General features: G+C 40.7%; 1 protein-coding gene and 1 long non-coding RNA gene across 2 annotated transcripts; one reads left to right on the forward strand and one right to left on the reverse strand.

Annotated features, from left to right (window-relative positions):
- The first annotated feature begins 41,992 nt into the window (after positions 1 to 41,992).
- Positions 41,993 to 42,888, forward strand: LOC133818050 (uncharacterized). The gene is made up of 2 exons (XR_009885766.1): positions 41,993 to 42,135; positions 42,280 to 42,888. It is a non-coding gene; the product is annotated as an uncharacterized LOC133818050 (long non-coding RNA).
- Positions 42,889 to 43,855: 967 nt separating this feature from the next.
- LOC133818049 (AAA-ATPase ASD, mitochondrial-like) lies at positions 43,856 to 45,545 on the reverse strand. Its single transcript, XM_062250737.1, has one exon. The coding sequence runs from the start codon at positions 45,505 to 45,507 to the stop codon at positions 44,032 to 44,034; it is 1,476 nt and encodes a 491-aa protein (XP_062106721.1). The 5' UTR covers positions 45,508 to 45,545; the 3' UTR covers positions 43,856 to 44,031.
- Between the last annotated feature and the right edge of the window lie 26,544 nt (positions 45,546 to 72,089).

Below are 72,089 nucleotides of genomic sequence, written 5' to 3' on the forward strand. Positions count from 1 at the left end.
CTTGAGGAACCTATCGACCTATACGATCAACAAAATAGACTAGTCCAAGGACCAGTCGCCATTATTTGATCATGTTCAATCCTGGTTCTTGAGGAACCTATCGACCCATATGATCAACAAAAGAGACTGGTCTGAGGACCAATTGCCATTATTTGATCACGCTCGATCCTAGTTCTTGAGGAACCTATCAACCCATACGATCAAAAAATAGACTAGTCTGAAGACTAGTCGCCATCATCGGATCATAATCGAATCTGGTAATCGAGGGACCGATTGATAATTTGATCTAAGACTCGTTATAGGCTCAATTAGCCCATCTTGACCTAGTTGGTCCAACTTAGACACTTATGTCTACAACCATTATAACGAGTACATGAGAGATTACGTAGATCGTGATCGACACTTGCTACACAATCTGTATCTGTGTAAAGGTATCATTACTACTGAGTATGAAACCATCACACGACTACCAATGAGGGACAAGCATTTGTTGCATGCATCATTGGATGAAAAGGATAGTACTATGTGTCTAAATGCTCGAAGCAAGCCATGGTCAAGTAGCAAGTGACCAAGAATTTTTAAACCCATGATCACTCGGGGGTCATGTAGTACATACTGATTAGGGTATACACAAGCAATGAGGGTGTGACCTTATGTACTATGAAAGCTCAAGTTTTTCTATGACATTTGTCCAACATATCTTCATGTTGATCTGTGAAATTGGACAACGGTCATATGTATAGTATACGACACTTTTTGAATGAAATAAATTTAATAAATGACAGAGTACAATTATCTTAAGTAAACACAAAGGAATTTTATAGTGGTTCAACCCTGTTATAATGAACAGTAATAAACAAATCCACTTAGTCTTCAGTATTGAATTACTTGGTCGACAATTACAAGTACGAACTGATGAGTTCTCTCGTGAAAAATATTTTTCTCCCAAAATTTTAGAAAAAGAGATCCCTTGAAATGAAGCCCTGAGTCCTTTATTTATAGTACCCAGGGGCTGTTATATGACCAATTTTACTGGGATCGTGGTTTGGTACACGATTATCAGGTATTGGAGATACATGTCCACCTCCCCATGATTATGAGATCACGGGTCTCCTTATTGTTTCTCTAGATCGTGGTGGATTATGCACGATAGAAACCTCTGAGGAAGATGTTAAGTCTCTGTTTGTATGTGAGGCTTAGGTGCTAGGCCCAACGGCTCGAGCTTGGGTGCTAGGTCTATGACCTTTTGGGTGCTGGACCTATTGATCCTCTAGGTGCTAGGCCTGTGACCTTCTGGGTGCTAGGCCTGTTGATCTCAGTTTGAATGAGAGTGAGTATTTCTCAGTGAAGTGTACTTGGGGGTTTGAGCCGACCACCCTATGAAGAATAGGGTGGGCCGACCACGCAGGTGGTTCTTGAGCGGGTCAGGTCATCCACCCTAGGGGTTGGGGTCAGGCCGACCAACCCTAGGGATCCTTGGACATACTGGGGTCGACCACCCCTGGGGTAAAGTTCAGGTCGATTAGCCCTAGGGATCTTGGGCCTGCTTAGGCCGACCATCCCTAGGGGTAGGGGTCAGGCCAACCATCCCTAGGGGGTTTAGGCTTGGTAGACTTCCCCATAGGTCCTAGACCTATCTTTTTTGCTCGTCGGTCTTTGCTTAATACTTTGTCATTTTTTCCCTGATTTGTGATGTCACGTGTCACATTGTCATTCACCATGTCATCCTCGTATTTTTTAGGGATAACATTTTCCCCCCAAGTTTATTGTAATGTTTTCAACATTATGGTAAACTTGATCCCGACCCAAGAAGCATACCGTAGCAGTACTTAAATAGTCAAGTCCCTCAGGACATTACATAGTACTTTTTTAAGTATCGATAATTTGCTCGGTACGAATTTTTTAAGGACAATTAGAAATTCCTAAAAATAATGAGGATTGTCAAGGAAATTTAAATTCCTAAAAATATAACATATTTTTCACGGAATTTTAAGGTCCTAAAAATATACTTTATTTTATAAGGATATTAATTCCTAAAAATAAAAATATTTTTCAAGGAATTTTAATTCCTAAAAATATAGATATTTTTCAAGGAATTTAAATTGTAACCACAAACTATATCAAATATTTTTCAAGGAAATTTGAATTCCTAAGAATATCTTGTCTGCCAAGAGGTTATAAGTAGGTCTTCTCTTCTCATTCCTGCTTTATGGGCCACTTTCAAACAAGATCCATGTCTGATCTTTTCAGTTCCTCATCAAACTCAGGTCTTTGGTAAGTACTTTCTTCTACTCCTAGCATCATTTAATTTAAATGTGCTTAGATTTATAAGAAACACTTTGCATTTTTGAGGAATTTTTGTCTCAATCTTCTTGTTTTGTTGTATCTTGATTCAAAATAATTTATTTACTTGAATCAAGATTTCTCTGTAAAATTCCTTAGTCTAGGTGATTTCCAGGGTAATAAACCCCAGACTGGACGATTTCCAGGAATGTAAGACCGTAGGCTCACCACTCACTAGTTCTGGCGATTTCTGGGACTCCAAACTCTAGTGCCTGCGATTTCCAGGGATAGGATCAAGTTTGGGCTGACGACCTCCATGGCACCCAATCTTGGGTTGAGTGCCTCTTGGCTTCTCCTTGTGCGATTTCAAGGCCTAGGAACAGGTTTGGGCTGAGCACCTTCAGAGTTTCCAACCTTTTCCTTATGCGATTTCAAGGCCTAGGAACAGGTTTGGGCCGAGCACCTCCAGGTCTCCCCTTCCCCAGCCTTAGGCCATTTCTAGGCTTAGACTTAGGGTTAGGACAACCACCCCTAGAGCTTCATGGGCTGAGTACTCCCTTTCCCTTCCCTTAGGCAATTTCCAGGCCTAGAATTAGGGCTAGGCTGACCATCCCTAGAGATTCACGGGCTAGGTACCTCCTTTCTCTTGCCTTAGGTGATTTTGAGGGATTCAGGGTGGTCGGCCGAAGCATAAGCCGACCACCTGGGACCCTAAAAATACTTTTTTCACCTCAATTGATCTCCTTGGGGGCCTTCCTTGTACTGTAAAAATTACTTTTTCTGGAGACTTGAACGGTCCTCTGGCACTTTTCTAAGGCTTGCATCCCTGGGGTGGTAAGCCAACCACCTATGCCCCATTTTTCTTGCTTTTTAATATGATTGATTCATGGTGTTCGACCCAGGCTTAGGCTCACTAGGCCGACCCCCTATACAGAATTTTACTTCTGATTTCTTCATTTTTACTCCTTGGTTCATGGATATGTCCCCAGCTATTGGCTTCATTATGCTCTTTTACTAACTTTAATCTTCATTTTTCTTCCGTTGCAGATGTCCAACTCCTCTTCATCAGACAAGTCAGTAAGTGAGCGTACTCCCCAGGAGTTCTTGGAAAGGGTGAAAAGGATTCTCCCTCACTCCGCTTTATATTTGCTCAGCGAGGATGATTTCTTGAAAAGGTACTGTCCAATGGCGAGAGTAAAATAGACGATGATCCTTATATTGCCAAGCACATCACTCAGGGCTCCTAGTCTGGCTCTTCTCAAATTTCTTCTCAGCACAGTACGCCCCGCAGCTCCCAAGGCACATCTTAGCTGAGTCAGTCTTCTCAGCGGTATTGGTTAGGTTAGCGAGACTCATCGCAACATCCTTTGCACAGAGATACTAGTCGGGCTCCCCATCAATCTTCTTCTCAGCAAGAACATACCTAGGGTTCTCATCGCAATGCTACTCATTCTCAGGAGAGTTCTATTCTCAGGTTTTGGCTTAAGGTGGTTCACCCTCTTTCCAACAGCAAGACGACCTCGCCAGCTACACACTAGAAGAAGAGACGATAAAAGTAGTTCAATTCATCATATTCTGGGGCCACCCTCGCCAATGAAATCATATGGAAACTAGTTGAGAAGCCTCACCCTGTTGATTATGAGGTTGTTTGGTTCAAGGGGGCATCCTCTGACATGACTGAAGAAAAGGTAAAGAACTTAAGGAAGACCTTTGACCTCTCCAGCGTGTCTATTACTATCACTGGTCCAGATGATAGAGCTGAGGACCCCCATCTGGGTATGTGCACTTGGACACGTTCTACCATTAAGTCTGGGGCCCTACTTCCTCTTCATCCATTCTTCTATAGTGTTGCAGAAAATTTTGGTATTAGTCCTTCTCAACTGGCTCCTAATGCGATCTTGGGCTTATCTGCATTGTACATTCTCTATCACCGCAGAAAATGGGCTGCTCCAATGCCTCACAATATCCACTGTTTGTTTGACTTGAAGACAAACCCTTCTTAGCGCACCTCGGGATATTTTCACTTCCACCGTTATATGAGCGAGGGTACCAACACCTTCTTGGAAGAGATCTCTGGAAATAGCAAGGCATTTAGATATGCCGACAACTATTTCTTTACTAAGGATGCAGAGGCCAACTACTCAAAGTTTAAGCACATTGGGCCTTTTTATAGACCGCTTCCAACCCAGGCTATGACAGTTAGGGCCAAGGCACTAATTTTCATGACCCCTGAGGAGAAGAATGTCAAGACCCTCATTACTCCAGAGAACCTTAGGAAGGTGGGGCTGTTTCTTCCTACCAAAGCCGATGTTCTGGAAGATGATGATCCCGAGCCCATGACTGCCATAGACTCTCCGGGACCCATTCATGTCGAGGAGGTACCCTCTTCGATGGTGCCAGCCAGACATGAGGACGATAAGGTGGGTGCATCTGTAACGTACTCATCGCTTGCTTCGGATGACTTTGATGAGACCACGTTCGAACCCGAATCTCACTCAGAAGGTTCAATACTTTATCACCTTTATTTTAGGATTCATTTGTGCTTAATATCCTTCTAACATTTGATCTTATTTTGCATGCTCAGACATGTTTGGTTTTGTTCATACCCAGTAGAGCGTTCATACCCAGCAGAGGTCGACTCCCACCGAGGCCAGTCCTTCTATTCGAGTGGCAAAAAGGGCCAGGGTTGAGGCTGAGTCGGTCATGGAGGTTCCTCCTCATGAGGTGTCTCCTCCAACTCCTTTGGCGTCTAGTCCAATTCTTTTGGCATCTAGTCCTGTCGTAGAGGTAGAGCAGGCTTTGTCTACACTAGTTCCTCCCATTTTCAGTGATGTGGGTGTTTCCTATTCTGCGTCTGCTCCCTTATTTGAGCCACATCAGTCTGCTATACGAAACTTAAGGGCTCTCGTGGACCGAGCGTCTCATCTGGAGAAGACGACAACAACTTTTAATGGGATTAAGAAGGAGGACTTGAACACCATTCTAACGTAGTCACTCCTAGACATTTAGAGTGTGAGTCCTTTATAGTTCTCTTCCTGCCTTGTTAGCTTGTGCTCTGACGTTTATCTAACACTTGTATGTTTTTTTCAGGCACAGATGCTAGTCTCTCATAACCGTGATAGGTCTGGGGAGTATACCTCTACACTCTCCAACCTTTGTTTCGAGCTTGAAGTTATCCGCCAAGAGGTGCTAGACCTAAGGTGTGTTCTTAGCTCAATGGATGCTGACATTGCCTTAAAGGATGAAGAGATCAACACCCTCCGTAGCACCATGGAGCTCAAACAGAAGGAAGAGACCGAGTTGGCTCTCAGGATAACCCAGATGGAGGGGAAACTTGTCGATCAGCTCCAACAGTCTGAAGTCGAGAAAGAGAAGTTGATTGCCGACATGGACCAATTGTGGAAGGATGCTCTTGTCAAGAAGGAGCAAGAGGTCAAAGCTGCCTTGGACAAGGCTCGAGAGGAGTATTTAGAGATAGCTTTCTCTTGCTTTCACTTGATTAGGAAGTCCGACAAAAATCTAAACTTGGATTTCCTTCCCGAGAAGATGCGAGCGAAGGAGCTTAGGAAGTGTCTGGCTCGTGAGGCTACTGAGGCTCAGGATGGTCTTTCAGATGGTAATCCTTGCCCTTAGTCTTCTTTTGGTTTTTTACTTTGTTTTTCCTTTTATCCCATTGGTGGGGAACCTTGTAAATGGCAATTTTTCATATGACATTTTATGCTTTTTTGTTATGATTACTCAGTGTATTGATTGAAAATTTTAATTTCCAATGCTTACTAAGTATATCAACTCACAACCCTTATTGGTTCAAGTTGTAGTATACTCTGAAAACATGTATTTTGCGTGCCATACTAACCTTATTCTTTTATGTTTTTCATGCTAACAACCATGGTAATGTGAGTAGTACAATACTTCACCAAGTACCATGAACAAAACAGTCAGGCCGACCACCCCATGGGTGATAGGCCGACCACCCCATAAGGGAAATGGCTAGGAATCTCCCTACCAATGCCTTTTTTTGTTTTTGTTTTTTGCACTTTCGGAACATATGTTGAAAAAATGTCTTAGAAAAGCTTGAGCTTGCTTAGTACTTAAGGTCACTCCCTCATTGCTTGTGTATACCCCGATCGATATGTACTATATGCCCCCCAAGTGATCATGGGTTTTAAAGCCTTGGTCACTTGCTACTTGACCATGCCTTGCTTCGAGCATTTAGACACATAATACTATCCTTTTCACCCAATGATGCAAACAGCAAATGCTTGTCCCTCATTGGTAGTCGGGTGATGGTTTCATACTCAGTGGTAATGATACCTATACATAGATGCATATTGTGTAGCAAGTGTCGATCACGATCTACGTAATCTCTCGTGTACTCGTTACAATGATTGTGGACAGAAGTGTCTAAGTTGGACAAATCGAGTCTAGATGAGCTAATCAAGCCTGTAACGAGTCTTAGATGAAATTATCGATTGGTCCCTCAAGGACCAGATTCGATTATGATCTGATGATGGTGACTGGTCTTCGGATCAGTCTCTTTTTTTTTGATCGTATAGGTCGATAGGTTCATCAAGTACCAGGATTGAACGTGATCAAATAATGGTGACTGATCCTCGGACTAGTCTCTTTCGTTGATCATATGGGTCGATAGGTTCTTCAAGAACCAGGATCGAATGCGATCAATGAATTTAGCGACAAGGTCCTTGGACCTGTCTCTTGTTTGGATTGTATGGGTCGATAGGCTCCTCAAGAACCAAGATTGAACATGATCCATAATTTGGTGAAAAGGTCCTAGGACCTTTCTCTCATTTGTATCGTATGGGTCGATAGGCTCCTCAAGAACGAAGATCGAACATGATCCATATTTTAGCGACAAGGTCCTAGGACTTGTCTCTCGTTTGGATCGCATGGGTTGATAGACTCCTCAAGAACCAAGATCGAACATGATCCATAATTTGGCGACGTCCTAAGACCTGTTGCTCGTTTGGATCGTATGGGTCGATAGGCTCCTCATGAACCAAGATCGAACATGATTCATAATTTGGCGACAAGCTCCTAGGACCTATCTGTCGTTTGGATCGTATGGGTCGATAGGCTCCTTAAGAACCAAGATCGAACATGATCCATATTTTGGCGACAAGGTCCTAAGACCTGTCTTTCGTTTGGATCTTATGGATCGATAGGTCCCTCAAGGACCAGAATCAAACATGATCCGATGGGCTTGACAGGTCTACAGGACAAGTCCTTCGTTGAAAGAAATTTAAAGAACTAAGCGAAACTTAGGAAATTAAATCATTCATTGAAACACAATGGTTGTTACATAGATAATTTAAAAATTACTACATTTGCAAATTAAAACTTGTGTCGTTGCTAAAAAGTTTCACTGATAGTGCCGACGAGGTGTTCGCCATTCCATTAATTTATTATTCATTCTCCATTCAGTCAAGCTATCTAGAACGTCCCTGGTGGGATTACCTCCTCCACAAAGTATGGTCCTTCCCAGTTATGTCCCGTTACCCCTACTGTAGTGTCCTTAGTGTTTAGGATCACCTTCTTGAGTACTAAGTCCCCAACATGGCATTTTTTATCTTTCACTCTGGAGTTGAAGTATCTGGCCATTTTTTGTTGATGTGCTGCTACTCAGAGACTTTCCTTTTCTTGTCTTTCTTCGATCAAATCGAGAGACTCTTCTATTAGTCGATGGTTCCTCCCCTAATCATATGTCTCTCGTCTATGCGATGGGGGAGTGAGTTCAACTGGCAACATGGCTTCATATCCAAACACCAAAGAGAATGGCGTATGCCCTATTGCCATTGGTGCTGTCATTCGATGTGACCATAGGACCTCAGGAAGTAATTTTGGCCAGGCTCCTTTGGCTTGTTCAAGGCGTTTCTTCAGAGTGTCTTGTTCACTACTTCTACTTGGACATTAACTTGGGGGTGTGCTACTGAGGAAAAGCTCTTTGTGATTCCATGCCTCATACAAAAGTCGATGAACACATCACTGTCTTATTGAGTCCCATTGTCTGAGACTATCTTCTTTGGTTGGCCAAATCGACATATGATATTCTTCACCACAAAGTCTAAGACTTTCTTTGAGGTTATGGTGGTGAGCAGTTCTACATCAGTCCATTTGGTGAAGTAGTCCACAGTTACAACAACAAATTGGACTCTTCCTCTTCTCGTAGGTAGCTTTTTGATTAGGTCGATCCCCCATACAGCAAAGGGCCAAGGGCTTTGCATCTGCGTCAATTCGTTAGGTGCCGCCCGTGGTCTCTTGGAGAACATCTGGCATTTGTGGCATCTTCTGACATAATCCATCAAGGCTTCATTCATCGTCAGCCAGAAGTATCCTTATTTTAGGATTTTCTTTGATAGGTTCTGCCCCCCAGCGTGATCTCCACAAATTAACAACTTTGACTGGTCTGGTGTAACGCACCTTAGCAGTGGTAGGGAGTACCCTCGTCGGTACAGTACCTCTTCGACTATCATATAACATGCAGCTTGTCTCACCAACTTCCTTGCTTTGTTTCGATCATTGGGCACTACTCCTTTCTGAGATAGTTAACAATAGGGGTCATCCATGTATCTCCTAACTCAACAGGTAGTGCCTCCTGCTCGGTTATGGTTCTTTCCGCCAAGTATTCGAAGGGAACGACATTTAGGGTGTCTGCATCTTCGGCACTGGCAACCTTGGCTAAGGCATTGACATTGGCATTCTGCTATCTCGTGACTTGTATAATTGAGTATTTCTTGAACTGTGCCAACAATTCCTTCACCTTGTTCAGGTACTGCACCATCCTAAGTCTCTTGGCTTGATACTCCCTCATCACTTGGTACACCACTAGCTGGGAATCGCTGAATATCTCCAGGGACTGTGCATATACATCCCGAGACAAGTGTAATCTTGCTAATAATGCCTCGTATTCAGCCTCGTTCTTTGAAGCATTGAATCCAAATCAAAGAGCACAATGGATTTGATTATTCTCTGGAGTGATCAGTACAATTCCTGCGCCTAAGTTGTGCTCATTGGATGCTCCATCAACATATAGCTTGTTTTGGGTTTTATGCCCTAATTAAAACTCAAATTCTTTGTAATATCATTTTATTATAAATAAAAGAATATAAATAATTTTTTGACTTGGTCAATCACTTTGCTCACATGTTTTATTTTCATGATTATTTTTTTACTATAAACTTCTATTAAATCCCGATAATATAGCTAATCGTATTTATAGTGACGTAATCACAGTGGAATATAAATATGATTATATGTTCAAAATAAGTTAGTCCTAAGATTAGTCAGTGCACAGGATTTACACTGACTTGTCAATCTACAATATGATCTACTTACACATTACAGTGTTATGTTCTTTCCAGAACATTGGCAAAGTAGATAAGATTGGATGTATTTGTTACATCGGACTGGACCGATATTGACAATTGATAAGATAAGTAAACATGTCGTTATTATCTATTCTAGTCATATCATATAGTTGACCATAGGTCAATTTAATCTTAATTCTGTGAATTTACTATGTATTCGAGAAATTTACCAGAATCAACTCCAAATGAACACTTGAGAGGGTTTAACTTCATGCTATACTTTCTAAGTATTTCAAACCATTCCTCCAAGTCTTAAACATGCCCTCCAGCTTCTTTAGACTTGACCAGTATTTCATCGACGTATACCTCCATATTTTTGCCGATCAAGTCTCAGAACATGCCATTCACTAAACACTGGTAGGTGGCTCCTACGTTCATCAAGCCAAATGGCATTACCTTATAACAGTACAATCCCTTGTCTGTCCAGAAGTTGGTATACTCCTCGTCGGGAGGGTGCATACTTATTTGATTATACTCAGAATATACATCCATGAATAAGAGTATTTCATGTCCTGCCGTTGCATCGACCAGTTGGTCTTTTCTGGGTAGTGAGAAGCAATCTTTGGGGTAGGCCTTGTTCAGATCTGTGAAGTCCTCGCATGTTCTCCACTTCCCATTTGGTTTTGGGACCAACACGGGGTTCGATACCAAATCAGGGTAGTAGGCCTCCCTAATAAAACTGTTTTCCTTGAGCTGCTCAACCTCCTCCTTCAGAGCTTGATATCGATCTTTGTCAAGCAGTCTCCTTTTTTGTTGCACTAGTGGATAGTTCTTGTCTATATTGATGACATGAATTTTCACGAATGGAGAATTCCAACCACGTCCTTGTGTGACCAGGCAAAGACGTCCTAGTTTTTCTTATTAATTTCCACCTTTAACTCCTTCCCGACTTTGATTACTCTAGTCAGGTCCTCCTCATCTAGTAGGACTTCGTCAAGATCTTCGAGTGGTCCCACCCCCATGACGTCATCCCCAAAGTGAGGATCGATATTGTTACCCTCGCTTTGGGAAACTTGCCATAACAACAAATCTTCGTTAAAAGGAGCCCCCGGCTCCAGTAGAGTGTTTTTTTCAACGTCAACTTCCATGTTGACAACCTCATCGGTTCCTTCATTCTCTTCGCAGCAGGTACCTATCATGTTATTTATGCATGGTCCTTTCTTTTCCTTGACCACTAACGTATTATAGCATTCTCGTGCCACCCTTTGGTTACCTTGTATGCATCCTTGCCCTGCGCTGGTAGGGAACTTCAAAGATAGATGCTAGATAGATACTGCTGCATGTAATGCCATCAGAAGGGGTCTCCCGAGCACTACATTATAAGCCAGTGAGGAATCTACCACCAGGAATTCTGTCATTACTATCTCGTGCCTAGGGGCATCCCCCACCGTGACTGGTAGCCTGATAGTTCCTACTAGTGCTAGGCCTTCTCTCGTGAACCCATATATCACTTGGGAACATGGTGTCAGGTCCTTGATCGTGAGCATCATCTTCTCGAGGGATGATTTGTAAATGATATCTACTGAGCATCCCGTATCCATCAAGCATCTCTTCACTCGGGCATTGGCGAGATGAATGGTAAGGACTAGAGGGTCATTGTGGGGGTACCGCCTTTCATCATCCTCTATAAAAGTGAGGGTTTCACTTTCATACTTTGGATTTTTTGGAGACCGCTCCTTGACTGCCATACACTGGGAAGACTCCCCTACCTCATGTCTGAGGGTCCTTGCATTTCACTCACAAGCATTGTTACTGTTGCTTGCTATATGGGGCCCCCAACATATGGTATCCAGTGGAAGTCTACAGCCACCAGCTCCAGTGGTGGACTACTTTGTCTTTAGAATTTTGGATTCCTGCTTCGGGTTTCAGCCTTGACTCGGTACCTTGAGAGTTTTCCTGATCGGAGAAGAAACTCTGTCTCATCCTTCAATCGTTTGTACTCACTTGTGTCGTGCCCATAATCATTATGGAAATGACAAAACTTATTCTTGTCCTTCTTTCCTTCTGAATGCAAGGGTGGTTGCTTTCCGTATGGTACCTTGTGGTATGTTTCCAAGTAAATCTCATCCCTTGATGTAGTCAGGACAGTATAATTGGTGAACCTAGGCTGGTAGGGTTGATGCTTAGGCTGTTTGTCAGCTAGTGCTGACTTAGCTATCTTCTCTCCACCCTGCTCAGCACCTAAGGTATTCCTCTTCTTACCGTTGCTCCCACTGCCGCCCTGAGGGTTTGTGTCATTCTCATCTGCCTTGACAGTAGTCGGATGGTTTATGCATTTTTCTTTCATCATGATAGCATAATCTAGCTTGATGTATTTTTTGGTTCAGTTCAGGAACTCTTGCAAGGTGTTGATAGAATTCCTGTGTATACTATCCCACAAAGGACTACGATAAATTATTCCTGCCAAGATGGCAACGAACTTCCCTCTTCTCCTACAGTGGACACTCAGTTTTCCTCTCTCATGAATCTTTTAATGTAGTATTTCAGGGATTCATCTTTCCCTTGCTTGATGTCAGCTAACTGATTGGCATAAACTGGTTGAATCTTCCCGACACTAAAGACCTTTCATAATTCCTTCCTGAACTGCTCCCAGGAAGTGATGGATCCAGATTTGAATTTCCAATACCATTCCTGAGTTGAGTCAGAGAGAGTAGTAGGGAATACCCTGCATCTATAATCATGCTCCACGTCGAGTAACTCTATCTGATCATCGATCTTCCTAATGTGTTGTACTGGGTCATCCTTCCCAATGTAAGTTGGGAGTTTCGAGGTCTTGTATTTTGGTGGTGGTTGAGAAGCTTGGATATTAGCACTGAAGGGAATCCCACTTCTATGTGCCAACTCAATATTGGAAGGTTTCGTTGTCAGACCCTGGACAACCATGACGAGTGCATCTATTTGAGCCTGCACTGCTGATGGGATCGCTGCTCCAGGTAGGGTAGACGTCCCGGGTACCCCTCCTGAGCGTTGGTCCTCCTGTTGATGACTTCCCCCAGATCCTGAGGTTGCACATCTTTCCCCAGCCTATCGAACACAGTATTGGTGTTATTCATCGGTTCCTTTCCCTTGCGATACTGAGGGTGTAGGGGTGGTAGGTCCGCCTTGTCCCTGTCGGTGCGACCCTGCCCCTGAGCCTCTCCTTCTACATGACTTTGAGATTTTGAGCGGTCGTTTCCATTCCTATCATGCCTCTCAGATGTCTGACCCTCATCTCCTGTGTTGTTTTGTCGGTCCCCCTAGGAGGGGGCCTTCGGGTTGGTAATACTCCTACTCCGAGATGAAGTGTTATTCTTCTTAGTCATGGAGGAGGCAGTCTTGGACTGTGCCTCTTCATCCTGTCTCTAGGAAAGTGGTTCTGAGAGTTTCCTTAGGTCCTACTCTTCCCCTGGGACTCTCTGTTACTGTTGTCTCGCATTCCTGCTGCTTTGGCCTAAGCCTCCCTCACCGCCTGTGCAGTAGCTTCAGCGTTAGCTTGGGCTAACTGAGTATTACCAAGGCCACAGCAGCCTCCTGGTGTCTCCGATCAGCTTCCTGCTCCCTTCTGATCATTCTCTGGACCTGCTGATCTATCTCCCGTCGTTGTCATTCCATAGTCACCCACTGAAGGTAAATTTCGGCAACAAAGGCCTTCTGCCTTGCCAAAAATTGTGCCATCTCCTCCTGGAGAGTGTCCTATGGATCCTTCGCATCAGGTTGATCTCCAACCTCCACCTAAGGTTCATTAATGGGATCTATGGGATCCTGGGTGGTGGAATCCCTGGGAGCAGTCTTCTTTGTCTGACTGGGTTTTGGAGGCACCGTATGAAAGTGTGTTTCTTGATTTCATACTCTCAATGAGATCACCAAATTGTTGACCTGTGAAATTGTCCTACGGTCGTATACGACACCTTTTGAATAATATAAATTGAATAAACAACAAAGTACGATTATCTTAAGTAAACACACAGGAATTTTATAGTGGTTCAGCCCTATTCTAATGAACAGTAATAACATAATCCACTTAGTCTTCAGTATTGAATTACTCGATCGACAATTACAAGTACGAACTGCTGAGTTCTCTCATTAAAAAAAAATTCTCCCAAAATTCTAGAAAAAAAGATCCCTTGAAATGAAGCCCTGGGTCCTTTATTTATAGTACCCAGGGGCTGTTACATGACTACTAATACTAGGATCATGGTTTGGTACATGATTATCAGGTAGTGGACATATGTGTCCACCTCCCCATGATTATGAGAGTGTGGGTCTTCTCGTTTTTTCTCTAGATCGTGGTGGATAATTCATGATAGAAACCTCTGAGGAAGATGTTAAGTCTCTATTGGTATGTGAGAGTTAGGTCCTAGGCCCAACAACCCGAGCTTGGGCAGCCTGTGACCTTCTGAGTGCTGGACCTGTTGATCCTCTGGGTGCTAGGCCTGTTGATCTCAGTTTGAATGAGAGTGAGTATTTCTCAGTGAAGTGTACTTGGGGGTTTGAGCCAACCACCCTATGAAGAATAGGGTGGGCTGACCAACCAGGTGGTTCTTGAGCAGGTCAGGTCGACCACCCTAGGGGTTGGGGTCAGGCCGACCACCCCTAGGGATCCTTGGACATGCTGGGGCCGACCACCCCTGGGGTAGAGGTTAGGCCGACCACCCCTAGAGCTCTTAGGCCTGCTTAGGCCGACCACCCCTAGGGGTAGGTGTCAGGCCGACCACACCCTCAGGGGTTTAGGCTTGGTCGACTTCCCCATAGGTCTTGGACCTATTTTTTCTGCCCGTCGGTCTTTTCTCAATACTTTGTCATTTTTTCTCTGATTTTAATGTCACGTGTCGCATTCTCATTTTCCACGTCATCCTCGTATTTTTTAGGGATAATAGTTCCGAAAGTGCAAAAAACAAAAATAAAATAGGCATTGGTGGTCAACCTATCACCCATGGGGTGGTTGACCTGACCTGTTTTGTTCATGGTACCTGGTGAAGTGTCACAATACTCACATTACCATGGTTGTTAGCATGAAAATCATAGAAGAGTAAGGTTAGTATGGCGCATGAAATACATGTGTTCAGAGTATACTGATACCTGAACCAATGTGGGTTGTGAGTTGATATACTCAGTAAGCATTGGAAATTAAAATTTTCAATCAATACAATGAGTACTCATAACAAAAAATGCATAAAGGCATAAAATGTCATATGAAAAATTGTCATATACAAGGTGCCCCACCAATGGCATTGAAGGAAAAACAAAGTAAAAAATCAAAAGAATACTAACTAGAGCGAGGAGTACCATTTGAAAGACCACCCTGAGCCTTGGCAGCCTCACGAACCAGACACTTCCTAAGCTCCTTTGCTCGCGTCTTCTCAGGAAGGAAATCCAAGTTCAAATTTTGTTGGACTTCCAGATCAAGTAAAAGCAAGAGAAAGCTATCTCTGAATACTCCTCTCGAGCCTTGTACTGGGCAGCTTTGACCTCTTGTTCCTTCTTGACAAGAGCATCCTTCCGCAATTGGTCCATGTCAGTAATCAGCTTCTCTTTCTCAGCTTCAGACTGTTGGAGCTGATCGGCAAGTTTCCCCTCCATCTGAGTTATCCTAAGAGTCAACTCGGTCACTTCCTACTGTTTAAGCTCCACGGTACTATGGAGGGTGTTAATCTTTTCATCTTTTGAAGCAATGTCAGCATCCCTAGAGCTGAGAACGTGCCTAAGGTCTAGCACCTCTTGGCAGACAACTTCAAGCTCAAAACAGAGATTGGAGAGCGTAGAGGTATACTCCATAGACCTATCACTGACATGAAAGACCAGCATTAGTGCCTGCAAAAAACATATAAGTGTTAGATAAACGTCAGCACACAAGCTAACGAGACAAGAAGAGAACTGTAAAGGACTCACACTCTGAATGTCTAGGACTGACTTTGTTAGAATGGTGCTTAAGTCATCGTTCTTAATCGCATTAAAAGTAATTGCCGTCTGCTCCAGATGAGATGCTCGGTCTATAAGGGCACCTAAGTTCCGTATAACAGACTGGTGTGGCTCAGATAAGGGAGGAGGCGTAGAGCAAGAAGCACCCACATCAGTGGAAATGGGAGGAACTGGTGTAGACAGAGATGGCTCTACCTCTGAGACAGGACTAGATGACAAAAGAATCCGACTATAGGCCAAAGGAGTCAGAGGAGACACCTCAAGAGGAACCTTAATTACCGACTCAGCCTCAATCCTGGCCCTTTTTGGCACTTGAATAGAAGGACTGGCCTCGGTGGGAGTCGACCTCTACTAGGTATGAACAAAACCAAACATGTATGAGCCTGCAAAAGAAGATCAAATGTTAGAAGGATATTAAGCACAAATGAATCATAAAATAAATGTGATAAAGTTTCAAACCTTCTGAATGACATTCGGGCTCGAACGTAGTCTCATCAAAGTCATCCGAAGAAAGCTATGAGTAAGCAACATATGCACCCACCTCATCACCCTTCTGTCCAGCTAGCACAGGCAAAGAGGGTATCTCCTTGACATGAATGGGTTCGGAGAGTCTATGGCGTTCACGGACTCGGGATCATCGTCATCCGAAACATCGGCTATAGTGGGAGGAAACAGACTGACCTTCCTTAGGTTCTTTGAAGTAACGAGGGTTTTGACATTCTTCTCCTTAGGGTTCATGGCAATCAATGCCTTGTCCCTAACTGTCATAGCCTGGGTCGGGAGCGGTCTATAAAATGGCCCAACGTGCTTAAACTTGGACTAGTTGGCCTCTGCGTCCTTAGTAAAGAAATATTTATCAGCATATCTAAATGCCTTGCTATTTCTAGAGATCTCTTCCAAGAAGGTGTTGGTACCCTCGCTCATATAATGGTGAAAGTGGAAATACCCCGAGTTGCGCTGAGAAGGGTTCGTCTTCAGGTCAAACAAGTAGTTGATCTCGTGAGGCACTTGAGCAACGCATTTTCTGCGGTGATAGATATTGTACAACACAGATAAGACCAAGATCGCATTAGGAGCCAGTTGAGAAGGAATAATACCAAAATAGTCTGCAACGCTACGGAAGTATCGATGAAGAGGAAGTAGGGCGCCAAACTTGATGGCAGAATGTGTCCAAGCACACATACCCAAAGGATGGTCCTCGGCTCTGTCTTCCAGACCAAGGATAGTAATAGACATGCCAGAGAGGTCAAAGGTCTTCCTTAAGTTCTTTACCTTCTCTTCAGTCATGTCAGAGGCAGCCTCCTTGAACCACACAACCTCATATTTAGGAGGGCGAGGCTTCTCAACCAGTTTCCATATGATCTCACTGGCCAATGTGGCCCCCGAATTTGATGAATGGAACTCCTTTTGTCATCTTTTCTTCTACTGCGCAGTTGGATAGACTGTCTAACTCTTGGAAGGAGGGCAAACCACCTTAGGCTGGGACCTGTGAATAGAACGTTCCTGAGCATGAGTAGCATGGTGATGAGAGCCCTCGGTGTGTTCTCACTGAGAAGAAGAGTGATGGGGAACCTGACTGGTATCCCGATGAAAAGGGTGTTGCAATGAGTCTCGCTGACTAGACATATTTTGCTGAGAAGAATGACTTCGTTGAGATGTGCCTTGAGAATCGCAGGGCGTACTATGCTGAGAAGAGATCTGAGAAGAACAGGGTGAAGAGCCTTAAGTGATGTGCCTGGCAATATGAGGATCATCTTCACAAGGTTGCCGAGTTGTTTGTTTTACTCTCTCCATTGGGCTATACCTTTTCAAGAAGTCTTCCTCACAGAACAAATATAAAGCGAAGCGAGGGAAAATCCTTTTCACCCTTTCCAAGAACTCCTAGGGAGTATGCTCGCTTACTGACTTGCCTGATGAAGAGGACCTGGACATCTGCAACAAAGGAAAAATAAAGTGTAAAGTTAGTAAGTGAACATAATGAAGCTTCCTACCACGGCTTATGCTTGGGCCGATCACCCTGGATCCCTGGAAGTCCCCCAAGGGTGTGGTGGTTGGCCCATGAGGTAAACACTGCTCGACCCATCTGGGAATGGACATCCCTGGAAATTGCATAAGGCAAGGAAAATGTAAGGGAAGCCCTAGAGGTACTTGGCCCACGATGGAATCCTTAGGGGTGGTCTACCCATGAGGGAATGGACATCCCTAGAAATCTCCTATGCTAGGGTTTGGAGTCCTAGAAATCGCAGGCTAATAATCTCAAAGGGGTGGTCGGCTTAGGGTTTTTCATCCCTGGAAATCGCCTATCATAGGGTTTCACAAACCTAAAATTGTATGTGCAAGGGTTTGTAACCCTGGAAATCATCCAAGCTAAAGAATCTCACAGAGAAATCGTAACTTGATTCAAACAAGTCAGTTATTTTGGATCAAAATAAAACAAAACAAGAAGATTCAGATAGATTCCTCAAAGATTCAAAGTATCTCTTCTAAATCTAAGCACATTTAAATTAAATGATGTAAGGATTAGGAGAAAGTACTTACCCAAATAAAGATCCAAATTTGAGGAAGAATTGAAGAAATGAGGCTTGGAGACTCTTAGGGGTGAGGTGCACAGAACAAGGGAATGAGAAGTGAGGCCCTACTTATAACCTCTCAGGCTAACCAGATATTTTTAGGAATTCAAATTTCCTTGAAAAATATCTATTTACCCAAAAAAAAGATTCATCTGATGACGTGGCAAGACCAGTACGCACGTGGGATGCGCGTGACCATTTAAGCAGTTACGTTTCTGGTCGACCACTGACCAGAGGAGAATTCACTCAGTAGAAGGCCTATTTCGTAGTCGACCACGCTGGTCGTAGTATATCAGATATTTTCTAAAGATATCTGATCTTACATTTATGTAATAATTGTAATTTCCATTATTATTTGAGATATGCTTGTATTAAATGTAATCAAGGCCCATCGGCCCATAAGGAGATCCTTGAGTCTATAAATAAGACTCAAAGGGTTCATGAGAAGGATCTTTGGATAAGGATCTTTTGGAGACTGAGAGAGAATTATTGTTTTTACGCAATTCTTTGTAACTATCATTGAGCTTGTGAAACTCAATATACCCTAGTTTACTGATCGCATGTTTTTATTACATTAATAAGAACACTAAGTTGACGTAGGTCATTACCATCACCTGGGGCCGAACCACAATACATCTTTGTGTCATTTATCTTTTTGTCTTGAATTCATCTCATTTCTGTCGTTTTACTTGAATTCGTGTCGTTGACCAAATCAAGGGTCAACATTTTGGTGCTTTCATTGAGAGTTGAACTCAAGACCTCCAGGAAGAAAAATGGCGAAAATAACTAGGAAAATCGGGCAAACTTCTGGTACTGCGCCAACCCAACCTCTTCCGCAAGGGGTGGCTGAGGATGAGCCACAAGTGGATTTGGAAGAGGATGAGATGGGTGCTGAAACTTTGAAAACGACTCTGATTGTGCTGCAAGAAGAATTAGCCAATTTGAGGGCTAATCAAGATAATGTGGCAGAAACAATGGTGTTACAGCAAAGGGAAATTGATAGGCAGTGCCAAGAGCTGAATGAGCGGCAGGCTGACGTGGACTGCTGGTAGAGGGATGCCACCGCTGCCTTAAGGGAACCATTCAGTTGGCCTGGGGAGAGCCAGCGCCTGCCTCCCAACTGGATCAACCACCTAGTACTCACCCGCAACAAAATCCATAATCAGATCATCCCTAGCATTACCACAATCCGCCATAACCGACAAACCCTCAGAGGCCAGAACAACCCCCTGCTGCTCAACAGAAGATTCTATTCCAGGATCCGTAGCAGCAGCCACCCTCTCGTGCTGGTCAAGATAATCCCTAGCAAGAAAGGCAGAATAGGGTCGGGCAACGTCCTAGAAGTCCTAGATGCCAGACGGCTGAGGAACAAAACCCCCAAGCAGAGGACAACGTCCTTCTGCGAGTAGAAGGCAGGTGGAATCAGGCTCTACGGTCAGTGGTCCCCCACGACATAATAATTCCGGGGACCTATCGACCAACGCAGGCCTCCTCCTACCTATTGGGACATACCAGCAGGGAGAGAGGGAAATAGTGTGAACAACAGGTCGCACCATCATCGGTCACTATTTAGAGATGTCCATGAGTATAATGAGGCAGATTCTGGCAGGAGGAATGCTGGTCAGCGGCGAGAAGAGTGGGGTGAAGAGCAGAACCCTCCACCAAGGGAAAACTGACCAGTAAGCCAAAATGCTGGGGGGTAACCTAAACAACCCAACGTTTTTTATTAACTGGGCGCGAACGAGCAAAGGCGTAGAGAAGAAGATCTGAGGGATGTTCTCAATGATAGAAGGAAAAGACACGACGAGTATTTCCCCCCAACATCGGTCGCTCCAATAGTACCAGATACTTTGCAGGCTCAGCTCGATGCTTTAAATTAGGCATCTAGCAACTGGTTGGGAACCCCACATCCCATATATAGTTTGATCGGAGAAAGGGCACTCCATTTGTGTAAAGAATCGCTGTGGTAGAAACTCCAAGCAAATTTAAAATATCGGTCTTGCCCAACTTCACTGGATTAGAAGATCCTGTATCTCACATTAACAAATTGGAGATACTGATGGACATTCAAAAGTTGTCAGATGACGCTCGGTGCAGAATTTTTTCGGCAACCCTATCAGAAACTGCTCAGGAGTGGTTTTTGAAATTCCCCCCGGCCAGTATCATCTCTTGGGAAATTTTCGTAAAGGAGTTTTATGGATAGTTCTATGCTGTTCGGGTGCATCCAACCGAGGCCAATCAGCTGGTCGAAATACGCCAAAAGGAAGGAGAAACCCTGAAGGGGTATGTTCAATGATTCATGCGAGCATCTGCTGGGGACAAAATGATTGGGGGTGAAGGGAAGATGATGGCTCTTTCTGTTGGGTACGATGCCATCATCTCTTTGGAACAGTTGGCAGAAGAATGGAGTCAAGAGTACTTAGGAATTTCTGGATCGAGTAGACAGGTACATCAAGCCCGAGGAGGTCATTGCTAACGAAGGAAAGTCTCCCACAAATGACCAGGGCCCGAAATAAGATCCCGCCAAAGCCACCAATGGGTCTGGGAAACCCAATGGCAATGACAAAAATAATGAGAAGAATGGGGGGAAAAGGGCGAACCACGAGTCGACGACATATGATAACAAGCGCCCGAAGCAAAATAGATATGATCTGAGGTTCACCAATTATACGACCCTAGTTGATAGCCAAGCGGAGGTGTACCAGGCCACTCACACTACTGTTCCCTTCAGGCGACCAGCCCCAATTAGGAAAGATATCTCCAAGCGAGATAGTACCAAGTTTTTCGTTTTCATAACGACTATGGCCATGACACTAACGAGTGCAACCAGCTCAAGGATGAGATTGAGTTCCTTATTAGACAAGGACACCTGAGGAGGTATGTGCGAGCAGCTGGAGGTTCTCAGCGAGAGGCTCAAGGAGGCAACGAGTAGGCACCTGTATGCCAACGCTCACCCCCTTTACAGCCAGCTCTAGTTGGTAGTACATAGTTGACCATTTGGGGAGGACTACACATAGCAGGTGATAGTGGGAAGGTGAGGGAAAGATATGCTCGAACCTTACTTCACGACCAGGATATTGAAATGCTGAACGTAGAGGAGCGAACTTCCAAAAAAGCTCAAATAGAAGAAGAATTAATAACCTGCTCCGAGCTCGACACTCAACATGTTTGATTTCCCCATTCAGATCCTTTGGTCGTGGATGTCTAGATCACAAATATGATGGTCAAGCGGGTGTTAGTAGATACAAGAAGCTCAGTCAACATTCTGTATAAATCTTCACTGGAGAGAATGAATTTGTTAGTGCAAGATTTGGAACCATTCAACTAAACCATTTATGGTTTTTTTGGTGAAGGGCTCGCCCCAACTGGGTCGATCAGACTTCTAGTCACATCAAAAGTTGCGCCTGCAAACAGGACATTGCTTGTTACTTTCATAGTAGTTGATTGTCCTTCTGCATATAATGTTGTGATTGGAAGGCCTATTCTAGTCGATCTGCAAGTTGTGACCTCAGTCTGGCACTTGGCCATGAAGTTTCCAACCAACGCAGGAGTGGGATGCGTGTTGGGAAACCAATTAGAAGTGTAGGAATGTTACAATTCCTCGATCGCCAAGGCAAAGAGAGGTGGATCGGAGTAAAAAGTCGAGAAAATTTTGATGTTGATGAATGAAGTACAAGCCCCATCAGGTGAACAGGTCACCAAATAGGGTGTTTCCCAAAGTGGGGATAGAGACTTAGATCCTCGCTTTGGGGATTTTGAAGAAAATGTTGGACCCGTGGAGGACCTTGAGGAGGTCCAATTAGAAAAAGCAGATCCGACCAGGGTTGTGAAAGTCGATAAAAACTTAGAGACAACAACAAAAAACAAATTGGTGGAATTTTTGAAGGAGAACCAAGAGGTGTTTGCGTAGTTTCATAAAGATATGGTTGGGATAGACCCAGCGGTGATCAGCCATATCTTAAATATAGACAAAAGCTTTCCACCTGTACAACAAAAAAGAAGGCTTATCGACAAAGACAGATTGAAGTCCCTAAAAGATGAAGTCGAGAAACTGAAGGAAAACAGATTCATAAGGGTAGCGTTTTATCCATCTTGGGTCTCTAATCTCGTACTGGTTCCCAAGCCGAATGACAAGTGGAGGACATGCGTGGATTTCACAGACCTTAATAAAGCATGCATGAAGGATTGTTTCCCACTTCCAAGGATCGACCAACTGGTCGATGCTACATCAGGGCATGAAATTTTATCATTCATGGACGCATACTCTGGGTACAATCAAATCAGTATGCTCCACCTGATGAGGATCACACTATCTTTCAAACAGATACAGGACTTTACTGTTACAAAGTAATGCCCTTCGGTTTGAAAAACGCTGGTGCAACTTACCAGCGACTGGTCAACCATATGTTCAAAGAGTTGATCAGCGTTAGCATGGAAGTATATGTCGATGACATCAAGGACCTTTGAAAATGCTTCAACATCTTGAACAAATATCAGATGAAGCTGAACCCCCTCAAGTGTTCCTTTGGCGTTGGATCAGGAAAAAATTTGGGATTCATAGTAAACTCGTGAGGAATCGAAGCTAATCCCGAAAAGATTCAGGCCCTGATCGAGATGCAGTCTCCAGCCAAGATTAAAGATGTTCAAAGCCTAACTAGGAGGATCGTCGCCCTGGGTAGATTCATATCCAAGTCAATGGACAAGTGTGTCCCATTATTCAATCTACTCAGAAGAAACAAGAAGTTTGAATGGACAGAAGAGTGCGAATAGGCTTTTCAAGAGTTAAAGTCCCACATGTTACAACCACCAATCTTGTCCAAACCAGCTGAAAAAGAAACTTTGTTCATCTATTTGGCAGTCATAGAATATGCTGCTAGTGCTGTTTTGATCAGAGAAGAAGACCACACACAGAAAGCAGTATATTATGTGAGCAAGATGTTAGTGGGAGCAGAATTGCGGTATCCACCCATTGAAAGGTTAGCCTATTGCTTGATTCTGGCCTCAAGGAAGCTGGGACCTTACTTTCAAGCTCACCCCATCGTGGTGCTCATCGGCCAGCCATTACGGCAAGTCTTACAGAAACAAGAAGCCACTAGCCAGTTATTAAAATGGGCAGTCGAACTAGGGCAGTTCGACATTTCTTATTCTCCACGAGCAGTTGTGAAAGGGCAAGCTCTAGCAGACTTTTTCGCAGCAAACCAATGGAAGAAATGGAAAGTCAAAATCAAACTCCTTCCTGGAAGTTGTTCATAGATGGCTCTTCCAATGAGCACAATGCAGGAGTAGGTTTGACCTTAATCACACCCGAAGGACATCGGTTCCATTGTGCAATCAGATTCGACTTTACAGCATCAAACAATGAAGTCGAGTACGAAGCCCTGCTCACAAGATTAAGACTACCTAGAGACATGGATATAAAGTCGGTAGAAATTTATAGTGATTCTTAGCTAGTGGTTAATCAAATTAAGGGAGATTATCAGGCTAGGGGTCTCAAGATGGTTGCTTATCTGAACAAAGCAAAGGACTTTTTGGCACAGTTTGAAAAGTATACTCTCCAACAAGTCCCTCGTGATCAGAATTCAAATGTTGATGCCTTGGCCAAGTTAGCACGCGTGAAAGATGCTGACACCTTGAACATAGTGCCAGTTGAATGCTTGTTGGCACCAGCATTCAAGCAGAAGAGTCTTCACTGTTGATCCAAGCAACAGATACATGGATGACGCCCATCGTTGAATATCTCGAACAAGGATTTCCGCTAGCAGAAAGAAACAAAGTGAGGACAATTGGCTCGATTTAGTTTGATCGATGGAATTTTATGTAGAAGAGGATACTCGATGCCTTTTTTGAGGTGTGTGTCTAAGGAGAAACCGAAGGAAATGATGCAAGAGGTCCACGAAGGCTTATGTGGAGATCACACTAGGGGGCAGAGTTTGTCGAAGAAAATATTAAAGCAAGGATATTTCTGGCCTACCATGAATGAGGACTCAATGGATTTCGTTCAAAAGTGTGACAAGTGTCAAAGATTCTCCAAGATACCGCGAGCAGCCCCAAATGAGCTCAAACAGATGCAAAGCCCATGGCCATTTGCAGTTTGGGGGATTGATTTGATCGGGTCTTTACCTACAGGAAAAGGGAACGTCAGGTATGCAATAGTTTTTGTTGACTACTTTACAAAGTGGGCCGAAGCTGAGCCATTAGCAACGATAACAACCAAGAAAGTATTGGACTTTGTCATCAAAAACATCGTGTGTCTGTATGGGTTTCCAAGGAAAATTGTCTCGAATAATTGCACACAATTTGACAGTGACCTTTTCACTGATTTCTGCGAGAGGCATGGGATTATAGATTTTTTTTCATCAGTAGCTCATCCGCAAACAAATGGACAAGTTGAGGCTGTCAATAAGACTTTGAAGGACACACTGAAGAAAAGGCTCGAAGAAGCAAAAGGCGCATGGCCAGATCAATTACCAGAAGTACTTTGGTCGTATAGAACACCCCATCGAACAACAACAGTCCATACTCCATTTTCCTTGGCTTATGGGTATGAAGCCATGTTGCCTGTTGAGCTCAACCCACCATCACATAGAAGGCTTACATATGATCAAAGCACTAATGATCAATTATTGATGGAGTCCTTGGACTTGGTTGATGAAAGGCGCTAGCAAGCTCAGCTTCGAGTAGTAGCTTACCAGCAAAAGGTCGCTCGATATTTTAACTCTAACGTACGTGAAAGAAAGTTTAACGTGGGAGATTTAGTACTTAGAAGAGTTTTCTCAACAGTCGCGACCAAGCTTCTAGAGTTCTCGGACCAAACTAGGAAGGTCCATATCAGATTGAAGAAATTATTCAACCAGAGATCTCATTTCTCGCTATTGGAATGGAGAACACCTGCGCAAGTATTATCAATAAACAGTTCTTTTTAAAGAACTGGCTTGTATTAATTTCACATTTTACAAGTTTATGAACAGTGCCCTCTCTCCAAATCTGATCCTCGGCCCCCTCAGTTGTAAGGGCCTTGTCCACTACCTGTGCATAAATAGTAATCCCCGGATCCAAAGTTATCTTGACGTCACGGGCGATCATGACATTCAATCCCCGCACAAACTGATCTCTTTGTGCCATGTCAGTCGGCACCAAATCTGACGCGAACTTCGATAACCGATCAAACTTCGAAGCATGCTCAATAACCTTCATCCGGTTTTGAGTCAGGTTTGTAAACTCATTTACCTTCGCAACTCGGACTGCGACACTGTAATACTTCTCATTGAATATATTTCTGAACTCTTCCCAAGTCATGACTACAATATTCCTTCTCTGAGACACAACATCCCACCAGATGCGGGCATCTTCCCTCAACATGTAGCTGGCGTAAGCTACTCTCTCATTCCTTTCCACCCTCATGAAGTCCAGGATGGAAGAAATCATGTTCATCCACTGCTCTACCCACAGTGGGTTTGGACCACCCTCGAAGGTGGGAGGATGCTACTTCCTAAACCTTTCATACCAAGGTTCCCACCTACTTTCCACAACAGGTTGTGCTAGCACTGGTGTCATAGCTTGTGAAACCTATAACCTAATGCCCTGAGGAGGGGCCTGCTGCCTCAACTGGCGAAGCTCTTCTTCTGTTCAGTGAATTCTAGCTTCCATATTGGCAAATAATTGTTGCTAAATCGCTGGGGCAGATGGAGGAACCTGACCCTGGTTGTCATCCTCGGCCCTATTGCTGCGAAGTTTGATTAATTGCCGAGGCATTACTGCAATATGCCTACAATCAATGACATCGCACATCAGGCATGATAACAACATCCAAAACCACCTCCCAATCTCATCAATCAACCATAACTAGCAAGTCAACATATCACAAATAGCATACAACAATCAAGGGGGTCATGCCCTATCATCGTGCATATATCAACACATTCATCATGCTCTATTTATATATTTAGGCAAACAAGGCACTTAATCAAGTAGTTAAACATATAATTCATTAAATGCCATCCAACCCTAAGTCGATCTTGTCACAGGCAACGAGCGTACATGTTCAGTCGATCTCTAGGAACCATAAACCTTGGCACGCTCTGATATCAAGTTGTAACACCCTACTTCCTAAATGTCATTACTAGGTAAGTTAAAAATGTGCCATTAACTCACTAATCAAGAGTGTAGGTTAAAAATGTGTCCAAACTGAAGTAAAACTCATTGAAGGACATAAAGTATAAAAATTTGGTCATTCATTGAAATCTTGGAAAAGTTATACAGACGGGATCCCAAAATGTTGTTTAGAAAATACTTCACAACTCAAAAATACAATTAAGGTCGACCTAGGTGACAAAACAACCATTACAATACATTTTCCCAAAATATCCCTGGCCGTGGCAGCCATGTAGGCCGAACATGTACCCGTCACTCCATGCTCTTCGTACTCATGGTTGGTCGACCTTTCCTTTGCCCTTACCTACACCATAGAGCACCCGTGAGCCGAAGCCCAGCAAGAAAACTCAACACAAAATATATAACATATACATAACAATCAACAATATACAACAACACAACCAACAGGCTAAACACATAGCAGCCAACGTCGTCCCAAGCGTTTTACTAGGCTCTGGGTTCACGGTCTTCATCAAGAGGGTGGCTCCAGCACCCTAGGAGGGTCTCGCCCTAACGGCCTGCACTCAGCATGCTCAACGCCTATCCCAACCCCTTGCCGTTCTCGACCTTCACCGTTCTCGACATTCGCCGCTGTTCACTCACAAACATGCATCACATAGCATAATATTCACTGATATATAAATGCATATTAAGCATAAACATTAGGGCTATGCCCTGCAATACAAACAATAGGGCCACGCCCTGCTATATGGGTACAACAGTTTTCTTACCTTTTATACAAGCACTAGATTACAAGAGACGACCCCCCAAGTATGATCCTGTTCCAAAGCCCAAGTGGTCACCTAGTCATAAACCTAGTCACCACCAAACGATGCGGTGAAATCGATCCCCGAGCTCCTAGACCAAATTCTCAAAAACTGGAAAATTTGCCTTCCTGAATTATGACTAGCGTTGTACCGCCCAAGGAGCAACGCTGTAGCACTACTTACAGAACCCAGAAGGACCCTTATTGCTATAGCGCCCAAAAAGCAGCGTTGTAGCGCTCCTTACAGAACACAGAAATGAACACTGGTTTTTCCACCATTTCTCTGAACCCAAGCTTACCCAAATCATTCCCCAAGTGTACCCAAGTCTCAATTGGACCCAAAACTCCAAGTAAACAATATAAACAACACATATGCATCAAAAGCAAACCCAAACTCACATCCAAACTCCAAATCACTCAATGACCGAAAATTGCTCAAAGCTTAAACTAAACCAGAAACTTTTCAAAAGCTTAAAGGAATCCTTACCTTTAGAGAGGAATTCAACCCTAGGCTGCCTCCAATAACACTCCAAGCTTCAATCCTCAAATTCCCAAGCTTAAGTTCCTCAAAACTTCATCCAAAAACCCAAATTCAAGTATCATAAATCCAAAACCCTGAAGAACTTCAAGCAATACCCAAAATAAGAAAATGAAGCTCTTACCTTTTCTTGGATTTCGAAATTCCTAAGGCTTGGTAGCTGTTAATCCTCCTCCATTGCTTGAACTACTCCCAATTTCTCAAACCACCAAAATTCTCAAGCTTGTTCTTGACCTTTTCTTTCTAAAACTCTTGAGAAACTAAGTGAATATGATGGAGAGAGTGTTTGAACATGTATGGCTTTCCTTAAGCCAAGAGTTATCTAATTAATGCCCAAAAGACCATTCTACCCATCCCTCTAACTTAGTTCTGGGCTAACCCTTAAGGGTAGCTAGGTCCTTTAACCCTTTATCAAAAATGCCACCTTTTTACTCTTATTTCAACAACAACACTAACCTCAAGTTACTAATGGTTACCAATCTCAAAAGATATCAAATACCATATTTGTGACTCTCGGCTAATACCGCGAGACAAGGTCTCTCATGCCAGAAACATCGCACAAAGCTCAAAAGCATACCCTCAACGGGTTCAAATTACAAATATGCCCATAATAGCCAAATGGGGCCCACGTGCATATTTAATTCACCTAACACATGCATTTCTAATCATATAATCATCAAATTCACATATTAGCATAATTAAATCAATTATTGCACTCCTGGCACGCTAATCAAGGCCCTAAACCTTATTAGCAAATTTAGGGCGCTACAAGCAACATAGAGGGTAAAAGGTATTTATAATTGAGCTCGAGGGCTCGAGCATTTAATTCTTTATACCCCAATAAACATAGGCATGTAGGCCAAATTAATCACACAAAGAAAAGAAAATTAAAATCATTTCGGGCCCTTGCCCAGAGGAACTTCCGCCATAACCTCGATGATAAGATCCAACTTGGGAGAATGACCAGCTGTCGCAGCCTCTTTTTCCTGGGTTGTCTTGGCCTCCTCGGCTAGAAGTCAATCCTCGAGCATCATCTGCATGTTCGACTCCTCAGTGAATGACAAATCCATGTCCATGTTGCTCTGCCACGCCACAAACATGGTGTCATCTGCCATCACATTGAGATCCTTCTTCAGCTCCTCTGCTCGGAGATGGAGGTTTCCATTCTCCCGAGCGAGGTTCTCAAAGCGAGAGGCAGCGTGCGCAAATTCTTCTTTGGTCTTAGCGATCTCGTCTCGGACTCTGGCCAGCTCAGTGGCACGAGTTGAAGACTCCTTGCGACTGAAACGGAGCTCCTCCTGAACAGTTGTGAGGTCCGTTGACAACTTGTTGTGGGCTCCTCCATGGTCCGGGTCCTATCCGTTATATCTTCCAGCAGCTTTGCGTAAGTATCCTCAAGAGAAAACAACTTCGACTGCTTCGTGGCCAACTAGGTCTCCAACTCCAAGGCACAGACCTTGAGATTTTCCAAGTCCTTTTGGAGTAGCGAGTGCTCCACCAATGGGATCGTAGTCTCCTTAAGTTGTGCCATTTCCTCCCGAAGCTCCTTCAGCTCGAAGGACCTCATGGTAACGATGTCCCCAAGCCATTGGTTGAAGTCCGCACCCTGCATCAAAACAATACTTGTTAGCTCGGTGAAGAAATTAAATTAAAATGAGAGTTTAAGATTCGACACTTACCCACAGGGTGATGTGGCAGCTGACAACTATCAGTGAGATCTCATTATCACTACTATAGTGAGCGAGAAGCTGCGAAAGGGCATGTCACACAAGGACCCCACCAATCCCTGAAGTCTCTTTGCGACAAGTGGAGCCGTCCTTTCTCCAATCCTCCCCGCGAGAAGAGTCTCTAGCTTTTCGTGGCTAGGAGGGGCGACCGGACCCTGCGGTCTATCATCCCACACGTACTCTATGAGGACTTTGAAATCCTCGTTACCTTTGTGAGGACAGGCGTTTAAATACTCAACCACCCTTCTGTCTAAGTCTTCTCCCTTGAAGTGCTCAGGAAAGACCACCAGGTGAGGTGTCCTGACCAAAGGATAGTCAGACACCCTAGAATGGATTCCCTTTCCCTTCTGAGAGTACCCCTCATCTCGAGGAGGGGAGACCTTGAGGCCAATGCCCTCACCGAGAACCATTGGTCGTGAAGGAGTGGCCAACCAGGCAGCTTTCAGAACTACTGGAGCCACCGGAGGCGGAGGAGCGACCATTGGAGCCAAAGGCATAAATGTCAGGGCAAGAGCACCATGACCGATGCTTCCAGGGTGTCTATTTGAGAGGTCTCCGTTAACCTCGAGCACTTCTGCCTGACCAAGTTGGATAGGGCCATGCTTTCTGTACAAAGAAACATGTAAGGTTAGTTTTCAGAGGGAAAAGAAAATAAATTATTTATAAAAAGAAACATGCATGCAAGGCACAAAGAAGTCTCCTCGGGAACCACACCAAGACAAGGCTCCTCTAGGTGAAGAACATAATGGGAAAACTCACGGATGAGTCAGCCCATCTCTTGTGATATTGACAAAACCATATCACGAGAATCGGCGTCACCTTGCCCAGAGGCATGAACCCTTAAGGGTGTTTCGTCCTCTTCGGATGACAGAGAAAAATGTCGATAAGGTCTTGATAGTCCTGGTATTGCTCATCGATCCAAGGATGCCCCGAGATTTTCCCACACTCGAGGAGTGATGGCGAGAGTAAAGAGTATTTGAGACTAGTTCCCTCCCCTACATGATGAGCATAGTAAACAACTATTGAAGATTTACCTTGAGGCACAGAGGATTATTTGACCCCAGCTTCTCGGCTTCAAGCTCCTCATCCTTTCTCTCCTCCGCGATGGATTGGATCGCAAGTATGTTCTATGTGTGCTCCTCATGAAGACGTTGTCTGTACTCGTATTTAACCTTTGCCGCAATATACTCTGTCTGGAGCCTCGCCTCATAAAGTGACTTCTTCGAGTCACAAAAGCTTGTGCGGACCACGAGGCTTGTCCTTTGCCCCTCTCAAAGCAAGCCAAATTGCCGAAGATGGGCCTTGGTGATGAGAAAGTTGAGATTCATCTCTTCCTCGGGGATTTCATTCATTTTTTTGAACCTTTTGTTGTAGGCGTTAACGAAAGGTGTGCGACAGAAGAGACCTGGAAAACAAGCGGTTAAGACTAAGGAATGACCAGAAGAAGTGGTCCTTGTAGTCCCTCTCATGGTTCTCATTGTCGCTCAGGGCCTTGTACATCATCCCCGGGTACGTATGCATCATCAAAGTATAGTACCTGTCTCGCTTATCCTTCTTCGGGCATGGTCAGAAGTTATAGATGTACAGTATCTCAGCCTGAGAAGGAACATGCCAGTTCTACCTCTTGTACAAAAAAAATAGTCCGGCCAGCACCCGATATCCATTTGGGGACACCTGGAATGGAGCTATGCCGAAGAACTTCAAAAATTTGACATAGTATTGGTGCAGTGGAAAGGTTACACCAGCTTGTAGAAGAGATGAACTCCAGGCCCCAAGGCTGTGGACGTTCGTATGTGCTATCTCGACTTCTCGCGACAAGCACACCCACATGTCACAGGTGTCCACCCCATGGTGGGTTATGATCCTCTCCAGAGCACCTTGGTGTCTGAGCTTGTTGGGGGTCACCTCCGCCTCAAAACCCGTGCAGTATAGGTTTTGTCCGACAGCAGAGGGCCCATGTTTGCCTCTTCCTCCGAGAAGCTGTGTTGAAGGGGCATCTCCACTGCGGGGGACTGGTCTTCCCTTACCATAAGAGCTAGACTACTCTTCGCTTCTTTTCTCTTCTCGAGAAGTTTTCCTGCCTCTCGGGCCATCTCCAATATCTCAGAGTTGAACATGTAGAATTCCTATTGGTGTAGTTGTTGATGCTCCCTGGACATCTGAAACAAGAAACCAAGAAGTTAGCGTCATGACCCGAAGAGAGATAGGTCAAAAACGAGAACCCCTAAGACTACTGCTGGAGTGTCTCCGGGCCAAAAGCATGGTCGCCGGAGGGCACTACTGGAAGCTATGAACTTTACCAAAATTTGGGAATTTTCCAGATTCTGGTCGAATGTTCAGAAATGCGAAAAGTCACATACAAAGTGTAAGGGGCCATTTCGACCATTTTTAACGTCAAAATGTGCCCCAAAAAAAATGCTAAAACAAGTCAAAATCCTAGGCATGCACCTAAAACCCTCAAAAAAATTCAAAAATATGCTCAAAGCCAAACATGAGATAGGGAAGTAAAACATACTCGAAATGAAGCGCTTGTATGTGCTGAAGTGAGTAATGACTCTAAAAAATTGCTTGTTGTTTGACGAGAAGTATGATGATTCTCACCAGTCATCCAGAGCGTCGAGAACTCGAAGAATGGGGGAAATCTGGGAAACAATGAGGTGAAGAGGAAGAGAGGGTTTGTGGGCTCTTAGATTTTGAATTTCGAATGCCAAAAGTGATTTCCTGAGAGGCGGTTTTTGAGTTTATACTTGAAGATCTTGGGATGGAAGCAACTCCACCTTGACCGTGGATTACCTAAGACATAGGCACTTGAGAGTAATCCAACAATCAGAATCCAAGAGGCGTGGATTGTGATCATTAGCATTGGAAAATGACGCCTCGTGTATGGGACGAAATGACACCTAAGGTATGGATAAGACGTTTTGGGACGTGGAGTCGACTCCTCATTAATGACACGGATTGGTGGGCCTAGCAATAGGGAGTCGACACGTGGCACTACCTTTTCCAAGAGTGACGCCATGAAGAGCCCAAGCGTCTCCTCCCGAACCTTTTGAATTACTCTCTCAATCTAGGTCTCCACTATCCGCAGACAAGTGAAGACTTGGGGGAAAATGTTGTCCATGTTTTCACTAGAGGACAAGTGGAATTCATTAGAGGAGTAATTAGGCTCCTTGAGTGCTAGTGAGGTTTCCTACTATGATCTGGCTAGACGCAGATGTCTCCAAGTGAGGTGACGTCCTGAGGTATGTCCTCAAGGCACGGATGTCTCTAGGCGAGGCCACGTCCCATGATCCGTCTCCAAGGCATGGATGCCTCCAAGTAAGGTCATGCCCTAAGGACCATTCAAGTGGCCCTCGTTCACTTCATTCGCCAACCTCCCTCCCCCCCCCCCCCCCCCCCCCCCCAGATCTAGGATTCTTGTCCTCTGACCTGGAGTTGCTGCCAGGTTTCAGTCACTGTAGATGTGGCCAGCCAGAAGATCATCTGACAGCTTTTGGAGAGCCTTGAGTAGTGGTGTGGAGATTGTACACTCAACAAGCGACATTTCTCACAATTTCGGCTAACATGGGCGAACGTGCGTCGAATCCCAAAGTGGTCAGATACCTATTTCCCATACAATTGGTAGGCAACTTGCTGTAAATGGGCCTCGTGCAATCTACATGCGCCCATGGTCTATATTAATGCATCCCTATGTAATTAATTAGTATTTTACTCCCCAAATAATGTCCATTAAGGGCATTAATGACCTAGGCCCCTCTAAATAGGGCTGAGATATTTCCTTGTGAGGGGTTAGAAATTTTGGCAAGTTAAGCATTGTAAACTCAAAGCAATATAGACGCTGCCTGAGACTCCATTGAATCTTGCTCAAATAAGCTTCAAAATCACTAATACCAAAGACTCGTGGACTAGGACTCTTTTATAGCCTGAACCGTGTAAAATATTTATGTTATTTTCTTATAGTTTATGTCAAGTTCTTAGATTAGGTTGATAGCGAAAAAGACAATCAACACAACCCATAGATAAAACAATACCTCAAAATTAAAACAAATGCAATAGACTGCCACTCATAAATGTATCTAACAATTCAAAATAAATAAATAAATGAACAATAGAGCTCGACATTAATACTAAACAGAGCAATAAAATAGAAAAATCCAAACAATAGATAGAAGAATACCTCAAAATGCAATCCAATGCAACAGACAGTCACTGTTTAAGGTATTTGACAATTCAAAATCCAAAAAAGAAAAAAAGAAAAATAGAGGTCGACATTATTCATAGTATCGAAAAAAAAGAAACAAATCAAATAAATCGTAGGGAATGAACCAGACACAACGGAATAAAAAGAGAAATACCTCCACCGTATATAATCCTAACCACACCGCACTCAGCCACACTTGTCGTCGCCCCACTCTATTCGCCCAATTGCAGTTGTTCGCCTCCATTCGGCAAGTTGCAGAAAAAAGCAAGGAACAAACGGAAAGGAGGAAGATGAAGAAGAACAGTCGGTGAAGGTAAATGTTTTGAAATTAGTAAAGTAAAATATGAAAAGGTAAAGTAAATGTAAAAAAATAATATCAAATTGTTAATATAAAATAAACAATGATATTACATAAATACCCCTCCAATTTAACAAAATTTCATTAAGAATAATATGACATAATCAGACTTAGTTACAAAATTATTGGGAAAAAATCAATAAAATTGATAATGATATATAAAAAGCCATAAGATAATTAGTTTGAAAAGTCCATATTTTTGTAAACTTCATTTAAAAAAGTCATATAAATCATAATTTATGCTAAATTTATTGTAGAAGTATTTTAAAAAGTGGTTTTTTCTAAAAGCTTTATCAAACTGTTTTGTTCGAATGATGAATTGGATAATATATTCTAGGCCTAGATTTGAGCCCGGCTCTTGTGGAACTCCAATATGGGTTGCTGCCTCTCTTAGTAGTTTCTCATTAATGGCACTTGTTTTTTTAAAATTCATTACATATTACAAATGATGTATACATTGTAGTACAAAACATGATAATGATCATCAATTATATTTACAATATCCAATCTGATACAACCTACCAAGAACACTCATGGGGAAGGAGTGACGGACATCCAGCAAAAACCAAAATAGCACTACTACTTTAGGAGACCACTACCAAAACCATAGAGGACAAATACCTGCATATATACATATTTACAAATTTTTAGCTAGCTTGAGTCCAGCTTTAGCCCCAACCTCTTGGTACAAATCAAGAGGCCCCCACCGCTAGGCCAAACCCACGGTGGTTCATTAATGACTCTAGTTGAAGTAAGATTTCTTGTGTGTGGCATTATATGCTTTAATTTTACAATTTCTGGTTGAAGATATAATATTTAAATAATGTAAAGAAAAAAAATTGAGAAATTGATATATGACATAATATAAAAAAATATTTTTGTCTTAATTTTGTAATTAAAATAATTAATATAGAATTATACAGTGGTATAACTACAATTTGTCTCGGTAATCAATAGTCCCCTTAAAAAATCTAAGAAACAATTTTTTTATTTGTTAATTATAGAATATTGGGATATTAGCGGCCAAACCACCTCCTAACCTTTTCAAGTTGACGCACTTATAAACTCAATAAAAAAATTTGACAAAAATACCCCCAATTGTTACATTTTTCCTGCAGCTATCCACTTTTGGATGTTAAGTGCCAACGAGGACTGACAAAGGTCCATGTGGCATAAATTAATTTGTCCACGTAGTTGATGACATGTCACTTACTTAATGAGATTGATTTTTTTACTAATCTTACCCCAAAAAATAAATAATAGAAATTAAAAAATTTTAATTTAATTTTACTTAATTAATATATTGTATTAACCAAGAAAAACATGAGTTACTAACAATTTTAATTTTAAAAATAAAAATTTTAAATTTAAAAGAACTTTTTTTCCTTGATCTTCTTCCGAACAACCCCACACTTCGAGGGTGTTTGGCATTGTTTTATGTTTTCTGTTTCAAAATTGTGTTTTCAAAAATGAGAATAGAAAACAGTTTTTGTAGTTTTCAAAATATAATGGTGTTTGGCTATTGTTTTCTAAAAACAGTTTTCAAAAACCAAAAAACCAAAAACATGTTTGGATGATAAAAAAACAAACAGTTTTTAGAAAACATATTTTTTTACAATAATTATTTTAATACTTATTATTATGATTTTTTTTAATAAAAATGCAATATGTCACATACATATTTAATCTAACTTAGTTATAATATTGCTAATTTTCATATAAATTAACAATATATCATATTGTTTGAAAAAATATATAATCTAAAAAATATATAAATCATTTTTACAAGTAAAATATCAATAAAAAATTATAATGCTTAAAAAATATGAGAAATTTTAAATTTTAAATTTTAAATAAAATATTTAATCTAAAGTATATAGAAAATCAACATTAATCTACAATATGTCCCCATAAACACAATTTGAATACTAAATTTATTTTATAGTAATAAAATATAGTTGACTCATTTATATTATTATAAGCTTTCCACATAGCTTGAGCAATACGATCTCGACATCTTGCCATTGCTGTAGCAGATTCATCAGATAAATTGACTTCACATCTTGACACACTAGTGTTAGCTTCCTCTAAGTTGTCTTCACCCTCAAGTTCTTTCTCTTCCCATTCTCTAAACATATGATCATACTGTGTGCGTTGACGAATAAAATTATGAAGAGTGCAGCAAGCAATAACTATCAAAGGTTGTCTACTCAATTTGTAAGGTGGCATCATCTTCAATATAGGAAAACGTGCTTTTAGTACACCAAAGCATCGTTCAATGACATTCCTAAGAGAAGAATGCCTATAATTGAATAGTTCTTTCATACCACGTGGTCGATTACGTCCACTATTGTATTCTTGCAAATGATATCTTTCACCACGATATGGTGGGAGAAAACCTTTTGTCCATGGAAACCCAAAATCCAAAACACTGTATTCACCTTCATAATAAAACATGTCAAAAAGAAAAATTAGTTTTCTATATGCACCATCACATAAATTATAAAATAATAATTCAATCCTAGGCTTTCAATACCTTATTTAGGCAATGGAAACTTATATTTAGGTTTCGTAATTGCATCTATAAATACCCTGGAATCATTTGCGGTGCCCTCCCAACCAGCAGATACAAAGTCAAAGTTACAAGCACACAAGACATTTTGTGTTACCACGTTTTTTCGGCCTCTGTAACTGACTTGCTTATCTGTAGGGACACATGCACTCACATGTGTTCCATCAATGGCACCAATGAAATTCTGATAGTACAAAAATCCAAAACCATTATAAACATTTATCGAAGAAAAATGTAAAATAAAAATATGTGAAAATATAATTTATATATAAAGTTATAATACATTGGATGTATATTAAGTACCTGAAACCATGGGTAGTATTTTGAGGAGTTGACAATATGAGAAGGTAACAGAGATTGAGTTGGTCGAATGATATCCTGTCCTAATTTACATATTGTCTTTAATGTTAAATGGAAGTGCCTATCAATAGTTTCAAGGGAATGTTGAAATCGGTCAGCTATAAGTCTCATTCCCACATTTTAACCAACAATTATAAGGAAAATGGCAACTGCTTCTTCAACTTTAATCTCTCGTGTGTCCTTAATGTATTCCTTTTGTTTTAAACAAGTACAAAGCTCGATGAATACATTTTTATCCATTCGCAATAATTCATAGCATGTTCTCTCATGACCACCTAATAACTCTCTCACAAAATCTTCTCCACATAAAGAAGATGTTCTTTGAGGGACTTTCTCGATAAACTTTTCATTGTAATCACTTAAAAAGTTTAGCATCAAAAAATCTGAAAAATCATCAAAATCACTATCTGCAGAAGATGAACTAGAATCATCTATTTGATTACTCCGAATCCTGCAAATTATTTGACATGCATAATAAACTTAGAAAAAAACAATACGTATTTGAAACTAATAACAAAGTCTCCACTAGATTATCTTAACATAACATACCATAATAATGTCAAGCACACATAAAGTAAAACTCAAAGCCTACACAGTCAAACATATCACATTATAGTCAAAGCCTATCTAACCAAGCTCTCTTTCTAATAGTAGACATATTAATAAAAATCTCTCTCCAATCTGGATCCTTAAATTTCGCAATAGCTTTCATGTAGGCATCATCACTGACTTCTTCCATTCCTTCGAGGATTTGCATACAATTTGTGAGAGAAAACTCATGATTTTGGCTTCCTCACCCTTCGGTTGTACTCTTGTATTTTTCAGCTTTAGCTAAAGTGGCCTCTGCTCTTACTTTAGCTACCTCAGTCCATGCAACAATTGTATCACTCATTTGTTGTGATCTTTGTCTCTTAGCTCTTCACTCTGTACTTGTAGTTGTTGAATTTTTTGTTGAACGTTTAAAAACATCATCAACAAGCCGAGAGCAACTAGTAGAATCATTCTCATCAATATCATGGGCGTCTATGCGATCAAATTCATTCTCCATTTCCCTTTCATCATCAGTGTTGGGCGGACCTGAAGTAGCAGAACGATGGAACTGACCAGTGGCAGTTGACTTACTAAAAATTAGTTCCAGTAATACAAAATGATCACATCCATTCTTGCGATATTGTGTTGCATTTGGGTGTGCCTAAAATAAAAAAGAAAACTAGTTTCATCACTTAATTTGATTCAAGACTAATTTTTTATATAAATAATAGACTTAGTTTGTTCTTACCCTTAGATAATTCTGCCATATTTCCTCAGAAGAACCACAGTATTAGTTTCACGATCCCATCCAAATCCAGTTTGTTTCAACAACTCAGCAAACTCGCGATACTTAGTGCGCAACCTATTGAACTTTTGCTTAATTTGTTTGATTAAGTATTTCCGCTTACTTTTAATTTGCAACTCAAGAATTTTCGCCCATGTTTTTTGAGCCAAATTGACCACTTGCCATATTTCCTTTATTCACTTCATCAACCATGATATCGATGAAAATCTTCTCTATAGTTGGTCCCCATAAACATGCATCATCAACATCTATGATCTCAATGGTCATATTTCAAATCTAGCAATATTCCATACCATAAATTATCTTAGAGCATAGCCAATATAAGACACTAGACACAAATATTATAATCAATAAATCCTATTTATTTCCTATTAGCTTATAACCCCACTCCTTGAGATCAGCCCTGTCATTGCCTACACAATCATATGATAAAGGAAAGGTCTCTAATGAGGCAATAGTTAAACAAAACACTTCAACTTTGGCCATTGCACATTGCCCAATGCCTAATGCCATATAGAAGAGCAATCTAGCATGTCAACCTAGAAAATCAACATTGTTATGTCTTCTCTTTCCAAAATCTATTCCAAGAAAATCCATTGCACTGGACAACTCCCTACTCTCAACAGAAACATCTTTATGTAATGAAAAAAAATATAAATCCTTATAAATTTATACACATAGAAATTTTTTACAGTCAAATATGATTACTCTAGAATGCAATCTTGACTATTCATTTATGCTAATAGGCAATGTTGATAAATAAGTAGAAATGTTGCATATATATACCCTAATATATATCATAGTAAAATTTTATGTAACATAGGATTAATAAATGTGATCAAAGTAGTTTATATTTTAGTGTAACAATGAACTTATGAACTTAAAGTTGAGACAAACACATAGCAATACCAATTATACACTGATAAACCTTTCATGACCAAAAGAATAACATAAATTAAAATAAGATTGTCAAGCAATACATTGATATAATAATCAATTCAATTGAAAAATTAGAGAAAAATAATGCAATAATTACAAATTTTACCTGCAATAAGAACACCCACTTTACTCAATGTTCCACATTTTCCAGACAAGTACTTTCGGGGGTTGCATCCTGAACCTAGAACTGGAAGTGAATCTGAAACACAACAACGAAACAATGATTAGTAACATAAGGAACTTGAAGTTGCAGAGGTTTAATGAAACTATCCTTCAGATTTCACAAGTTCATCCAGCTTAACACCACAGACTCAAAAACATCTTTTTCTGCAAAAGTAGATTATTAGAGTGAACAAATCTCAACACTCCTATTTCCACTTTCATCAATATTCTAATCTAAATCTTATATTGCTTTATTAAATTTTGTAACCTTATAAGAGGTTAGCGCGATTTGAACAGTGCAAACATAAAAATCAGTACTAGATGGGAGTATGTCCCCTTCATCGACCATGAGCCAGAAAGAAAAAGAAAAATGTCATGACATTAATGTTTATCAAACAGTAAATCATCCATTCGTGCAAGAGCCTAATTGAACACATAGTTGTCTGAAGCAGATTTTGAAGTTTTTTTTTTTTCATTTCCAAAAAATGTGAATGATAATGATCAAAAAGCCTGCTGGATCTGTCAAAGTGAAGATGGAATACTGAAGTGGGATTAAGTGGTGATGGCAATTGTTTCAGTAACTTGGATGAAGGGTACTAGTCTAATTTTCGAAGAGCAGGAAACAGAGCTGGTTATTTTGAGGGAAAATGCCAAATTTTAGCTTGTACTTTGCCTCTAGTTTCCTCATTTCCTTTTGTTCTCCGCTTTTGAGGTTTACACCTCTACCCCCTTGTAATTGTTTTCTAATCCTATCCATTTGATTTTTGTTTCTTATGAAGAGAACAATAATAGTTTATCACCAAACCTAATCACACCACAACCAAACCTTATGGTTTGGTGGACAATATTATATTATAACATCCCAAGTGCAATCAACCTCCTTGCTGAAAATTTTGGAAGAGGTTACCTCCAACCTAAACGACAAAGACAGTAGTAAATTCTTGACTTATGTAGGTTGTTTATTTGAATCAGTTTGGAAGGAAAGAAACAATATACTTTTTAGGGAAGACAAACTCCCACTATGCTCATGGTGCAGTTGATAGACTAAATATGGAGAGAGTTCGCTGAAAACAAGACAGACTGTTTTAGTTTGGCTGACCAAAGTACAGGACTAAGCTCTCCCCATTCAATTCCCTCTGAGGTATCGAAAATTATCTTTTGTGATGCCTCTTGCAAAGAAAATGTGGTTGGATTGGCTGTTGTGATGATGGATGAGGAACTGGGAGAATCAAGGCAAGTTTTAAAGAGAGAAGAGGCTCAGACTCCAATGGAGGCAAAGATTAAGGCCATTAACTTGGTTGTAAAGTGGGTAGTTGCTAGAAGTTGGACAAAAATAGTGGTTCTATCGCATGCAAAACTTATGATTAGTAACATAAGGAACTAGAAGTTGCAGATGTTTAATTTAGATTTAAAAATTGCATATCAGGTGGAGCAAATTCTAGCAGAGATAGCCTTCACAATATTTACAGCAGAGGTCAACATTTTTTTAGCAAATGATCACCACTACTACATACTAACCTAATACTCTTTACATATGATCTCTATTCATGTTTTTATCTATTTTTGCAATTATTTATACAAAGTTCAGCATTATTTCACGGGTGATTTTTTCATCTCAGTGGTCTTTCTGTAGGGTGGCAAGTTAACTTAAGGTAAATGATTTGATTATGGTCTATTTAAATTTTCTTGGTATTCACAATTGCCTTTCTCTTCCACCTATTAAATGGTATGTTCTTTAATATTTAATTATTCCTTATTTCAATTGTATGCCTTCCTAAACATGAGGGCAGTTGGTTCATTATTACTGAATTGTAGAAAAAGTCTCACATAAGAAATCTACCTATCATGTGTGCATATTTTTCTTTGATACAAAACTTGAGAAATATCTATAAGAGATGTCAAGTAATGACCACTACTTTTCCAAGGATAAATTGAGGAGTCCAGCTCACCTAAAGAACAGAGTATATATATACCCAACACCCATAAAAAACAGAGTATATATATAAACAGAGTATATATATACCCAACACCCATAAAGGAATTATACAACTATACTAACTAAATTTCCTCAATAAACCAAACAGATTTCCCACTCCTTCAACTAATATATGTGCTGGTGATTCAAGTGGAAAGAAAATCAGATAGAAATAGTTGAAATAAACATAACCCACAGTAATATATACAATAAATGAGACATACATAAAGTGAAATCATCTAGACATCTGATAGAGGAATTTCTTCGAACAGTTGGCATGCAAATTGAATCATGAACATAACTAAAAATACAAGAACAAAATGAAAAAGAAACAAATATATATATATGCAAGAGTTGCAGTACCAAAACAATCTATACACGTTCTATATAACAAACTTCTACATGTAATCATCCAAATACAACAATATCCATAAACACACTCAAAGGGTCTTTCATCAATCAATACTGTTAAAAAAAAGAACTTAGACTTGAGGTTTACCAAAACAAGAGCAACAAAAAATATATAGAACCAGGCGAATGTATATAAATATATAGATGATACGTGTGCAAGTGTGTATATATATAAATATATAGAATGAGATACCTTAAAAAACCAGGCGAATGGCAGAGTGAAGGTCTAGCTGCAACATCAAGATATGATCTGCAAAAGAGGATCAGAGATCTTTTCTATGTGAGGAGATGTTAAATCATAAGAGAGAGAAAAATTAGGGCACAAAAGTGTGTAAGATAAGAAGAACACACAATTAAAATGTTGAGACAATTAATTTGTGCGTGGAGAATGTACTCAGAGACAGAGAGATGGAGGAGAAGGAGCTCAAAGCTCCATTAAAGTTCATTGACTGCTTAAGAGAAAAATGAGAGAATTGAGAACAACTTTTGAAAACAGAAATAAGGTATTTTCTACCTTCTTGTCTTTTTTAACTCAGATTTTAAAAATCTGTTCTAAAAAAACAAAGCCAAACATATCGTTTGTTTTCCAAAAACAATTTTCTATTTTTTAGAACAGAAAACTGTTTCTGATTTAAGGAGCCAAACAGGCCCTTCATTTTCTTGTTCTTCAAACTTCATCAAAAAACCTAAGAACACGCCGATTGGAGAAAAGCAAGATATTATCACTGAAATCCACTACTTGAGTCTCATGGGTTACACAGCAGATGGGCAGGGGCTGGGTGTTTGGAGACGGCGTGGGGGCTGTGTGCTTAGGGACGACGTTGGTGGGTTCAAAGCCAATGTTGCTAGGTCGACGGAGCGACTGGATAGATCTAAGGACAACGACTGATGGGAACGGAGGCTGTGTACTCAGGGACGAAAGGTATGGGTTCAAAGTCGGTAGATATGAGGTTAGGATCAACACTGAAGCTCCACTCTTCTTAGCCAACTTGCGGGATGCAGATCTGGTCTGATCCGTCAACAAGAGAGCAAAGCGAAGGGAAAAGATTTGACCAGCACCGTCGTCCTCGTGTGTCGCCCCCAACCGCCATCTGCAAACTCCGGTGAGTTGATGATGTTTACTTTCGTGAAGCTCTAATAATTTTTCTGGGTATATTCTTTGGTTCTATGTTTGTATGTATATAAATATGTATGTGTGTGTATGCTTGTTAGACATTTTTGAAATTTTTTGGATTGATGGTTTTACAGGTTGTTGAGATTTTATATCTAGAAGGCATTGTTTGATCTGATTTTGTGAAAGAGTATCAAACCTTATGTTTTATGAGAGAGATGAGTTTTACAGGATGTGTTCTTTGTTTTTTACAGTGGGTTTTGGGTATGTATTTCAAAATTTTAGATTTTCTGGGTTTGAATTTGTGATCTTGAACTGCAATGTTTTTAATTGAACTGAGACGGAGTGTGAGTGAAGTGGAGATGAAGTTTTTTTAAAAAATTATGTTTTTGGGTTTAATATTATTAGTTAAATTAAATTAAATTTTTAAATCTTTAAGGGTAAGATTTGAAGAAAAAAAAAATCCATGTCATTAAGTAAGTGACATGTCATCAAATACGTGGAGAAATGAATCTATGCCACATGGATCGTTATCTGTCCTCGTTTGCACTTAATGTCCAAAAGTGGACAAGTACAAGGAAAATGTAAGAATCGGGGTATTTCTGTAAAAAAAATTATTGGGGTTATAGTCAACACGAAAAAATTTGGAAGTTTTGCCGCAATTATCCTAGAGTATCTAATCTCTTCGAAAAAAAATAATTATATAGAAATTGGTGACTAAAGTTCTCATTTTTTTCGAAATTAAAGCATTCAAGTTAGCAATAGCCTTAAATAACAACAGTTCGGAGAAATTATACAACAATTATGTAATATATGAGACTTTTGCAAAAAAAAAAATTGTCAAGAGACTAAAATGCTACATTTGTAAAAGAACTTAGATTTTAGACGGCAATTACTCTATATGTTATATAGATTGGTTTCATTGATCTTGTTACATTACTCTAATTAAAAGATTTTTTATTTTTAAAAAAAAAACTCGTATGTATAATAATGTTTCTCAGTTTTGACTACTTTTGTCATTGAAATGGGGTTAGCTAAAAAGCTGAGGTGTAAATTATCTGCTGTTCTTGTTTCATTTTGGTTTGTCCTGCTTTTCCTTTATTAGAAAGAAAAAAACTGAAAATGAATTTTTTATTAATACTTCTAATTGTACAACATGTTAGTTGGTAATACCAACCGCCACTAAATTAGTGAAATCTACAGAAACATAATCCCAATTGATACTCACTCCTTGTCCTCTGCACTTCTCCACCACCTGATCAATGATTCTCCACCTTAGCTAGATGCACTAGTAGCCATTATTCTTTAACTCATTTTTTGATTCTTGATCCTTATCTTCTTTTTTGTCAGCCAATGCCTTCTTTTGGGTTTCTTCCTCAGCTTTGAGCTTCTCTTCCTGCTTGGCCTTCTCTAGACCTTGGATTAGACTCTGCAGAGAGATTTCAGCTTGCCCAGAAATAATTTTCTTGGGCATCAGATGCTCTGCTACCTCAGCAGGGGTTATTTTGGCTTCCCCCAACAATCTATCAATTGTGGGGAACAATGGGTTGTCATCAATACAAAGATAGTTCTTGGCCAAAACTTTGAAAGCTTCAAAACCACAGTAAGACAATTCAATATGCTTGTCCATTCTCCCCTTCCTAATGAGAGCCGGGTCAAGTTTCTCCACATAATTAGTAGTGAAAACTATGAGCCTCTCTCCCCCACAAGCCGACCAAATCCCATCAATGAAATTCAAAAGACCAGAAAGAGTCACCTGGCTGTTTTTATCTTCTTTCTCCTCTTTTTTCTCTTTCTGTTCTTTTCCATCTTCCTCTTCCTTTTTCTCCTTATTCTTCTTCTTTTTTCTCTGTCCAGTCAACTCTAGTGAACAATCAATGTCCTCAATCACAATAATGGATTTGCTTGATGTCTCAATCAGCAGCCTTCGCAGGTCAGTGTTGTCCCTGACAGCAGTCAACTCAAGGTCATAGATGTCATAGTTTAACAGATTGGCCATGGCAGAAATCATGGTTGACTTCCCAGTTCCTGGAGGACCATAAAGCAAATAACCTCTTTTCCAAGCTCTCCCAATTCTTGCATAAAAGTCCTCTGCTTGGCTGAACGCAATCAAATCATCAATGATATCCTGCTTCTTCTCTTCTTCCAAAGCCAGTGTCTGAAAAGTTGCAGGGTGCTGAAACACAACATGGCTCCAATAGGAACCATGGTTGGTATACAGCTTTCTTTGCCTGTTCCTCACTTTAATGGCCTTACCCTCTTTCAGAACATGATTCAGGTAAGGCCCAACAATGAGTTCTCTATGCCGTTTATGGAAAGTGAGAATGTAGTATCTTCTCTCATCAGAAACTTGGTAGAAAGAAACTGTCTGAGTTTTGGAATTATTTTTACCTGAAGCCCACCAGAGCTTTGCTCCTTGGAATTCATCAACCACCTCTTCATGATCATCCATGCTTAGAACAAGGGACTGGTTGTTGTTCTTGACTACGTCAGCCTTGAGCCTCTTTGCATGGAGTGAGGAATTCGTGCTCAAGTAGTTTTCAATGGCAGAGTAAGCCTCACTTCGCATGAGACGTTCCCCAGTGAGCTCATTGAACCTGATTTGAATATAGGGGTAAAGATGACTCGCAAATCTTAGAGAGTATTTCTCAAGGTAATTTCGAAGCTGATTAGGGAAAAATTGTTGAAATATTGCCCAAAGGAACATTAAGCCACCAAGATAGGATCCCAGCTGAGCAAGCGACTCCTTAGACTCCATGAACATGTTTTTCTGTTACAAAATGTTTTGCAGGGTTGTTTGAGAGTACACTCTTTTCAGATGTGTTTTGTGTACTTTTTATAAAGGAAGTAAAGTTTACACTTAGCTGGCTTCTCTTTCGAAATGTATTGGCTGTGGCCCCATTTGAATAGAGAGAGGAGAAAATTTGTTCATAAATTGACAACTATCTTTGTCTCTATCCTCAAGGGTCGGCAAAGGATACACGACATAGTGGTCACAGGTCAGCGTATGGTCTTTCTGATCAGGGGTTAAATAGATTGTATATAATTGCACGGCACAGCACAGCACAGCATACTATATTCTTTTTCTCTTCTGCTTTCTTTTTATATAAAATACTCGCATACTACTCAAAATACGTCACTATCACTACGGTGAGGTCATGTTTCAATGCATACATATTCATTTCCTTGGTGAATTTTAAAATGTGAAATGAGGAATTTCCAGGAAAAGGCGATTTGGGGAAGAACGACTCCTGTAGTCATCTTGAGTGTTTTTAATCATAATGGTAAAGAGAACTTACAAATCACCTTTAGTCTTTTATGTAAATATATATAAAAGGTTGTTTGTCCACAAAACCATATCTTTCAGCTAGATTGGCTTTCAAACTAGTGGATGAGTTGTCATTGCGATGTGTGCGTTAAAATTGATGGACTTATTGGTTATGATATGAATATAACACACTTTCAGGCTTCTGCATATGAAAACCACTACGAAAAAGTTGTAATTTGATGACCTTAATATTTAATATTAATTTATTATGCCAAACAAAAATCAACCAAACTTCACCTACCATAATAATTTACATTTCAGCACGCGAATTTAAATTCTTTAGGATGTAAGTTGGATTGTATTTTTTTTAACTGGCCATCAAATTTTTTAGTCATAATATATATATATTACTTTTATTTACAACAAAAAATTGTTTGGGATTAAAAAATAATATTAGATTAGTAAAAAAGAACGATATAAATTGTTAAAAAAAATGATATAATTTGTTAGGACTAAAAATACATTTAATCACAATAAATTATGATTCTTATAACTGATATTTTTAACCACAAATTTCTTAGTCAGGACCATAAATATAATCGTGTTTTTTTTTTTGAGATGAAATACATACGAAAACAGGCAAGACTCAAACACCCAGGAGGGCCTTGTCTTCAGCAAGAGCCAAGGACGCCATCGGGGGAACTCCACCTTCCCAAAAGCCAGTTGCTTGATGCCGAATAGCAAATTTGGCTATCAAGTGAGCAACAACGTTCGTCGATCTGGGACCAAACCGAACGGATGAAATTCTATGATCCTCTGCCTCCCTCTTAATATCAGCCACAAGTAAGTCTAGATCACCACTCTCTTCCGGTGGTCTATTTAGCATACCAACCGCCAGGCTACAATCCGAAACTATCAGACCACCGTTAAGATTTAACCTCTTACTGAGTTTAATGCCCTGTTGGATGGCTAGCAATTCAGCCACAAGTAGGTCATAGGCACAATTTATGAATGTACTTCTTGATGCGATTACCTTTCCCAAACTGTCCCTGATTATCGCTCCACTACTACAACAGCCTTGATTCTTGTTCACTGCTGCATCCACATTAATCATGAGCTCTCCCTCAACAGGAGCAGTCCACGCTTTATAAGTAGAATTGGTTTTGTATGAAGTGGCAGCTTGGCTTTGAACAAACTCCTCATGATAGTTGGCCGCCCAGTCCACCACAGCGGTAGCCTCCGGATTCCATTTCTTGAAGAAAGCATTGTTGCGACTGTTCCAACACTGCCATGCCAAAATAATAAAGAACCCAAATTTGTCTTTGGGAAGCTGAAGAGAAATCCTGGACAAGAAGGAGATTGGGTCCTCCAAATTCCTTCTTTTAATGATCTTGTTGAACCCCGCCACCTTCCAGACCTGTTTATTCTTTGGGCATTGCCATATTGCGTGATACCAGTCCTCTCTTTGGCTAGAATCCCCACACCTGCAGCAACCATGGTCCTTCCTGAGTTTCCTGCAAAATAGAACACTGTTAGTGGGAAGCCACCTGTTGCTTAGCTTCCATAGGAATTGTTTAATTTTAGGAGGGACGCTCATACTCCACAATTTTTTCCACCAACTTTCAGTTTCCCTCATATCTGAGCCTTCTGCCCTTTCTCTCTCACGAATAGCAACTTGGTAGCCACTGCGCACCGAATATTCACCATTTTGGTTGTAATGCCATATCCTTTTATCTTTAGAGTCCAGGGGCCCTGGAATAATACTCAGGATACTATTCGCATCTTCCTTAGTGAAGATATTTCAGACCAAGTTCTCATCTCTCTCCCCATCAGCTACCCTAAGGTCAATCACTCTGAGACTCGGAGGCAGCTCAGGTTTTTCCAGAAAGGTGAACTTCAAAGGTCTTGGCAGCCATTTATCCTCAACAATTCGAACCTCCTCTCCCGAGCCGATTCTCCAACGCGCCCCCTGCTTCGATTATTTGCTGCCCCCATAGAAGACTCCGCCATATAAAGGATGGAGCAGATCCCATCTTCGCATGCACAAAATCACAATTACTATGGTAACTGTGTTTGAGGACTTTAGCAACAAGGGAGTCAGGAGCTCTTTCTAGTCTCCAGCATTGTTTAGCAAGCATAGCTTTATTGAAGAGTTCCATGTCTTTGAAGCCTAAGCCTCCTCTAAACTTTCTTTTACACAACACTTCCCACTTGCACCAGTTAATTTTCCTTCTCTTCTCAGATGAACCCCACCAGAATTTAGCGGCAATACTATGAATACTATTTATCATATTCAGAGGGAGTCTAAAACAGTTCATAGCATAATTCAGCATTGCCTGCACCACTGCCTTTATCAGGACCTCTTTTCCAGCCGCAGAGAATAAGGATCTCTTCCAACCCTTGATCTTATTCCAAATCCGGGCTTTGATTGATTTAAAGGTCTCCTGCTTTGATCTGCCAACCATTCCCGGGAGGCCCAAATACTTCTCAAAACGCTTCGTAATTTTAACCTCAAAAATCTCAGCTATCACTTTCTTAGTACATTCATCAACTTTGCTGCCAAAGCAAACTTCCGACTTGTTGAAATTGATGACCTGTCCCGAAGCGGTAGTGTACCAAAGGAGAATATCTTTCAGTGCTCTACACTCATCCCCATCTGCATTGAGAAACATGATACTGTCATCAGCAAAAAACAAGTGGGATACTTTAACACTTTTTCTTCCAAAGAAAATGCCCTCTAAAAGATTATTATGTTCAGCTTCCAAAATCAAGCCAGAGAGAGCTTCAGCACAAAGAACGAAAATGAAAGGAGAGAGGGGGTCGCCTTGGTGTAGACCATGTTCTGGAGACATGTTGCCTCTAACTTCCCCATTAAGTAGGAAGGAAAAGGAAACTGAACTAATGCACCCCATGATTTTCTTCTCCCACTCTTCATGATAGCCCATCTTTAACATCAGACGCTCCACGAATCTCCATTCAATTCTATCATAAGCCTTGGACATATCAAGCTTTAAGGCCATTTTCTTTCCATTCCCGAATCGATCCTTTCTCATACAATGCAACCCTTCGTATCCAATAATTGCATTCTCATGTATCATTCTTCCCGTTACAAGCACACTTTGAGAGTTCGAGACAGCCACCGTCAAGGAGCTTTTCATTCGCTCCACCAAGCATTTCGACACAATTTTATACACCACCTTGCACAAACTAATAGGGCGGTACTCCTCAACCTTCTTTGCTTTAGGAACCTTCGGTATTAACGTAATCAGAGTTTCATTGAGTTGATGGAGAGGGATGTTTTCATTTAAAACTTTCAGGCAAACGCTCACTACATCACCCCTAACCGAGCTCCAAAATTTCTGAAAGAAGAGGGCGGGGAGCCCATCAATTCCAGGGGCTTTGATAGGGTTCATACCCCTAACCGCCGAAAAGACGTCCTCCTCAGTGAACATACCCAACAAGCTCTCATTCATAGCCTCTGATATTTTTGGTTGGATCCCTCTTATAGCAATATCAATTATGTCGTTGGAAGGACTAGTTGACCTGAACAAGGTTTGGAAATAATTAACAACAATTTTCTCAACATTCTCAACTTCGCTTTGAAAGGTCCCTTCATTGTTAAGCAATCCACCAATTCAGTTTTTCTTCTTCCTCAAAGAGGCTTTATGATGGAAATAACGAGAGTTACGATCTCCACATTTTAACCAAACCGCTCTACTCCTCTGTCTCCAGTAAACTTCTTTCTTCTCCAACAGACAATTCAGATATTTTTCCTTCCTTTTAAGTCGTTGCCAGCTACTGGGGTCCATTGAGAGAGACAAATCATTAATTCTTTGATTAGCTTCAACAATACTAGAGTTCATCTGCTTCCTCATCTCATGGTTCCATCACCTCAACTCCTCCTTACATTCCTTTGTCTTCACTTTGAACTCGGATGGGTTGTTGCAAACTACACCATTATTCCACTTGTCCTCGATAATTTGTTTACACTCCGCCTCTTCACACCAGGCCTCCTCGAAGTGGAAGCGAGACCTGAATTTTCCTCTTTTCTCCATAAGGGGCCACTCCTCACCAAAGACAGTGACAATGACCTTATGGTCAGAACCCATCCAGTCAAGATACTGGATCCTAAAATCCTTAAACATGTCCCTCCACTCCACATTGGCAAGAATTCGATCCAATTTTTCCATAATAAAGTTAGTCTTCTGGCCATTACACCAAGAGAAGATTTTTTCCTGCCTAGTAATGTCGTCCAGAGCGCAGTAATCCAGGGCTCTTTGGAATCTACTCATAGCCTCCCCACTCCGTGTATTCCCTCCATCGACAGAATTTCGTTGAAATCACCTCCAAGGATCCACGGCCCCTGGATAGAGTCGGCAAGACGACATAATAGTTCCCAAGTATGAATACGTTCTCCAGTTACTGGGTTGCCATACATTCCTGTAAAATGGAAACCCACCTCCTCTTCTCTATATATCACAATATCAATGTGGGATTTTGAGAAACTACGTATACTAACCTTCAGGGTCGAGTTCCACATCAGCAACAATCCTCCACTTAACCCGGCTCTATCCACTATAAAAAAAATTGTCAAACCCACATCTAAGAGTGACACTTTCTGCTTGACTCCGTGCTAGCTTACTTTCCATGATGAACACAATATCCGGTTTTAGCCGAACACAATGGGTTTTTAGAATATTGAATGTACAAGGGTTCCCCAACCCCTGCACATTCCAGCAAAAGAGTTTCATTGTGTCCGGCTGCCTTGATCCACAAGGCTCGCCGATTCATTCTTAGTAATGGGATACGAGGAATCCTCTGAAATAAGAAACCTCTCTCCCGATGTTGCCTCTCCTCCTTCTATCAACAATCTTGTCCCCTCTCCATTCGCCGCCATTTTATCAATTGGAATGACAACTCTGATCCGTGTGGATTTGTTGCGAGCCTCGTCCTTGATCGACATCTTCTTCTTCTCTTTTCCTTGATTCTGAACAGAAGGGAAAGTTGAGCTTCCAACAGAGAACGTCCCAGGGACCTGCAAATGAAGGGGTGGGGGGTTGAAGTTGATCCCATCAATCTTCTTCTCTTCCACCTCTTGTTTTTTGCATTTTCGCCCCAACCTCTCAGCACTCCCATCCTTCTCACCTCTTCTTTTTTTGTTATTTTTCGTAATCTCGTATCGTTCCTGGTTTGTAGACTTTCCAGAGCTTTTTTGTCTATCGACTCTTTTCCATCCTTTCTTTTGACTTTTCTCATTAGCCATCTCATATTGAGGCACGTGCTCCCTTCCCTTCTCACTTAACACTCTCTGTCCTTGTATCGGTCCATCCAAATGTTGGCCCATCTCTTTCTCTTCACTTGCCCGAAGCCTAGAAGGCCTCAGGCCCAACCCAATCAAATCTTCGTTGTTGACTTCCTTATCAAGACAAGCTGACCCCATGGACACTGTCTCAATCACCACCTTTCCCTCCTCTTGTCTCGTCAGCCGAACTCCACTATGACTCCCTGTAACAGGCACTTGTCCCTTGATGAGATTATCACTAGTTCCAAAATCCAATTTCCCACCCTTGCTCTTTTCTTTCCATTGGTCCATATCAAGAGACGTCGTCTGGGACTGAAATTTCTCTTTCCCCAATGAGCGTTGAGGAGCTCCATGCATGATAGTACCATTAGCTTTCCCATCAGCTTCCTCCACCCCCTGGTTTTCCTTTTCTTTCATTACTCCTCCGGCTGCTGTTGGTTCCGTCCTCCCTTCTCCATCAGCTAGTTTTTTTTTTTTCCTTTATGCTACTGAAAAAATTATTCCGTTCATCATCTGTGTTAAGCCATCCACCGTACAGAGGCACCATATTTCCATTTGGGTCTTGCACCAAAACTTGCTCCCTATTGCATGTATTTTTATGATGGCCCCATCGACTGCAAATGAAACAGAGGAGGGGAAGATAATCGAACTTAAATTGCACCCAATGTTTCCCTCCTTCCACTGGCATGTATCTCCCAACAAAAGCTTCCTTGTTAATGGGGTATTTAATCTTCACTCTCACTTCGTGTTTCATCATGATGACTCGGGGATCATCCCATTTTATATCTGACACAGTCCCAACCATGTCTCCCAGTCTGCCTATATTATTCTTTGTTAGGGCCTTCGGATGAATGCCTATCATTCTAACCCAGCACTCAAAGTGCTCCAATAGTGCATCTTTCCAATTGCCTGATGTTGGCCATGCTTCAACTGTAACGCCCCAACTCCTGGGACCGCTACGGTGTGCCTTGTAAACAGTGCTAAACCCGCTAATCGAGTCGTTTGGCCAAAATCGTGAACTAAGTATGATTAACGGTTTAGGGATTAAACATTTTGGTTAAAATGTAACGTTTTACTAGAACGTTTAATTTATACATTGGGATCTCGAAAATTAAGTTTCAAAGTCTATTACAGAAAACATTTACAACAGGCCGTTCTAAGCGGCAAAATAGGGTTCAACCCTAGTTCAACTTTAAACCTCGGCCGTGGCGGACGAGCAGCTGCATATGTACACGTCATCACCTAAGCTCTCCAACTCAAAGATGGTCCAGCTTCCTCTTGCCTTTACCTGCACCACGTATCTAGTGCTCATAGTTGCTTTGTTAGCAAGCCCTGGTGTTTATCGTTTTCATGTTTATAGTTATGATTTACCCTACCTCAGATATTAGACAGAGGACCTAGATGGGTTATCATATACTACCATGTGACCTAACCTACCTTAGATATTAGACAGGGAACGTAGATGGTTTATCGCATACCATAATGGTCATTATTAATATTGTATTCCTATATGGTATATGTCTTTATAATCATAAGTTTATAGTTTATGTTTATGTTATGTTTTATGCATTTAGTAGATTTTCCTTGCTGGGCATTAGGCTCATTCCTTTATTTTTTTTTTATGTGCAGGAAAATAGTTATGGCAGCGGAAAGATTCTTGGCAGCTTGGGATTGTGTATTGAGGAAGAATGGATTCGGTGGACTGCGTGAATGATTCGAGGATGACATTGTTTTAAGTCTTTTTAATTATGTTTTTCTATGTATTTTCCACACTTGATTTTGTAACAAATTTATTTAAGATTTAAGTTATGTTTTATTTTCAAATAATGAGATCCCATATCATACCATATCATACCCCGAATTTTATATATTTCAACATTTATCTTATAGTTTTTAATAAAGTTTTGAATGTTTCGTATGTATGTATTCTTAAGAATAGTGTCTATGTATAAGTAGTTTTAATGGTCAAAAGTCTAGAATTAGTTGGGTCATTACACAACTATTGCGAGATCCCTATTCCTTAGGGATTTGTTGTTATTTGATATTAAATCCCAATTATCATGAGATATTATGTAATTAATGCATTTATTTGTATTTATTTCAAATTTCAATTGTAACTTCCCGAAATAAGGGGAAGATATTTTGTCAACCATGTCTATAAATAGCTTGGGGAATTTCATTTGTAGGGAGGGACAATATTGTACTGAGAGTACTTGACTGAATTGTTTTGATAAAGATTTGAGAGAGTATTACAAATCAATAACATTGATTCGTGGACTAGGCAAATTTTAACTGCTGAACCACGTAAAAATCCTATTGTTCTTTTCTTATTTCCTAAATCTTTGTTTAGTGCACTTCAGATTTGAGTTGACGAAAAATGGCGTCAATAGATTGGTGCTTTCATTGAGAGTATTAAGTAAATCTTTGGATTGTTTAGTAAAAAACTTCCTGAATTACCAATGGTCGCCGCGAACAACCCAGGTGCTGGTGGGCGACCATTGCCCCAAATATCTGAGGAGCAAAATCCTTACACTAAAGATTACCCATGGAGACTTGAGAAACAACCAATGAAGGACCACGACCCAGATGAGGGAAGTGCATCCTCTGACTCCAGGGGACCGATTGCTCCCAGACCTGATGAGGACCTCTACTATTATCCTGAGAGGTATATCCCCATTGTTGAATTGGAGAATCGCCAATTGTGCCAACAATTGGCAGAGGCCACAAGGTGTAGTGAAGAATTGGCCAAGCACCACCTCAAAGGGCTAAAGGACGTCCCCCCCAGGAGCACGATCGCTAGGAGATCCGTACAAGGGGCTCAGTAGGCTCACCCAAGACCTAGGGCAAACATTGGCAATGAATGCCTTAGAAGAAATACTCAAACCATTACTACTGGCAACCCGACTGTGGAGGTAACTACTGGAACAGGGAATAATTGAGCTCCTCCAGCAGCTCGGAGCTCTAACCCTGAATCTGTCGAGAACAACCCGGAACTTGTCTGGGCCAATTATGGGCCTTCCAGGCCCAACAATGGGAGGCCACCACCATCGCCTATAAATCATCTGCCATCTCTTATAAGACACCCCTCATCACATCGAGAGGCACCCCAGCCGGCTCCTCATAGGAACCAGGCAGGGGAGCCTGCACTATAAGGCCATCACGTAGTGGTTGCCAAGATGGGAGTCGTCGAACCTGACCTGGAAATGGGGGCGAGAGAGAGGCGGCTCGAGGACATAGGCCTGCCCAGCCAGTGGGAAGCCACATGTTAAGATCATAAACAACTTGAGCAAGAAGGCCGGTGGAAGATCCACCTCGTAACAAGTGAGCCCATCAACCAGACATAAACGTCAGTTTTATTAGTGGGAGCTTAGACCTCTATAGGTCTATAAGCGTATATGATACCGAACCCAGGAATACTGGGAATCATGGCAACAATCCTGATCTTCGAGATCATCTAAACTAGAATCGGGGGCAAGCCAATCCCGCAAACCATAACTTACGCAATCATTTGAATTGTCGAAAAGAACATGTACAACCGACATATGGGAATCAGTATAACCCTATGTTGGGACAAGGAGATGGAGATTTTATAAACAATAACCAGCTCCCCCAAGCATAAGCTCAGCCTCCAGTGGACTTGGTCCAGGAGAGAATTAACTATCTCGAAAGAGCGTTTAGGCTCCTCTAGGATGAAAGGAACAGGGACAAGGCTGATGACTCCGATGAGGAGCTCAAGCCTTTCGCTCTGCATATTTCCAATACACCATTCCCTCATGGGTTCAAGATACCTCACGCTGCTCCCTTTGACGGTAACTCAGACCCATATAGCCACCTGAGCACATTCAATACCATCATGCAAGCCAGCAACGTTGGTTACGAGCTCAAGTACATGTTTTTTCCAACCACTTCGATAGGACCAGCAAACAACTGGTTCAAAAAATTCAAAATACATTCGATCTCATCTTGGGATCAGTTAGCAAAGGAATTCAAAAAAAAAAAAACAATTCAAGGCCATGGTAGGCGTCAGGCTCGAAGCCTTTACCTTAACCAATGTCAGACAGCAGCCGGGAGAATCATTGAAAAGTTACCTTGCAAGGTTTAACATAGAGGTTGCACGAGCCTGCAATGTCGACGAAAGTGGTCACCTTATGGATGTACGAGCTGGTATATTACTAGGGAGTCCCCTTTGGGATGATATGCAGAGAAAACCGATAAGGACAATGACTGAGTTCAATAAAAGGGCCCAGAGATTTGTTAATGTAGAGGAGGCAAGGTCATCATTAAAACTAACCCCTCAGCCCATAACTACAACGACGAATGTTAACTCAGCCTCGACCTCGGTTACCCCATCGACGTCACGACCCTCAGGAGATAACCCTTCAAAAAGGAAGAAAATTGAAGGGAATAACTCTGAGACAGACAGGGGGAAAAAGAAGAAGGGAGACAAGTATTTCTCCATTTATACGGTTTACACCGAGCTCAATGAGACTCGGGAGAATATCTTCCTCTCAAATGAGAATCAGGTCCTGTTCAGACGACCTGACCCAATGCGAAATCAGAAGGCAAAGAGAGACTCCAACAAGTACTGCAGATTCCACGGGGATGTCGGACACATCACTGATGAGTGCCGACAGCTGAAAGACGAGATTGAAGGTTTGATCTAGATAGGATATTTCAAACAATATATAATAAATCAGAATACCAACCAAGCATCGTCTGGATAGAGATCAGCATCTGCGCAACGTGCCTAGCAGAATAACAATTCCTGAGCAAGGGAGGATGATTGACCTCCCCCAATAGATGGAGAGGATGAGGTACCAATTTATGGGGGACCGCACCTTGCCGGATCGAGCAGAAATGCCCAGAAGAGATATGTAAATGAGCTCAAGACTAGAGACGGTTCTCCCTACGAACCTAAACCACAAGCTCTAAAGCAACAAAGGGTTGAATTCAACCCATTACTTTTACAAAAGAGGATGCCTCGGATGTCCAGTTTCCCCATAACGATCCCTTAGTCATCACACTTCAGCTCGCGAACAAAAGGGTGTGTAGAGTTCTGATAGATTACAGGAGCTTTGTTAATATCCTTTATAAGGCCACTCTAGAAAAGATGGGACTCACGCTTCAAGATTTGAAAGCCTATGCAGCAACATGGTATTGATTTTCAGGGGAGGGGATTGCTTGTACGGGATCCATCGAGCTCCCCGCAACCTTGGGAGACTATCCAGTCTTGGTACCCAAGATGATGGAGTTCGTAGTGGTGGACACCCCGTAGACCTACAACGTATTGCTCGGGAGACTAGCTCTGATTGGGCTGGGGGCATTGTCGTTTGTTAGGCATTTGGCCATCAAGTTTCTAACGTCTAGTGGCATAAGGACGTTGAAGGGAGACCAGATCGCCACTCGGGAACGCTATAGAATTTCCATGAGAGGGAAGAACCAAACAAGTTCACAATCACTTGTAGTTATTCGAGAGATGGACGGATCCATCTTCGAGATAGAAGAAGAGATTAACCCTAGGGTTGAAGAAAGGGTCGATCTCGAACCATTGGAGGAGCTTGAAGAAGTAAAGCTCGATGAGAAGTATACCAGGAGGGTGGTAAAGATAGGGAAAAATCTATTCGATAAAGCAAAATAACAATTAACTTTCTTTTTGAAAGAAAACCAGGATGTGTTTGCACGGTCACACTCGGATATGGTAGGGATTAGTCCGAGTATTATAAGCCATGCACTCAACATAGATAAGAGCTTCCCCCCGAAGCAACAAAAAAGGAGGCTCCTAGATGACGATAAAGAAAACCCTAAAAGAAGAGGTTGAAAGGTTAAAAGAAAATTGGTTTATCAAAGATGCTTTCTATCCTAATTGGATAGCCAACCTGTGCTGGTCCCAAAGCCTAACGGTAAATGGCGAACCTGCATCGACTATTCTGACCTCAACAAGGCATGCCCCAAGGATTGCTTTCCCTTGCCTCGAATCGACCAGCTTGTAGATGCCACTGCATGCCACAACATCATGTCATTCATGGATGCTTATTCTCGCTATAACCAGATCGCTATGCATGCACTTGACCAAGAACATATGAGCTTCGTGATCGACAAGGGCTTGTACTGCTACAATGTAATGCCTTTCAGGCTCAAAAATGTTGGAGCCACATACCGAAGATTGGTAAATACGATGTTCGCTGAGTAGATAGGGAATAACATGGAGGTTTATGTGGATGATATGTTAGTCAAGTCCAACCATAACAATAACCATGTAGACGACCTCACTGAGTGTTTTACTGTACTTCGAAAATACAACATGAGACTCAACCCACACAAATGCTCATTCGGAGTATCCTCGAGTAATTTTCTTGGATTCATAGTGAATGCTCAGGGTATAGAGGCTAATCCTGACAAGATCAAAGTGTTAATCGATATGCCCTCACCTCAAAAACATAAAGATGTTCAAAGATTAACTGGACGAATGGCGACCTTAAGTAGGTTTATCTCAAAATCTACAGATCGATGTCTTCCATTCTTTAATCTTTTGAGAGAGGGCAAGAAGTTTAAATGGTTGGGCGAGTGTGAACTCGCATTTCAAAATCTTAAGAAACACCTCGCTGAGCCTCCGATCTTGTCTAAGTCGATCGCAGGGGAAGTTTTATACTTATACCTCGCCATAACCGAACATGCCATTAGTTCAATACTTGTACGGGAGGATAAGAAAGTAGAAAAGCCTGTATACTACGTCAGTAAGAAGTAACTGGGGGCAGAATCGAGATATCCATTAATGGAGAAACTGGCTTTAAGCCTAATGCACGCATCTCGAAAGCTTCGACCCTATTTCCAAGTACATCTGATTCATGTGTTAACTGATCAGCCATTGAGGCAAGTATTATCCAGGCCGGAAGCATCTAGGAGATTGTTGAAATGGGCTGTCGAGCTCAGACAGTTCGAGATCACTTATCATCCTAGAACAACAATCAAAGGACAGGATTTAGCAGATTTAATTATCGAATGCGCAGGGATCTCCAACGAGGAAGTCGTACCTCCAGCCCGCAAGCTATGGAGACTTTACGTTGATGGGTCCTCCAATGAAAATGGATCGGGGGTAAGGATCATTCTAATCACCCCAACGGGAAATTGCTTCCAATCGGTGCTAAGATTTGGTTTTGAGGCATCAAACAATGAGGTTAAATACGAGGCGTTGTTAGCAAGTCTTCAGATAGCCACCGAGCTCAAAGCAAAAACTATTCATTGCTATAGCGACTCACAATCGGTTGTTAACCAAGTTTTGGGTGAATATCAGGCTCGTGGAATAAAATTGGCGGTTTACCTGGAGAATGTTAAGGCAACATTTGGGGGGTTTGAGTTCTACACTATATAACAAGTTCCACGAGAACAAATTTCAAATGTAGATGCATTGGCCAGGCTCGCCACGACTAATGAAGTTGACACACTCAACGTTGTCCCAGTGGAATTCTTACCGACCTCGAGCATAGCTGAGCCCGAGGAAGAGAATGTAAACATGATTGTCTCACAACCCACCTGGATGACCCCGATAGTTGACTACCTCAAAACCACAAGTCTCCCAGCAGACCAGAACGAGACTAGAAAGCTTATGTACAAAATACCAAGATATACCATTTTGGAAGGAAAATTTTACAGAAGGGAATACTCTATGCCATTACTTAGGTGTGTAACTCCCCCCGAAGCAAAGAATATTTTGGAAGAAATCCATGAAGGATTTTGCGGAGACCACACCGGGGGGCATAGCTTGTCAATAAAGGTTACTAGGCAAGGATACTTCTGGCCAATGGTCAAGGCAGACTCATTCGAGTATGTTAAACACTGTGATAAATGTCAACTGTTCACTTCGATATTGCGGGCTCCACCCACCAAGCTTACCCTGATGAGCTCCCTATGGCCATTCGTGATATGTGGAATCGACCTCGTAGGCTCCTTTCCAACTAGAAAAGGTGGAGTAAGATATGTTGTAGTCTCTGTCGACTATTTCACAAAATGGATCGAAGCCGAACCCTTAGCAACCATCACCTCGAATAAATTCCTACATTTTGTAATGAAAAATATCATCTGTAGATATGGGGTGCCCAGGAAGATTGTATCGGATAATGGGACCCAGTTCGACAGTGATTTGTTTACACACTTTTGCGAAAAGTAAGAGATAATAAAAAGTTTATCCTCCGTGGCCCATCCCCAAGCAAATGGCTAGGTCGAAGCGGTTAACAAAATATTTTAGTTCTATTAAAAAAGGCTAGAAGAAGCGAAAAGGAGATGGCCAGAGGAGTTGCCTCATGTCCTGTGGGCATATAGAACAATGACAAGAACCTTGATGGGACATACCCCTTTCACCTTGGATTATGGATGCGAGGCCATGTTGCCCATCGAGATTGAATCCTGACTATAAGACGTGACACATATGAACAAACCTCGAACCAATCCCAGCTCGAAGAAAGTTTAGACCTCATCGAAGAAAGACGGGATGAAGCCCAGTTGAAAAATACTGCATACCAGTAGAGGGCTACGAGATATTTTAACAAGAAGGTCCGAGATAGGAAATTTGGATTATGAGAATTGGTGTTAAGGCGCGTGGTTTTGGCTGTACGAGACCAATCTACTAGGGTGCTTGGGCCTAATTGGGAGGGACTTACCAAATCGAGTCCATTATTCAACCTGGAGTTTATAAGCCGGCGAGGCTGAATGGAGGACTAGTTCCGCGAGCTTGGAATGGTGAACATCTACGACCTTATTATCAGTAATGTAGAATGATGTTTATTTATTTTAACCAAGTGTGTATTTGATTTTTGGCTTTTTATCATTAAAGTATTGAATTTCATTCAAAGTTGTATTTTTATTGTTATAATTTTTTTGCAAACCCTCGATTTCAATAACCTAAGATCGCAATCATAGGAGGGCATAAGTGGTATACAATCATACCATAGGCTCGAAAAAATATAACATAAATAAAAAGTAACTCTATTAACAATGTTTGGATTGTTAACCCGACATGAAGAAAACAAAGTGTATGGATCATTAACCAAACACGCGAACTAAACATGTTTGGATTATTAACTTGACATGAAGAAAACAATAAGTGTATGGATCATTAACCAAACACACGAACTAAAACAAGTTTGGAACAAACTAGCAAGACTTATTCGAAAATCAAAAGTTTGAATTCTAGATAAACCAACTATAAACTATAAGTCGAAACTAGGGTTGGAAATTTATGCAAATAAGTTTCGACCTTGCAACCTCGATACCACATTCGAGGATGAGGAAAAGTAACTGGAAAAACAAAATATAACTAGACTAACAAAGGTTACATACCATTTGAGTATTTTTTTTAAAATACATGTTAAAAGTAAGGTTCGACCTTGAAAATAACAAAGCGAACATGGAAATTTTGAATAAACTATGCATGAATGTATTGAAATTAGAACTTAAACCCAACGTATATTTGAATGAATAAATATACTAACTCTGACTTGGACTCCCTTGGCCTCCTCTAGATCATCCTAAGCTCGATTGCGAGCCTGGTTTGTTTCATAAACCAGAATTTTAGCCGCCGCCATCTTTGAGGAGAATACAGAACTCTGACGAAGGACACCGAGAAGGGCCTAAAACAAAGGGGTTTTCCAATGGTTAGAAAATAAACAAGAAACCAAGAAAGTAAATGTCACGAGGAACAGACTTACCGAAACCCCGAGCTCCATTGTTTGGTCAAAGAGGCATGTGGGATTCTCTTCCCTAAAAAATTGCCACACATTGGCGTCGAGGTTAGTGCAGAATTGGCCTTTTCGAGATAGTAAGTCAAACCATAGGTTGGATCCCATGGACCTCGCCATGTTCTCCAGGAGGTACTCCCGCATGTGGGATGACGCCACAAACTTGCGAGCCACCATCGGGGCGCCTGTAGGCTTGGGAGCTGAATGGGGCACGACTTGTTTTCCTTTGTCTCCAACAGGTTGTGGAGGTGACATAATCTCCGGGGGTTTGGTGGTGGCGACATATGAGGTCGCGAGGGCAGTGTCCAATACCACGACTATAGACCCTGGAGCTTGAGCTTTGGGCTCGGAAGAGTCGGGATTTGAAGGGGAGGAACCATCAGCGATCTTGGTCGACTTCAAGGTGTCCCCTTTCTTCGAGGTTACGCGACCTTGCTTGGTTCCGTGGGGCTTGGGGGGCTGTCCCAAGAGGCTGTCCAGATCTGACTCCATGTCACCTGAAAAATATGAGGTATATTGGTCAAGCAGAGAAAGAAAAAAGTCATACATATATTTATAAGTACAAATGACTAAGTGACAGGAACATAACTAGAAGACTCACTAGAGCTCGAACTTGGGGATCATGAATTCCACTATCTTCTGATGAGGCTATGGGAGTCCCCTCCCTAAAAGTGGGGGACATCCTCGAGAGGTCCCTATAATCGTTTGTGCCGTATTGCACTGCTACCCCATCCCAAACCTCTTTTAGGATATACATGGTTTGGTACTCACCTAGCCAGCTATCAAACCTATGAACCCTAAGGTCTACCCTCGACCATGCTAGAAATTATCTCTGGGGTCCTCGAACAGGATCATTACGTTAGGCTCATGCTTAAGTAATGAAGGAGACCACATGGATGAATCGAGCACGACTTTACCTCTTGACGAGCTCGCTGAGGCCTCATTTCCTAAGCCTGAGTGTTTGAAGGGGCAAGGTAGGTGGGCCCGAGAGCTTTGATCTGCATGTTTACCTCTCACAGGGAGCTTGGTGGTGGGCACGGGTACGTCCTCCCAACTCGCATACTTGCGGTTGCCGAAGTCGTCAGTGGTCTCGCCTTCTTCCAGGAGGTTGCACAACTGAATTTTGTCCTCATGAAGGAGGTAAGAGAGGGATCTTCGACCATAGAGAACTTGAGGATAGTTTCCCTACATTCCCTCATGGCATCTGTAGGCTGAGGACGATGGTAGGTAGCTATATAAAAGAATTAAGTAAGTCAGTAGGGCTCGCAAATCAAAAGAGAATTTAGCCAAAAAATATGAGGGACTTACGAATTCTCTGGAAGGAGTAGAATCGAGAGGGAGCGAGACCGTTTGTCCAAAAGAAGGCAGTCTTGAAGTTCGGAGGGTGGTTTGGGATGTCCTCAAACTGGCGCTTCTCTTTTGGGTAGTTGGACAGATAGTAGAACCCATCCCCGCCATGAGCTTGGGAAGGGTTGCTTTTAAGGCAAAAGAGATACAAGATCTCGTGTGTTGTGGGCTCCTCCCACTTCATCTCCTTGTATAATGACTTTAGTGTAGATAGAACCTTATACGAGTTCGTCTATATTTAGAATGGAGCTATGCCGGCACAGTCGAGAAAGCACTAAAAATAATCCTTTAGGGCCAGCAATGCCTCAGCTTGTAAGTGCTCATGGCTCCACGTCGCGAGCTTAACCTTTTTATTTGGGTTTTCTTCCCCAAGTCCAAAGCAGATCCTCTCGTCGGAGCTGGCAGGTCGACATACCAACTTTCTGGAGAGATTTAACCCATGGCAAGACAAGAGCTCAGAAATTTTTTGAGTCGAGGTTATGGAACTTTGATAATGTTCAACCTCAAAGAAAGAACTCGTCGAGACCGAGATGGAAAGTGGTTGGTTAAAAGGACCCTCCATTAAGCTGAATGCGAGTTCACCAGGTGGAAAGGCTACGGTGGCTTTAAGTTTGGGATTTAGTGGGATAGGCCTGATCTGGGGGTCTGTGTAGAGTCCCATAATTTTACTTAGCTAGTTAGATAGTAGTAGTAGTAGTAATGGCTAGTAGTAGTTATAGTATGTTTTATTCTATAGATTTTGGTTCAAGCCGGGACTTAGTTGAACACTCGTAGCAAAACTTATAGATTTTATAAGTTTAACCTATAGTTTAAGAACATTAATTATAACAGAAGGTTTGATTAATATAGCTGATTATAAAGGTGTCATTTATTATACCATAAGGTTTAGATAGAATTAATAAGATCATGACACTTGTCGTGTGCAGGTTTATTTAAGGATTTAACTATAGTTTAAATAAAAGAAAGTTCTAGAAAACTATAGAACCTTCCAAGACCATTAAGAGCATGAAATTTGTCACAATCTTGTTTATTTGAGGATTTAAGTATTTATAAGTGGATAATTAAAAAATAGTAGTTTCTAGAGGCTCAAGACCCTTTCAGAACTTTATGGAATCTCGTATTACTCAGTCAAACCTAATTAATCAATTCAATTATGCTAAAAATGTGCAATTACATGTTTAATATATTCACGTATGTCGATATATCGCAGGCTAGGAGCCGATGTATCGCCACACGGGGAATACGAAAAACATGTTAATTTCGCACAAACGAAACGACGAGCACTCGAGTCATAAGCCCAGGCGATCTATCGCCTATGATGGGCGATATATCGGCTCTAGGGTTATTTTTTCAAACGTTTTCGAAACCGAGCTCAATTCATTCCTTAACCTCTTGACCAACCTCTGAATGTGTTTGACCAAGTCTTAAGCCTTTGCTGAACGAATATTCAAATATTTTTCAATTAATACTAATTATTTTTATTCAAGCTAAAATGAGGTAGCTCATTCCTTGAACTCTATAAATAGGACCTAGTACCCAGCCATTTCTCTAATTCTTCAAGCTGTGTTCAGAGCCTTCAAGCTGCTAGGGTTACTATAGAGTGATAAACACTTGGGTTAGGGTATAAGCTTTATCATCTTAAGCTTTATAAACACTTGGGAAGTAAGGTTAATAGTGTGTTTTTCGATATCGAGGTGTAGTTCGGTTATAGTGCATCCAAAGGTATTCCTATTCCTAGTTCATTTCTGTATGTTTCATTAGTTTCTTATAGTTTTCTCTACTCAAATCCTAACTCGCTGTTTTCCATTCTTGGTTAGGTATTTAAGTTCTTTGAACTTAAGGTTTCGTTTCGGTAAGCTTCTTCTTGGTGGTTTAGTTCATTTCTTGATCATCTCTTTCTTTAGAAATACTCACATTCTTATTATTGGTTTTAGGAGTGTTCCAAATCCCGTCCTTGTTCTCATATCCCGGTTTTGGTAAGGAAAATAGAATAGAATTTTATATGTTTTATGATATGTTATGCTTATGTCATCTTATCTTATGTTTACGTTATGTATAGTATATAGTCCTTGGGCATATGACTTGTCTAGCTAGCAAGCCCCAGTAATTTATGGGCATATGACTTGCTTGGCTAGCAAGCCCCACAAATCTATTGGGCATATGACTTGCTTAGTTAACAAGCCCCAAGAGGTATGATGGTCATTATAGTAGTATGTGACATATGTTTATAGTATATGTTTATGATATAGTTTTATGAATACGCTTATATGTATTAGTAGATTTTTCCATGCTGGGCATTAGGCTCACTCCTTTATTTTTATGTATGCAGGAACATAGTTATGGCGACGGAAGGATTCTTGGCAGCTTGGTTTGTGTATTAAGGATGAAGGGATTCGATGGACTATGTGAACGATTCGAGGGTGACTTTATTTTTTGTCTTTTTATTATGTTTTTATGTATTTTTCGCGTTTAGCTTTGTAAACAATTTTAATTAAGTTTAAAGTTATGTTTTATTTTTCAAACAATGGGACCCCATACTGTTCATTTATGTATTTTAACATTTACCTTAGAGTTTTTAATAAAATTGTGAATGTTTCTTATGTATGTTTTCTCAAAAGTAGTGTCTATGTATAGTAGTTTTAATGGTCCAAAGACTTAGAATTAGTTGGGTCATTACAGTCTGGGTCAGGATAAGCTGCCACTCAGAGTATCTTCCTCTATCTCTCTTCGACCTCATCAATCTGACATAAAAAATGGTATCGTATATCTTCTTGCTCACACCGGTTTTTGTGCTCGTGGATCAATCGCTGGTTTCGAGTGAAAGGCGATTCAGGACTGGGAGTTAATGGGTGGTAAGAGAAAGAAAACTTGGGCCCCAATCGATTCTAAGAGTACTACGACATCTAACAAGGAAGAAAAAGGTGAGGGCCCATCATATAGAAAATAATAAGACAGGATTAAAATTTTGATAAATCAAGCTCGAAAGCTCAAGATAACAAGATTGCCTCAATCAAGACTGAAGGCTCGAAAGGGCGAGATTGACTTGGATGTTTGTCCTGAACTGTTGTAAAGTTTGGGCATCGAGAGTGCACCCACGCGAGAGTGGGGTAGTTGTTACTGATTTAAGAGAATCCCAGATTTTCAGGGAAAAAGTTGGCAGTTACCAGAAAAGGCCATGTTTTCAGGATTCGTACATTTAAACCCTAAACCAAAACCCTATTTCTGAAGCTACATGAAATCTATGACCAAAAAACCCCATTTACCAGAAAACTCCATTTCTCACAAACCTACTAGAAATTTTTAGCCTAAAATATGATTCTAAACACGCCAAGGCTATTTACACCAAAACATTTTCTTAGTGCAAAAATGAAGCCTTAGAAATCTGGTAAAAACCAGAAATGGCATCTTTATGGATAAAAGAAACACGTAAAAAGTGAAAATGTATATATAACAAAGGAAAACATGTGAATAAGGTTAAAAATTACACGAATTGGATCGAGGATATGATGAGATCATCGACTGGAGTAGTGGAATCAAGAATGTTTTCACGGAGCCAAATGTGCTAGAATGGTTTTGCATTTTTGGCTTAGAGAACATGCAAGTAAAAATCTGGTTCTTCCTTTATTTTTCTCTGGTTTGTGCTATCAGAAGAGTAAAAGTGGAGAATGAGGAAGAAGAAGGGGTATATATACGTCAAAGAGGGATGTCAAAGGTCGAATGGATCTGGGCCATTGGTTCGGGTTGAAAAATGATCAGATGGATGGGGTTTAATTCTAACATTGGCGGCAAAAAGGGGTCATATGAAAGGACGTGTACAGAAAAAGAGAGTACTTGAGTACTCATGGTGTGCAATCCCCAAGTGATGTGTGTCCAAACTCGAGTGTGGTAGGTGGCACATTTTTTGAAAAGTGGAGTTCAAAAGTTTTCTTCTCATAGGATTCGAATTAACACTTTTGAGGGGGCAAAATGTTACACCCAAATTTTGACACCGTCATAAATGAGCCTCGAAATATAGACTCGTAAAGCATAAACTTGAAAATAACAGGCAGTAGCTGGACACTTGTATGAATTTTCATAATTCTTGACTTGTTCTTATTGGCGATCGAGCACAAGTTCAAAAGGCTCGAGCTTAAGCATCAAGCTCGAAAGAACGAATCTTCTCTGATGCATATGGGTGTTATTCGAGCTTTAGTTATAAGCTTGAAGATGTTGGTCTTCGAAGATTGAGCTCAATGAAATTATGGGCTAAGGAGGAGGTGACTAGAATAACGAGCTCAAAGTGTTGGTTGATCTTGAAAGCGTGTAAACTTTGCCTTCAAAGTCAGCAACATGTTTTGCACACAACAATTGTTAGGAGATCCCTATTCCTTAGGGATTTTTTGTTATCTGATATTAAATCCCAATTATCATGGGATATTATGTAATTAATGCATTTATTTATATTTATTTCACATTTGAATTGTAACTTCCCAAAATAAGTGGAAGATATTCTGTCAACCAAGTTTATAAATAGCCTGGGGAATTTCATTTGTAGGGAGGGACAATATTGTACTCAGGATACTTGGCTGAATTGTTTTGATAAAGCTTTGAGAGAGTATCACGAATCAATAACATTGACTCGTGGACTAGGCAGTTTAACTACTGAACCACGTAAAAATCCTATTGTTCCTTACTTATTTCCTAAATCTCTGTTTAGTGCTCTTCGGATTTAAGTTGACAAAAAATGGCATCAACAAAAGTAAATAGACAAAGTAATAGAAAGAGATATAAAGAGGGAATGAACTCTTTTTATGTATTATTTCAAAGGGGATGAAACCTTATTTTTACAGATAAATATGATTTAGGACAATCAAGTAAGTACTACAAATACAATAAAGAATTAATACTGATATTTAACATTGGGTAACCTTGTGATTTTCAATTATTATGATATTTGACCAACGAGATTCTCTATTATTACGCAAGAGTAATGATATGTGCACCCAAAATATTACTACTAAAAAAATGGTCATTTGCGTCAATTCCCAACTACCACAATTGATTTTTTGTGTAAGTTTTAAAAGTGACACTAAATCCCACGACGCAAACTAGCCTGACAATCACGTCAGTTGAGCACTGACGCAAACTTGACATTTGTGGCAGTTCTCCACTAACGCGACATTTGGGTCAGTGCTCCACTGACACAAATGCCAGGTTTGCATCAACACTCCACTGACGCGAATGCTAGACATTTGCATCAGTGATACACTGCCACAAATGTCACGTTTGTGACAGTTGGGCACTAACACAAATGATATATTAAAAAAAATTAATATACCACCAGCAAACAAAAATATTTATTTATTTCAAAACCAAACTTATAATATAAAAAACATTGTATCAAACTCAAGATTGATTGAATACACAATACAAAATAAATTTACAAACTCTAAGCAAATGGCAAAATATACAAAAAAAAGAGATTCCCATAGATATTACAAGTCAATACCACATAATTTTTACAGTTTTACAGATCTCAAGAGTTTATACAAAAAAAAATCAAATGAAACAAAAAATATCCCCACCGATTGCCTCCATCGAGTGCCCCCCACCACCACCATATTCACGAGGCATAGCCATGACCACCACCGACAATAGAAATGAGATTAGAAACCTGGCCCAATCTATTTATCACAAGACAATTGGAAATATATAAGATCACATGAACCCAACTGTTGAGCCTAACCCCACAGCGACCCTAGCCCCTGCGACCGCCGCAAGCCCATCCCTGTGCACATCGTGCCCCGTGACCCCTCGAGCCTACCCACCTAAGACCCTCGTGAACCCATCCGCCAGCAGCCCTGCGAACCCAGCCACCCGCGACTGCCGCTAGCCCAGCCACCCATGACCCCTACAACCCCTCCACATTGCCTAGCCCCTCAAAAACACAAAGCTTCTGCATCGTCAAGAGAATAGGCGAGAGAGTGAGAGAGATCCGAGAGATGATAGGAGAGATAGAGAGAGAGAAAGACCATGGGAGAGAAAGGTAGAGAAATGGAGAGATAAAGAGAGAGGGGGTTGAGAAATGGGGTTCGAGAGAGATGGTGAGAAAGAAATGAGGCGGCTGATAGAGAGAGGGAGAGAAAGAGATGTGTGTGACGGTTAGGTTAATGTGTGTTTTGGGCTGATAAATGGGCCCATATATTTTTTTTAAGTATTAAAAAAATTGAAAAATAAAAGTTGTGGCAGTTTGTGTAGTGTCTCAAAATTTTACTTAGCTTAGTAGTAGTAGTAGTAGTAGTAGTAGCAGTAGCAGTAGCAGTAGCAGTAGCAGTAGCAGTAGCAGTAGCAGTAGCAGTAGCAGTAGCAGTAGCAGTAGCAGTAGCAGTAGTAGTAGTATTTTAGTTTTCGTGGATATTGGTTCAAGCCAAGATTTATTTGAAAACTCATAGAAACAGTTATAGATTTTATAAGTTTAACCTATAGTTTAGAAATATTAATTATAGCATAAGGTTTATTTAATATAGCTAGTCCTAGATATATTATTTATTATAACCTAAGGTTTAGATAGAATTTATCAGAATGTGACACTTGTCATAAGCATGTTTATTAATGATTTAAGCATTTTGGATGAATAATTTAATAAAGGATAAATCTAGAAGTTCTAGAACCTTCCAATAGCTGTTAAGATTACGTTTTACTCAGTCAAAGTTGTTTAAACACATTCAAAATGTGCTGAAAGAGTGCAAAAACATGTTTGATATATCAACGTATGTCGATAAATTGCAGCTATAGAGGCCGATAGGTTGCCTACGGGAGACATGGAAAACACGTTGACTTTGCACGAACGAAACCACGAAGGCTCGAGGCATAGGGATAGGTAATATATCGCCTAGGGTAGGGCAATATATCAGCCCTTGGGTTGGTTTTTGAAACATCGTGGAATCGGAGCTAGAAACAACCCTCAACCTCTTGGACTTGCTCTTGAACGTTTTTGACCGAGTTCTGGGCGTCTGTTGAAACGAAAATTCAAATATTTTCAATTTTATATTAATTTATTTATTCATTTTAAAAGGGGTTAGTTTCACTCATTGAACTCTATCAATAGGACCTAGTACTTAGCCATTTCATTCATCATTCAAACATTCTTCATAGCATCCAAGCTGCTAAGATTACTCTATAGAGAAAACATTTTGGTTTTGGGTTAAAATATTTTCCAATCTAAGCTTTTCTAAACACTTGGAAAGTAAGATAGAGTGTTATTTTGATATCGAGGTGTAGATCAAAGTCATAGCCCATTCAAGGTATTCTTATCCTTAGGTTTAATCCATCATGGTTCTGTTATTTTCTTCCATTTTTCTTTCAGATCCTAACTCATTATTATGGCTTTTGGTTAGGTGTTTAAGTTCCTTGAAACTTAAGGTTCTTCGGTAAGTTTCTACTTTGATGGTTTAGTTCTTTTTTTCATCTCCTTTCTTTACAAACTCATGGTTTTTACTGTTGGTTTTAGGAGTGTTCCAATCCCGTTCTTGTCTCCAATATCCCGATTTTTGGTAAGGAAAATAGGTTAGATTATATGTGTTATGATATGTTTATGTGATATGTTATGTTATGATGATATGCTATATATGTATATGAATATATGTTTTTATGTTCTAGTCAATTGGGGCTTATAGTTGCTTAGACAGCAAACCCCAAGATTTTTATCATTATCGTGCTTTATAGTTATGATTTACCCTACCTAGATTAGTAGATTGAGGACCTAGATGGGTTATCATATACTACCTTGTGATCTAACCTACCTCAATTAGTAGACTGAGGACCTAGATGGATTTATCACATGCTACGGTAATGAGTTAATGGCCATTAATATTGTAGTCCTATATGATATACATTTTTACATCATATGTTTTATAGTATATGATTTATGATATGGTCTTATGATTTATGATATATGTTTTTAGTAGAGTTTCCTTGCTGGGCATTAGACTCATTCCTTTTATTTTAGATGGTGCAGGAAAATGAACTTAGATGGCGGGACGGATTCATGGAATCTTGGCATGTGTATTGGGGATGAATGGTTTGAATGGATTGCGGGGAGATCGAGGATGACGTTGTTTAAAGTCTTTTAATTTATGTTTTATGTATTTCTGCACTTAGTATTTAAACGATTGATTAAAGTTTATGTTTTTATGTTTTATGTACTAAGAAATGGGTACCCATACCTTATTTTGTATTTTGTACCGTATTTTGGATTTTTAATAAAGTTCTAATATTTTATGTATGTATGTATTCCAAAATAGTAGTTATGTTTAGTAGTTTTTAATCATTCGAGGTCTAGAATTAGTTGGGGCATTACAATTTGCAACTATCACAAATGAGGTCATTTGTGACAGTGCAAAACTAACACAAATGATCTTGTTTGTGTCAGTTGAAAACTGCCACAAACACACTCTATTAATTGCATGAGGCTTATAAATGACGCAAATGCCCTTTATTTCATGTCACTTGCCAACTGACCCAAATGTTCAAACTGAGTCAACTGCGTTAGTCAACTGCTTTGAATGCACAAAAATGGTATTTTGGTGTAGTGTAAGCGCCCAAACATTACACACAGTGATGTGGCATTGCTTTTTAAAATAGTGGGTCCTAGATTTGATAAATATGATTGGCTAGGCTAAACTACCAGGTCACTGTGTGTAATGTTTATGTATATATTTTGGGTGCACATATCATTACTCATTATGGACATCCATATATATATAATATTTATAACACTCCACCTTGGATGTCCATAAAAATTTTCTCATTAAACACCTTGCCAACAAAACCTTGTGGGACAAAAGTTTGTGAATAAGTATGTGAGAATATCACTAGATCGAATTTGTTGAACATTAATATCACCACTCTTTTAAAGACCATGTGTGAAGATGTAGTGTCCCAACTACTCTAGACTTTGGACCATTAATGACTACTATACATAGACACTAATTTTTTTTATAAAACTTACAAGTGAAATAATCATAATCTTCATTAAAAACTTGTAAGACAAATGTTAAACTTCATAAAATTTAAAGTAGGATATGGGATCCCATTGTTTTTAAAATAAAAACATAACATAATTTTAAATAAATGGATTACATAATAAAGTGCGGAAAATACATATAAAATTTAAAGAGACTTCATCCTCGAATCGAACGCTCGGTCCATCAATTCCATCTCGCCTAAATACACATCCCCAAGCTTCCAAGAACCTTTCCCGCCAACAAAGCTATTTTCCTGCACATATAATCATAAAGGAATGAGCCTAATGCCCAACAAGGAAAATCTAACACATAAATCATATACATAAAATTAATAACAACATATGCTAAAACATATCATAAACATATATCACACATACTATAATGGCCATTATTACTTGGGGCTCGTAAACCAAACAAGTCATATGCCCATTAGATTTGTGGGGCTTGCTAGCTAAGCAAGTCATATGCCCATAAATTTATTGGGGCTTGTTAGTTATACAAGTCATATGCCCAAGTCTACAACATACATAACATAACACATATATCATAAGATAACATATAACATAACACATAAATCATAAGATAACATATAGCAAATAATATCCTATCCTATTTTCCTTACCAATATACCGAGATATGTGAATAGAATTGGGACTTTGGAACACTCCTAAAAAGCATCAATGAAAGGGTGAG

The sequence above is a fragment of the Humulus lupulus genome, chromosome 2 (genome assembly GCF_963169125.1).
Source record: "Humulus lupulus chromosome 2, drHumLupu1.1, whole genome shotgun sequence".
Taxonomy (NCBI): Eukaryota; Viridiplantae; Streptophyta; class Magnoliopsida; order Rosales; family Cannabaceae; genus Humulus; species Humulus lupulus.

What these genes read in the sequence shown, in the direction of transcription:
- LOC133818049 (XM_062250737.1), bottom strand. Translation starts at nt 45,507, where the DNA reads ATGTTCATGGAGTCTAAGGAGTCGCTTGCTCAGCTGGGATCCTATCTT.